Source organism: Ascaphus truei, chromosome 19, assembly GCF_040206685.1.
Source record: "Ascaphus truei isolate aAscTru1 chromosome 19, aAscTru1.hap1, whole genome shotgun sequence".
Classification (NCBI taxonomy): Eukaryota; Metazoa; Chordata; class Amphibia; order Anura; family Ascaphidae; genus Ascaphus; species Ascaphus truei.
The window spans coordinates 23,819,685-23,891,051 of NC_134501.1; the positions used below are offsets into that span (position 1 = coordinate 23,819,685).

The 71,367-nt window shown below is 52.7% G+C and overlaps 1 protein-coding gene across 1 annotated transcript; it reads right to left on the reverse strand.

Annotated features, from left to right (window-relative positions):
* Nucleotides 1-1,679: 1,679 nt before the first annotated feature.
* MMP2 (matrix metallopeptidase 2) lies at nucleotides 1,680-30,663 on the reverse strand. The gene is made up of 13 exons (XM_075576968.1): nucleotides 30,349-30,663; nucleotides 27,325-27,551; nucleotides 27,028-27,176; nucleotides 26,801-26,929; nucleotides 19,647-19,820; nucleotides 15,947-16,120; nucleotides 11,594-11,767; nucleotides 11,314-11,469; nucleotides 9,621-9,756; nucleotides 8,892-9,028; nucleotides 5,715-5,874; nucleotides 5,184-5,293; nucleotides 1,680-2,619 (listed from the first exon to the last, which is right to left on the reverse strand). Exons 1-13 carry the CDS (start codon nucleotides 30,481-30,483, stop codon nucleotides 2,516-2,518), a joined length of 1,965 nt encoding a protein of 654 aa, XP_075433083.1. The 5' UTR covers nucleotides 30,484-30,663; the 3' UTR covers nucleotides 1,680-2,515.
* Nucleotides 30,664-71,367: the final 40,704 nt, after the last annotated feature.

Sequence of the window (71,367 nt, forward strand, 5' to 3'; positions counted from 1 at the left end):
CGGTCTGGGACCAGCCCCAGGCATATATTACCCAGAGACATTTATAGGGACACACTCCAGCGGGGGACCCCTCAGAGGTGGACCGGACGCACCAGGACCAGCGGCTTTGTGGAGACCTTCGTTGTGGGATCAGACGGATCCTTTGTTGTTCAGCGGTACCTGAGTGCAGGAGCGCCCAGGGAGGTACAGATAGAAAGGTCCGTCTGTTTACTCCAGGGCAAACTGGTGAGCTGTAACAATACGAGCCTGTGTGAGGAAGCTGTATAGCAGAGCATGTAGCGGAGGTGTAAGCCTGATGCGGAGGTAAGTGCGGGGGTGGAATGGGTGCAGTCCCACGTCAATAAGTAATAGTACTGTGGCTGCAAATGTCCCCATTCCTTAATAGTAAATTGGTATGGAGTACTCACGATTAGTACCGGTCCCCCCGCCGTCTGCTTGGGGTCCCACCCAGAACGGGTGTCTGGCGTCCCTCCTCGGCGTCCGTCCGATCGTGGTAGCACAAAAGGTAGAAGAAATGATCAGCAGTCCTGCCGCTCCTGACCCCGATCAAAACTCACCAGTATACCATCCGCAGACAGAAAAGAGAGAACCTCCTCCCACGCGTTTCGACCGAGTTGGTCTTTCTCATTTAAATTAAATGCTGGGGGAGCGCGCACGAGGCCTCTGTAGTCTCTTACCTGGTCTCCGGCAGCATCTGGCGATGCGTTGCCATGACGTCGTGATGGCAGAAGATGCCGGAGAAAAGGTAAGGGGGGGGGGGCGAGAGCAGACAGGGGGGTGCAGACGGAAATGTTGGGCGCACCCCTGTTCTACTCCATGAGTGGGAATTTTCATTTACACAAGCAGACAGCAGCTTGAACCGGTCACACGAAAGCATGGCAGGTCAGTGGATAACATCACTGCCAGTTTTAAATAGTCCCACAAAAATGTACAGGCTTACAATTTTTATAATTAAGGGATTTGGACCAAAACAGTCCCCCTCCTCCCTCTTTCTTCCCCCTCCTCCCTCTTTCTCCCCCCTCCTCCCTCTTTCCTTCCCCCCCCCCATCCTCCCTCTTCCCCCCCCCATCCTCCCTCTTCCCCCCCCCCCATCCTCCCTCTTCCCCCCCCCCATCCTCCCTCTTCCCCCCCCCATCCTCCCTCTTCCCCCCCCCCCATCCTCCCTCTTCCCCCCCCCCCCCCATCCTCCCTCTTCCCCCCCCCATCCTCCCCTCTTCCCCCCCCCCCATCCTCCCTCTTTCCCCCCCCCCCATCCTCCCTCTTTCCTCCCCCCCCATCCTCCCTCTTCCCCCCCCCCCATCCTCCCTCTTCCCCCCCCCCCCCATCCTCCCTCTTCCCCCCCCCCCATCCTCCCTCTTCCCCCCCCCCCATCCTCCCTCTTCCCCCCCCCTCCCTCCCCCCATCCTCCTCTCCCCCCCCCCATCCTCCCTCTTCCCCTCCCCTCCCCCCCATCCTCCCTCTTCCCCCCCCCATCCTCCCTCTTCCCCCCCCCATCCTCCCTCTCTCTTCCCCCCCCATCCTCCCTCTTTCCCCCCCCCATCCTCCCTCTTCCCCCCCCCCCATCCTCCCTCTCTCCCCCCCCCATCCTCCCTCTTCCTCACCCCCCCCCCCATCCTCCCTCTTTCTCCCCCCCCTCTCTTCCCCTGCACAAAACCATTTATCAAACAAAGCAGGAGCCGTAAACTTTATTGGTGTTTATTAGAAGTTTTCTTTTTTTTTATCAGTTATTGTAATTGGGATTTGCTTTCTCACAAATGAATGTACCATGTTCAGTGGCGCTGTAGGAAAAAAAAAAAACCCCAAACACTCAGTACAGACAGAACAAACACACACACGAGTGGTTACACACTTCCAAAAGAAACCCGTGTGCCTGAAACCGGGACCTCAGAACCAGCCTGTCATGCCAGACGTGTACACTGAAAACCGACGTTACATGTAACAAGGCGAACACCGTTGGCACCATGAAGAAGCACTATATACCAAGACTATAACGCTGATTCCTTCCACACACTCATCATGCCGTCAACACAGATTTGCAGGCACCCAGTGCCCGCCCCGGCGTGTACTTACGGGTTAATGGCTGATGGATGGAGATCATGACGCAAACAGCTTGTTGATTTAATAAAAGTTATCACTGCCGGCTCTATTTCTAGGAACTGTTTGCTGGCTATAAATCCTCGACAGTATAGGGTATAAGGTAGGATATCAATTACAATTTGGGGGAGCCACTGAGATGGGCCATGAGAAGCCACCGAGGGAAATATTCAAGGCTAGCATTATACCTCTCCAGCATAGCTTGGGGTTTCCATAGTGGGATCTTCTGGGGTACACAATATTTTTAATTATTGTATAAAAGATACTGGGGTCCACTTGCTTAGGCTCCCCAGATACCAGTACCAGACTGGTCCATTATTATTTCTCTATATGTTATGGCCAACAAGGAGACATCAATATGACAGAGGACAAGGAGAAGAACGAACGCTGGGACTTGGTTAGCGTGAGAGTGTTATACACCTCAGCAGGCCAGCCAATCCGTTTTCACGTTGCCGACTTTCACGATCTTCAGACTCTTGTCTTCTAGTTTGAGATAGTACCAGTCCTTAAAGAAGTAGCTGTAACCTGGAAGGAAAGGGACACGGCTCAGGGAACAGAAAGTATGGAGACGCATGAAAAAGACCACCTAACTACGTCCCCTCCCATTTTTGGTGCATGTACAAAGGGAGGAGCAGAGACCTTGCAGAGAAAAGGGACAGAATCACAGAAGCTTAGACAGGGTGCAGTGATATAGACGATGTATTGAGGGTTTTCAAGAGTCTCAACTTGTGGACCAAATCTGGCCTCCGAATGACCTAGTCGTGACCCCTGGACTGTCTGCCGTTGCTCAGGCAGCTAAGTGCTTTTTCACATGGAAAATATATGGCACAGCTGTTATGAATGCTTACAAAATGTTAGCGTATGGCAATATTTTATATATATATATATATATATATATATATATATATATTTATATATTTGGGCTTGTCTTTGTTTGTACTCCCCTTGGATCCCTTGCATCGGCTGTGAACTCTTTCTGCAACCATTATACAATATTTTTTGCCTCTCCTACAACCCTAGGACTCCTAACAAGGACATTTCACTCATGATTATCTGCAAGTATATATCATGACTTTCTTATTTCATTGGTGGTGACCTTATGTTATTTACTCATGTGTTTGATGACCTGGGTGATACTTTTTTTGGCAATCACTATGGTAGCAGTTAATAGTTCACAGCGCACAGCTGTTGTTATAACTTTTTGACCGGCCAGTCTTTATATGTCTCAGGAGGTTATTTACCTTTTTTCACCTAAGTAGTTAGATCCTGTTCTACATTTACCTAGGATCTTAGGATTACCCTGATACTTATATATTTCCACAGTTGTTGTGATCCTTTGGGGATTGTTTTATATTTATATCTGTTTAGTGTTTTCCATGTCCATTAATAAACATTTTTTCATTATTATTGTTGCTTGAGTGCTTTCAGTGGGACACTTTTCTTTTATATACCGGTATATATAATGTGTGTAGCATCTCGCCATCTGGTGTAAATATATCACACCATGACAGGTGTTTATACGGTCGCCCACTGTAACATATTATGAACTCATTTCCCAGATTCAGAATGGGTTGAAACACTGGAAATGATGAATTTAGCTATTGAACATACAGTATGTATATGTAATGCCGTTTATATGTTAAATATCTGTGTTACAGTCTCTAAACCAGGGGTGGTCAACTGCAGTCCTCGAGGACCACTAACAGGCCAGGTTTTAAAGCTATCTCAGCTTCAGCATAGGTGGTGCAGTCTTCGACTGAGCCACTGATTGAGCCACCTGTGCTGAAGCAGGGATATCCTGAAAACCTGACCTGCTGGTGGTCCTCGAGGACTGCAGTGGACCACCCCTGTTTTAGAGACTATAACACAGACATTTCACATATAAACGGCATTCTTTAACATGCTGCATTCATTTACATATGTATATGTTCAACAGCTAAATTCATCATTTCCAGTGTTTCAACCCATTCTGAATCCGGGAAATGAGTACGTAATACGCTACAGTGGGCGACCGTATAAACATCAGTCACGGTGTGATATATTTACACTAGATGGCGAGATGCTACACTCGTTATCCGCACTGTGACTTTCTTTTCATTCGTGCGGCGTAGAAATAATTTTGGGTTTTTAGTACCGGAAATATAAAGGGGCGTAAGGGCCTCCAGCTGATATAATGCTTCATTATTCAAAGTAAGTGACGGGGGAAAGTCTGTTTCTCACAAGTGTTGAGTCAAATGCATGCAGCGGGCTGTCCGCCAGCTCACTAACCACTTCTAAAGCCGAAATAAACCCTGCCACTGCCAACTGGTCAGGAGCTTATATGACTCAAAAGCAGCAGAACTGAAAGCAGACGTAGAAATGAGACGGAACTTTCTCCTGCACAGAACACGGAGCAGACTACAAGTTAACGGCTACGCTGCCGGAGAGGCCTCATATGACATCAGAAACACAGGGGACAAGGTGGAAGTGGGGGGGGGGGTGCATGAGCAGGGGGGTAGAGCCGGCAGGGGGCGCAGAAGAAAAACTTTGCGCACCCCTGATGGACAGGATGGGTATTATATTAGGCTTTCCCTATCATTTTAAAAAGGCAGACGCGTCTGGTGCATTGAACAGTACTGGAAATAGGCAAACGTAATGGCATTGGCTTTGCACTTCCTGTGGTGACAGCCTGTAGGAGCTGGGTAAATCTGTGGGAAGACGACTTTTAGGTAGCTCCTGTGATGGGACAAGGAAACCGTAAGACAATAGCGTCCTGTTTCATCTGCATGTTGATACCAAGAATTTCCTTTATGTAGAGTAGTAGCAAAGGAGGGAGTAGGAGGTATGACACCTTTTATTCGACCAACAAGACGTTGGTATGTTACAAGCTTTCCAACCTCTGAGGGTCCTTCATCGGGTATGGCAGAGCCATGTGGCAGAGCCGTACCCGATGAAGGACCTTGAGAGATTGGAAAGCCTGTAACATATCAACTACTGGTTGGTTCAATAAAAGGTATCACACCCCCTACTCCTTCCTTTGTTATTAAATAGAAGAAAGGACCAACACGGCTCCCCACCCATCTTTGCCCTTTATCTGGAGTGTAACTTACCACTTCCATTGTGATCCATCACGGCGTCCACACTATCTGGAACCCCGTTCCAAGCATCGGCAATTAATTTGGGAAAACCAGCGTCCATTTTCGACTTCACTTCGTTATATCTGAGAAAAGAAAGGATATGAGACAGAAGGCATAACACCACGGGACAGTGTGAAAAGAAAGATGGTGGCGTCAGCAGGGGAGAATTATCTGGGGCAGATAGGGCAACCACCACTTAAAAAAATCCCCCGGAGGTGAAAGGAGCATGGGGGACGCATTAAAGGGGATTTGGAGAGGGAGAAGACCATATACTGTAGGACAGAGCGTATCAACTCATTTCAGTGCTAGATGGGACCACAATATATTAGGGACTTCGCCAGTTCACTGAAGTGGGAGATCCAGACTTGATGCTGAGTGCCAAGCAGGGAAAACACTGTCCTCCGATTTGATAAAAGCGATTGTAAGCTCTTTGGTGCAGGTAACTGATCTCCCCCAGAGTATTATTGTCTGGATAAAGACTAGAGGCGTTCAGAGCAGTGTTACCTCCAGAACTTGTCCCCAGCAAAGATGTATGTTTTCTTGTTCTTGCTCCAGTTGAACGCAGCGTCCACCCGTTGCACGTCGGGCGGCAGGCCCAGCTCGGTGAGCTTCTTGGGATAACCTCTCTCCAGTGTGCTCGTGGAGTAAACCCAGTACTCGTTACCTAGGAGCAGAGATATCCGCTTACTGACCGCCTCAAAGAGGGAACCATGCATAGCACAATAGCCACTGCATCCTTGTAGGACACCATATTTAAATCCCCCCTTCCAAAACGATCCCATTATTTTATATGATATTTGTTGGACTACTTCTGGTTTCTGTCAAGATGGAAGGCATTGTGCTAATACTGAGTATGTTCAAAATATTCTAATGTATATGCTGGGGGTCACCGGCAGCCATCTTGTTCTATCCCAGTTTCCAGCCACCCTTGACACCTGTCAGTTGAAAGAATAGGTTTGTTAAAGAGAAGGCCTCTTAATTCTCAAAATATGTTAAAATAAGATATGGTAGTTGGTTAAGGAAAGGTCCTTTTTGGCTTTTCAATGACCTCACAAGCAGACATACAGTATGTCCATCAAGTTCAACCTATGATACATTTAGACGACAGATACTTTATCCTCTATCCGTACTTACAGTATAATGATCCACAGGAAAGCAAACACAAACCCCAGTGACACATTATCCAGTTATATCTCATAAGGGGGAAAATAAATTCCTTCTTGACTCCAAGAATTGGCAATCAGATTACTCCCTGGATCAACATCCTTCCCGTGTTTACGTATTAGGTATATCCCTGTATACCATTCCTTTCTAAAAGATGTCCAACCTTTTTTTGAACAGATCTATTGTATCTGCCATCACAGTCTCCATGGGTAATGAATCCCACATTGTAACTACCCTTACTGTAAAGAACTCTTTACCAGGCTAATTAGCAGTGGAAATAATGTCATGGTGCTATAGATAATATTTTTCTAAATGAAATAAAGCTCATTGTAGACAGATTGCAGAGTTCACACTAATATCCAAGTTTTGCCACACGCCCCGGCGGTGCGAAAATCATTCTGCCGAACTCAACACGCCGTGTGGTATAAAAAAAGATGGCGTGCCTCGCTCTGACATCAGAACGACGCTGGATAAATATTACCGTCACTAACAGGAGCATCATAATACACGGGGAGAAAAATCCAGGGAGCTGTCGGGTTGTCTGGTGAGTTCACAACAAGAACTAATGAACTATCAAACGCAAGAATAAAGATGGACAGTGCAGAGACTGTGTTAAATGGGTGAGTGCTTTCACGCCTGCTGCAACTCCAAGCACCTTTGAAATTCTGCTTTTGTGATTTTTTCCCCCCCCACTGGAAATAAATCCGACCAAACAGCAGATGTGGTAGCCATTATAAGATCCCGCCCTGTGGCCGGGCAGCCCTGTGGTAGAAATTATAAGATCCCGCCCTGTGGTAGCCATTATAAGATCCCGCCCTGTGGCCGGGCAGCCCTGTGGTAGAAATTATAAGATCCCGCCCTGTGGCCGGGCAGCCCTGTGGTAGCCATTATAAGATCCCGCCCTGTGGCCTGGCAACCCTGTGGTAGCCATTATAAGATCCCGCCCTGTGGCCAGGCAGCCCTGTGGTAGCCATTATAAGATCCCGCCCTGTGACCAGGCAGGCCTGTGGTAGCCATTATAAGATCCCGCCCTGTGGCCAGGCAGCCGTGTGGTAGCCATTATAAGATCCCACCCTGTGGCCAGGCAGCCCTGTGGTAGCCATTATAAGATCCCGCCCTCAGACCAGGCAGCCCTGTGGGAGCCATTATAAGATCCCGCCCTGTGGCCGGGCAGCCATGTGGTAGCCATTATAAGATCCCGCCCTGTGGCCGGGCTGCCCTGTGGTAGCCATTATAAGATCCCGCCCTCAGACCAGGCAGCCCTGTGGTAGCCATTATAAGATCCCGCCCTGTGGCCGGGCTGCCCTGTGGTAGCCATTATAAGATCCCGCCCTCAGACCAGGCAGCCCTGTGGGAGCCATTATAAGATCCCGCCCTGTGGCCGGGCAGCCCTGTGGTAGCCATTATAAGATCCCGCCCTGAGACCGGGCAGCCCTGTGGTAGCCATTATAAGATCCCACCCTGTGGCCAGGCAGCCCTGTGGTAGCCATTATAAGATCCCGCCCTATGGCCGGGCAGCCCTGTGGTAGCCATTATAAGATCCCACCCTGTGGCCAGGCAGCCGTGTGGTAGCCATTATAAGATCCCACCCTGTGGCCAGGCAGCCCTGTGGTAGCCATTATAAGATCCCGCCCTATGGCCGGGCAGCCGTGTGGTAGCCATTATAAGATCCCGCCCTGTGGCTTTGGATGACACGAGAACCCTCGTATAATTATGAGTTCTGTTGCTTTGCTCAGCATTGTACAGGAATAAAACGGCTTGTACACTGTACCAGAAAGGAATTCCTCCCTGAGGAACAAGCTTTAACCCTAGCCGTGCACTCAAAGAGAAATCGCTGGGCTAGGCCCATATTTACTCAGCAGTGCTACTTCAGTAGGTCATCAAACATTTGACCCCTCACCCCCCATTAAAGGAACTGGGTTCGTTTCGGTGTCCTCCAGCATGGAAGGTGTCTTTTGGCATAACCCTGCTTAGTAAACATGGCCCATTCACGTATAGGTGCCTTCCAGCGCACGGTATGGAGTAGCACCGATTAGCAATAGCGACATGCGAACTTGGCGAGATCCCGAAAGTGTGAGAAATCTGTGAAGACAGCGCTGGAGATTTTGGCGCCAAAAGCTTCAAGCAAAACGGCCGAAATGTGCAAATACTTATGAAAGAAACCACAATTAAACGAACATGCAACGCCCACAGACTTTAACCGGGACGCAAACTTCAAAGCGGAACGTCAAAAATGGGGAAATTCACAAAGTTGGCTTCGGCCCGGGAAACGTTAATGGCGTCCGACATTTTGGAACCTTTAGAAAGGGTTCATGTTTGTTTCGTGGTTTACAGCTGATCCCAAAACGCTGTACCTGCGCGGGTTGCGTCGGTAGTGGGCCTCCTACCTCGGTAAGGAAATAACGCGGCGGCTATTCCAATGCGGCAGTGACTCGGGCTGCGAGGAAATCTGCGTCCTTCCAGCAATGTCTGTGTGCGCGCGCGTGTGTGTGTGTCAGTGTTACGTCGTCGTGTCACCTGCAAAGAATATGGTCTTCTCTTCCTGGGGGGCTTCGTACACGGCATCTATCTTCTCGGGCAGCTCGGGCCAGAAGGTGCCCACGAGTAGGGGCCCCGAGGGCCGGGTCCTGGGGTTTACCGACCGCCATATAAACCTGCGAGTGGGAGGTTGCACAAGGATTACGCTGCGTCTGTGAGTAGGTGTCGTGGTATTTAACCCACGCTGTGCTGAAAAAGCGGTGTAATGCGGCAGGCATAAGCTTATAGGGGTCCATGTTACAAAGGACAAGAAGAAAAGAGCGATGCACTGTGCTCATTTGCATGTCATTACCCAGAATCCCTGGCTGCATTGGAAGCAGTGTATGCTAAGAGATAATGGGGAAAGACAGGGTTACCTGCCTGAGACACGTGAATGTGCTCACACGTAGGAGTTTTATTTCCCACTAACCGTGTAATCGACCCTCCGTAGGAAGTTGTAATCTTCCTTCTAGTAACGGCCCTAATTCTTTCTATCGTGTTGAGGGGTAAATGTTACTCCCGCGGAGAAAAACATGTTGTGCAATAATTCTAAAAAAATACTGTTTTCCTCAATTATAAAATGCTGTTTTGCAAATAATCGTACGTCCCTTTGGCACACATCTGGCCCACACATCTGGCCCACACATCCGGCCCCACACATCCGGCCCACACATCTGGCCACACATCTTGTGCTGTCCTCTCTTCCACCAGTCTGTTATTATTCTTTACCTGTCTTTAAAGAAGAATATTTCCCCTCTGATTTCGGAAATGCCATCGAACACGACGTCCTTAGTGCACAGCTCGGGAGTGACGGGTCCCAGCGTGGGGGCAGGTCCGGGGCCCGGCTTATCCTCCGACGCCCCACCTGGAACAGAACGCACACAAGTTATCAACTACGGTTTTAGAATGTTTCCCTCTCCTGCCGGTGCCCCCCTTTTGAGAGGGAGAGCAGAGCAATGCGTTGTTGGCCTTCTCTGGCTCTCACGGTGTTAACTCAATGTTTCCTAACCTGGGGAGGCCCTGGGGACTTACAAGAAGCGCTCGTAGTGACAGGAGGGACGTAAATATGGAGAGATACAGAGAGTGGTATACACGAGCTCCGACAAAGCAGTATTCCACGCTGCTTCGAGGTCCCATCACGTCCAGGGACCTTCCAGTTGCCGGGTCAAAGTATGTCCCTCCTGGACACAAAATTGCGCTAGAGTCAGGGCTCGGCCCGGTAGCCGACAGACAAGCTGCAACATCATTGAAGATTGCAAAAAGGCCATATCTCGGGAGACAAGGGGTCCCTAGAAATCGGGGGACCATGCGTGGGCTCCAGGAAACCCCCCGGTTCACGTAAGATTGAAATAACTCAATTCCAATTTGGTGCAAGCACTGATTTGACACGGCATTCACCGCCAGATCGAGCTCTGATACGGCTCATCAGAACTCAGGGAATTCCTTCCATAGAGTGACAAATAAACCCGGGGAGAATGGAACAGAAAGACAGAGAAGGGTGGGGCGACGTGCTGCTCCTTCCTTCCATGTAGTAACTAGGGAGGGAGAGGGACTATGATACCTTTTATTGGATCAACAAGTAGTTGATGTTACACGCTTTCCAACCTCTCAGGGTCCTTCATCAGGTTTGACAGACCCGTGATACCTTTTATTGGATCAACAAGTAGTTGATATGTTACTTGTTGGTCCAATAAAAGATATCATGGTTCTGTCATACCTGATGAAGGACCCGGAGAGGTTGGAAAGCGTGTAACATCAACTACTTGTTGGGCCAATAAAAGGTGTCACACCCCTTACTCCCTCTCCCTCCTTAATTACTATATCAGATAGACAGAATGAGTTGTCCTCCATTAATAACCCAATTAATATATGGAATCATTACACTTCTACGTACTGACCCAAACCTTGGGTTACCTTTTTTGCACACGGAATACAGAGAGAGGGTCCCAGATGCAAAACAAATCCTTTTAGGACGAGGGGGCGGGGAGGGGGGGAAGGGGGGAGTTACAAAACAAAGGGTTACGACAATGTTATTGCAACAATTTACCCAGTCACAGTAGCCGAGACAGAAATGGTAACATTGTGTACTATTTTCTGAAGAGAAAAGTAGCAGCTCAGGCAAAGTGACACATTCTCATACATGGGTGGGAGGAAGAGGATGAGAGGGGGGAGTGTGAGAATGGGTAGAGAAATAGAGGGGGGTGAGAGTACGGGGGGGGTGTTAGAGGGGGGAGAGTTTAAGAGAAAGACGGAGGGGGCTCGCAAGTCCGACGACACAGGGAACCCCAGTGGAAACTAGTCCTGGGCCCCGGGAAAGCTGTCGGCAGTACTGAGCACTTGCCACTTTGGTTAATTAACTCTATTTGCCCCCAATTGGATCGCAAGCTCATCCGGACAGGGACCCGCGCTCCGTACCACCTACCGTAGAGTTCCTGGATCCCACTGACGTCATCCTGTGAGAGGCGGAATTTCTTGATGAAGGTGTAAATGGGAGCCATTAATGCTCCCGGGTCATCTGAATGCTCCAGACCCAAAGCGTGTCCGAACTCATGGGCGGCAACCAGGAAAAGGCTGTAACCTGGGGGGGAAGAGGCCCATAGTTACTAAGTGCTGCTATGCCAGAAGACTACCAGGCAATTCACCCCAGGGCAATTCCCACGGTTGCCCTCCCCATGCCCCTCCCTCACTTCCCCTTCAGGTACCTTGGTCAGGGCAGAAACCCCACTTGCGATCGTCGTCATAGTTGCCGGTCACGGCACACCACAGTTTGCCGTCGCTGCGCCCGGAGCTGGTGCACGAATCGTACTTGTTGCCCAGGAAGGTGAAAGGAAAGACGCAGGGTGAGCCTTCCGCGTTCCCCCCGACCGAGGACAGTGCTGGGGGGGGGGAGGAGAGAGAGGCGACGAGATAAGGATGGGAGAGGCTGAGTCATGACTCCCTGGTTCCACCAGTGTTAATGAGGAATAGCCGTCTGGCAGCTTCCTGGCTCAGGATGTGGTGGTGGTAGAGTGATGCAGCGTATGACTACATTCCCTCTTGTTCTTTTTTTCTAACCATGACATAAAACTGGCGGACGAGGCGTTTGGTATGTGCCCTTTACCTCCAACTGTCTGTAAATTCTCCCTACTTACAACTTAGATTGTAAGCTCTTTGGGGCGGTGGAATCCGTTTCCTAATGTTTGCGCATATTCCCACTATGTATTACACCCCATGCCAAGTTGTTGCGTCTATCACTGCTGTGAAGCACTGTGTACACTGTACATGGACGGTGCTACACAAATACAGACACACACACACACACTGCACATACACACACACACACACACTGCACATACATAGTCATGGTGGGCAGTCTGGTAATACCCCATGTCACGTGACTTATACCGGGGAGGGGGCGGGGGGGAGTACCCAGCTTCCAAATCCCAGCAGCGAATACTTCAACCGCGAGAGAAATGAGGTCAGACGGACGAGGAGGCCAAGGAACAGAGCGCTAGCCTCGGCGACTTAGCTAAATAAGATGCAGTTGACTGCCCAAGTATTCCCCGGGCGGCTCTCTGCTTCCTCAGCCAGCTTAGCCCAGAATGCCCTGTTTTACTTGGCTCTGGGCTCCGTGTTTTCTTGCAACTTGAAGCCTCGAGATATTTTTCGCTGGTCGTTTTTTGCTTTATCGTTGGTGTATTGGAACGACTTGATATCTCTTGCCAACCTAGGGCTGCAACCCATTTGAACCGCGCCCCCCCCCCGCTCCCCCCAATTTGGCATTGAAAGGGTTACATTGCTTAAAGGTGCAATCCCTGGTGGCGGACCATCACAGACGGTTTTGTAAAGAATTTAACAATCTTGTTGCCTTCCTTTAGTGAATGTAACCATGCTTAAAGCAAAGATGTGGCTGCTTTTGTTTGCTTTGGAAATTTCTTTTGGGGACCCTGAATGGAGGAGTGTTTGTTAATCAAGCATTTTCTTTACCATACGGGCACAGGTAGGGGCTCTGCCTGTGCAAACTCTTGTTGAATACACAGATACATCAGACAAAAAGGGAGCAGCCTGAGGTAATCATCCCCCTCACCCCCCAGCTCACCGTGTTTACATAATAAGACAGCGTACATAATAACTTTCAAATACGATTAACAAATACAGTACATATAGGTGTCAGCTTTGGGTAAAAATGCAATCAATCATACAGATGTGACCCCTTAACCATGTCACTGCCATTGGTACACATTTCCCTAGGAGGGACTGACCCCTTAACCATGTCACTGACATTAGTACACTTTGCCCCTAGGAGGGACTGACCCCTTAACCACGTCACTGCCACTAGTACACTTTGCCCTTAGGAGGGACTGACCCCTTAACCCTGTCACTGCCTTTAGTACACTTTGCCCCTAGGAGAGACTGAACCCTTAACCATGTCACTGCCATTAGTACACTTTGCCCCCAGGAGAGACTGACTCCTTAAACATGTGTAGCAGGGTTCCCCCTGGCCCCCTCTCCTTACCTCCGCTGTGGTGGTTGGCGCGGGTGCCGCCGGAGTCAGCGGCAAACCCGGCGGCTAGCCAGACAGGTGGGGGCAGTGAGCAGGGAGCGCTCCGGTGTTGCGGAGGTTCCGCGGTGCACCCGGCTAGCGGGGGCCACCATCTTTAAAGCTGCGCATGCGCAGAGTAGCCAGGGTACGGTGGCCAGTAGGGAGAGAGGCTTGCGCATGCGCAGTAGCTCAGGCAGAGCGGCGGCCATTGCCTATAGGCTCCGCATGGGGAACTACAATCCCCAGCAGCCCCAGGGGCTGCAATCGCATGCTGCAGCAGAGCCAATAGGGTTCCTGGATTTCCCCTGCTCAACATTGATACATTTGGCGCGCTGGGACCGCGAGTCAGTCGGAGCTGGGACAAGGAAGGGGTAAGAGGTATGTGCAGGTGTTTGTGGCTCCTGCACTAGGCCAGAAAACTCCTGTTAGGCCCCAGCTAGGCCCCATCTCTCCTCAGCTTGTGGTTGCTGCAGGGACCGGCCCATAGGATAGGGACACGGCCCTGTAGTACCAGCAGAGAGAGTGAGGGACACAGCTAGGACGTGTTGGCATCCTGGCCCTTGGTGGTCTGTAATTAGATCATCCCCTGCAGAGTGAGAGACATTCGAAAGGTGGATCACTCCACGCGGGAGCCATCCACCATAGCCATCCATCCATCAGCGCTGGGGAGGCGTCGCGGAGCACCTTTCTGGATCGACAGCATCTGCGCGTCCGGGTGTGGCATCACCTGGCAGGTACCTCACCGCTACACGTGCACCAACGTACACCTCAAATTTAGTGGGCAGCGCTGTCTCCCACACTTGGGTGGGTGTGGGACTCTGAGGACACTGTGTTGGGGGACACGGTGTGGGGTTACGGGCCTGCGAGGCCTAGTGTTACAGTGTGGCACTGTTGTGTGTTGTCTATGATTATTACTCTGCTTACAGTAAACGTGTTCTATTATAACTCTGTGTTGTGGTTATATATATATATATATATATATATATATATATATATATATATATATATATATATATATATATATATATATATCTCAGCGCTAAAGGCCATGTCTGTACATACTGTGCTATATGTATGCACACACAGCTGTCTCTCACACATACTAATACTCCTTATTTTTCCATCCATATACACCAATAGGGACCACATAGTATCCACACACACTTTTAGTTGTGCTACAAACTCTCACATTTCCACACCCACCCACACCATTTATATCCCTCTCACTCCACACACACCTTGTGTAGAGCACTGTTTATACTGTGGGCTCTCCATTCATTTTTATTCACACTGATACACATACACACTCTTTCATCACTTGCTTTCAGTTACCCTTTGACACCTCTAGCCATAAAACACATCCACACGGGGGAAGGACAAGCACAGATAACATTCCAAGAGACACTGTTTTTAAGTTATCCTTGCTTCATTCATTGTAACATCGCCGGAAGAAGAGATCAGTGTATCTCGAAAGCTCGCACAAATAAAAGCATTTCGTTAGCCACAGAACGGTATCATCTATTTATTTTTTGATTATATATATATATATATATGTCCTGTAACTGGGTTATTCTACACCATCGAATCCCGCACAGGTGGAGGCGCTACTGAGCATCGTTCCAGGATACACCCCAGGCTCCCAGTAGCGGAGGCTCAGGCCTCCTGTGAGCCACCAGGTATTGCACCCTACACACACCGTAGCTACACATCTACCACTTGGGTGGGGAGGGGAGGGGATGTGCGCTACACATGTCACTGCCATTAATACACTTCGGCCCTAGGAGAGACTGACCCCTTAACCATGTCACTGCCATTAATACACTTCGGCCCTAGGAGAGACTGACCCCTTAACCATGTCACTGCCATTAATACACTTCGGCCCTAGGAGAGACTGACCCCTTAACCATGTCACTGCCATTAATACACTTCGGCCCTAGGAGGGACTGACCCCTTAACCCTTTCACTGCCATTGGTACACTTTGCCCGTAGGAGGGACTGACCCCTTAACCATGTCACTGCCATTGGTACACTTTGCCCGTAGGAGGGACTGACCCCTTAACCCTGTCACTGCCATTAGTACACTTTGCCCCTAGGAGGGACTGACCCCTTAACCCTGTCACTGCCACAAGTACACTTTGGTGTAAGAAGGACTGTTCTTTAAGGCAGGGGTGCGCAAACTGGGGGGGCGTGCTGCCCATGGGGGGTGCAAGATTTTTCAGGGGGGCGGGGTGCGCGCGGCGGTTGCAGAGGCCCCGCGCTCTTCCCCAAGGCATTTAAATTAATGCCGGGGGAATCGCATGAGGCCTTTGGAACTTCACTTACCTTGTCTTCGGCTACACGTCGCCATGGAAACGCAGCGTCAAAAGACGCCGCGGGGTCATGTGACGTCACGTGACCCCGCATCATCACTTGACGCCGAGAGCCGGAGACAAGGTGAGGGAGGTGGGGCATAGCAGGGAAAGGTTGCGCACCCCTGCTATAAGGCATTAAACTAATGTAATAGCCGCACATACTTTGTGGTGTTCGTGGTTACCTGTTTCCGGGCAGAAGCCGTAGGTTTTATCCTTGTCGTAGTCCTCCGTGGTCGCACACCACCTGTATCCGTCCGTCCGGCCCTCTGTCGTGCACCCTTCATAAGTGCTGTCCTGGAACTTGAAAGGGAATTTGCAGGGTTTCCCTTCCGCATTTCCAGCGAGAGTGAAGAGCGCTGGGGAGGGACAAGACACGACTGAATGAGACTGCCTTCCAACGAGTGACACTCACACCACATGAATGAGACTGTCTTCCAACGAGGGACACTCACACCACATGAATGAGACTGTCTTCCAATGAGTGACACTCACACACCAAATGAATGAGACTGCCTTCCAACGAGGGACACTCACACCACATGAATGAGGCTGCCTTCCAACGAGGGACACTCACACCACATGAATGAGACTGTCTTCCAATGAGTGACACTCACACACCAAATGAATGAGACTGCCTTCCAACGAGGGAAACTCACACCACATGAATGAGACTGCCTTTCAACAAGTGACACTCACACCAAATGAATGAGACTGCCTTCCAACGAGTGACACACACCAACTGAATGAGGCTGCCTTCCAACGAGTGACACTCACACCAAATGAATGAGACTGCCTTCCAACGAGTGACACACACCAACTGAATGAGGCTGCCTTCCAACGAGTGACACTCACCAACTGAATGAGGCTGCCTTCCAACGAGTGACACACACCAACTGAATGAGACTGCCTTCCAATGAGTGACACTCACACCAACTGAATCAGACTGCTTTCCAGTGAGTGACACTAACAACAAATGAATGAGACTGCCTTCTAGTGAGAGACACTCACTCCAACTCTATGAGACTGCTTTCCAGTCACTCATACAAATGAATGAGACTGCCTTATAGTGAGTGACACACACCAAATGATTGAGACTGCCATCCATTGAGTGACACTCACACCAAATGAATAAGGCTGCCTTCCAATAAGTGACACCCACCAAATGAATAAGGCTGCCTTCCAATAAGTGACACTCACACCAAATGAATAAGGCTTCCTTCCAATGAGTGACACTCACACCAAATGAATAAGGCTGCCTTCCAATGAGTGACACTCACACCAAATGAATAAGGCTGCCTTCCAATGAGTGACACTCACCAAATAAAGGAGATTGCAATATCAATATATATTGATAAGAGAAGGAAAAGAGCAGGACTGGATCTTTCTTAATGACCTATTACATACATAGAACCGCTGCTTCAAAGTCATCCACTCTGCCAACCCAGCTAACCACCAGCTCACCAAGGGATACCGGCTACAGTACAGGCTCTGCCTACAGAAGGACCATCGTGAACCTGAAAGACCATCGTGAACCTGAAAGACCATCGTGAACCAGAAGGACCATCGTGAACCAGAAGGACCATCGTGAACCAAAAGGACCATCGTGAACCAGAAGGCCCATCGTGAACCAGAAGGCCCATCGTGAACCAGAAGGCCCATCGTGAACCAGAAGGCTCTGGGATCAGAGTCGGAAAACAAAGAGTGGATTGAAAATCGGGTCACGACACTAAGCCGGCAGGATGGGAACTACATGGAGATGAACAGGTTTTGGAAGAATAAAGTGGTCTTAATCGGAAACATATGTATCCAGCTGCTTGCAAAACAACCACATGGAACGGTCTGGAGCCATCAAAGCGCCCTCGGACCACTAACACTGACACTTTCGGGAAATCACGGGGAAGTAGTTGTGGTTCCTTAACCCCTTCCCTACCACATGGATTTACAATTCAACCTACGTTTCAGACCTCCTTAAATGGAGGCCTACTGTAACTCTTATCATGACCACAAGCAGTGAGGGCAGAATATATTTCGGGAAACTACGTTGCGGTGATTCCAAAGTTGCAGGAATCTGGACGGCGTTATAAAGCCGTTCCGAGACAATGCCCAATGGCCACAATTTGGGCCTCGTTGTTCTCCTCGCAGCCCCCCCGGTGAAGTGTCACGGGACATCTCACACAGGCAGCAGAACCAGGGTTGCCACCACTCCGGATTTGACCCAGAGACTATGGGTTTCGCTGACCCATCTCCGGGCTACAGGTTTACATTTCAAATCTCCGGGCGAGGTGCGCAAACTGGGGGGCAACAGCGGGAGAAGAGGACGGAGGACGGCCAGACCGGCGCAGAGCGCAATCAGAGCAGACGGCCAGACCGGCGCAGAGCGCAAGCCAAGCAGGGGAGCAGAGTTGGAGCGCGCCCCAGCAGTCCGACCCAGAAATCTTCACTGCCTTCTCAGGGAGCACCTCCCCCCTGCATGCTCCCGTCAAAACGGCTCCGGGACGTCAAATGGCGCCTCGTTGCCATGACAACGCGACATCACGGCGCCACGCAGCATCACACTGCCATGACAATTGGACGCCCCATGGTGCCGTCACGTAACGTTGTCAAGGTTACGCGAGGCCATTTGGCGTCGCCGAGCCATTTTGACGGGACCATGCACGGGCAGATGCCACCGGTTGATGTCGCCGCCGGAGAAGGTAAAAACAGTTAAATATATAAGTAAAAAACTTGAAAAAAAAAAAGAAAGAAAATCTCTGGGTTATTATTCAGCAGAAGATGGCGACCCGGAGCAGAACAGCTGCACAGCCGAACACAAGTGTGCGGGGGAAAAGTGTTTTGCTACACAGCAAGGCTTCTCTGCTGTTTACAAGAGGACGATTGGGTCAACATCCCCCACTCCCATCTTACTGCTGCTGATCTTCCCCGTGAGTCACTTCCCCATCTGTAATCAGAGCTCTGTGCTAGAACATGTGATGCTTCACTTAGTAAACATCACCCAGGACAGACCGGAGAGAGAGAGAGAGAGAGAGAGAGAGAGAGAGAGAGAGAGAGAGGCTGAAACGCAGCATTACGGCTCATCGCTGACCCTTGTGACTCCTACTTCTTCTGCACAAACATGTCTGTAAACCAGAGCACATGCTGCACACCACACCACACAATAAAGCAGCTGGGGTACTTATCCCGGGGGGGCTCCTCATGCCATGGGACACCCGTAGCTTTCCGTTTGGTAGATTCCTAGAAAGAAGGAGAATCAAAGCACTTCGGATTTCCAAAAATACAAAGGCGAAGCTTTTTGGCTTGACTACATTTGTGGTTTTTTTTGGGGAAATCTGAAGTGCCTTAATTCGCCTTCTTTCTTGACTCCCGTTGTGTAAGACTCTGGAGGGTTCATGCGTCAAAGAACTAAAAGTTGCACCAAACGTATATAAAAAATAAAGCAGTAGCCCAAATGAACGGGGCGCAGTGTTTTGTTCCCCCCCTTTTTACCCTGGTTTTGCAGCCGGGGGAGACCACCCTGATCCAACGTTTCCCAGGGGAGCAAACCACACAACAAGAATCTCTACGGACTGCAGCCTCTCTTCCTCTGTCCCGGGTGACATCACAAATCCAAGATGGCGCCCTCCACAAAGCATGGTTATCTCAACCACGTTATCATAAACACTTCGGGGTGTACGTACCCAGGCAAATACATGTCTGATTTGTCACTGTCTGTCGGCACCTACGGGGCTTATATTATATTTGCCGATCTGGCGACATTCCTTATTGTCTTGTTAAGGAGGTTCCCTACATTTGAGAATATTATTAAAATAAGAAATGCATTAACCCCACAATTACATGGGGGTGGGTCTGCTGCCGAAAGCGGGAACAGGGTAGGGTTGCACTTACACTCATGGGGGCAGAAGCCATATTTCCCATCGGAGTCGAAGTTGTACGTGGTGGAACACCAGAGAAAGCCGTCGCTGCGGCCGGTGTCGGTGCAGCTCGTGTATTCCTTGTCGTTGAATAGGAAAGGAAATTTACAGAACTCCCCGTCTGCGTTCCCGTACCTCACTTTCACAACTGGAAGGAGGAAGAGGAGAAGTGTGAAACAGCTGTGGGGCACTGATACACTGCATCATACTGCGTCACTACATCACACTGCGTAACACTATCGCACTGCGTCACTACATCACACTGCATCACTACATCACACTGCGTAACACTGTATCACACTGCGTCACTACATCACACTGCGTCACTACATCACACTGCGTAACACTGTATCACACTGCGTAACACTGCGTCACTACATTATACTGCATCACACTGCGTCACTACATTACACTGTATCACACTGCGCAACACTGCGTCACTACATCACACTGCGTAACACTGCATCACACTGCGTCACTACATCACACTACATCACACTGCATCACTACATTACACTGCGTCACATCACACTGCGTCACTACATTACAGTGCGTCATTAGATCACACTGCGTCACTACATTACACTGTATCACACTGCGCAACACTGCGTCACTACATCACACTGCGTCACTACATCACATTGCGTAACACTGCATCACTACATTACACTGTATCACACTGCGTAACACTGCGTCACTACATTACACTGCATCACACTGCGTCACTACATTACACTGCATCACTACATTACACTGCGTCACTACATCACACTGCGTAACACTGCGTCACTACATCACACTGCGTAACACTGCGTCACTACATCACACTGCGTAACACTGTACCACTACATTACACTGCATCATACTGCGTCACTACATTACACTGCATCACTACATTACACTGCGTCACTGCATCACACTGGGTCACTGCATCACACTGCGTCACTACATCACACTGCGTCACTACATTACATTGTATCACACTGCGTCACATCACACTGCGTAACACTGCGTCACTACATCACACTGCGTCATTACATCACACTGCGTCACTACATTACACAAGATCACACTGCATAACACTGCGTCACTACATGACACTGTATCACACTGCGTCACTACATGACACTGTATCACACTGTGTCACCAAATGACACTGTATCACACTGCGTCACTACATCACACTGCATCACTACATTACACTGCGTCACATCACACTGCGTCACTACATTACAGTGCGTCATTAGATCACACTGCGTCACTACATTACACTGTATCACACTGCGCAACACTGCGTCACTACATCACACTGCGTCACTACATCACATTGCGTAACACTGCATCACTACATTACACTGTATCACACTGCGTAACACTGCGTCACTACATTACACTGCATCACACTGCGTCACTACATTACACTGCATCACTACATTACACTGCGTCACTACATCACACTGCGTAACACTGCGTCACTACATCACACTGCGTAACACTGTACCACTACATTACACTGCATCATACTGCGTCACTACATTACACTGCATCGCTACATTACACTGCGTCACTGCATCACACTGGGTCACTGCATCACACTGCGTCACTACATTACATTGTATCACACTGCGTCACATCACACTGCGTAACACTGCGTCACTACATCACACTGCGTCATTACATTACACTGTATCACACTGCATAACACTGCGTCACTACATGACACTGTATCACACTACGTCACTACATGACACTATCACACTGTGTCACCAAATGACACTGTATCACACTGCGTCACTACATTACACTGCGTCCCACTGCATCACTACATTACACTGCGTCCCACTGCATCACTACATTACACTGCGTCCCACTGCATCACTACATTACACTGCGTCCCACTGCATCACTACATTACCCTGCATCACACTGCGTCACTACATGACACTGTATTATACTGTATTACACTGCTTCACACTGCGTCACTACATTATACTGCATCACACTGCGTCACTACATTACACTGCGTAACTCTGCGTCACTATATTGCACTGCACCATGCTGCATTACACTGTGTTACTACATTACACTGCATCCCACTGCATCCCACTGTCACTACAATACACTGCGTCCCACTGCGTCACTACATAACACTGCGTCACACTGCATCCCTACATTACACTGCATCACACTACATCACACAGTGTACACTGCAATGCACAGCATCACACTGCTGATACACTGCATCGCACAGCGTCACACTGCATTGTACAGCGTCACACTGCATCACACTGCTGATATACAGCATCACACAGCATCTCACTGCTGATACACTGCATCACAAAGCGTCACACTGCATCTGCATCTCACAGCATCACACTACTCATACACTGCATCACACAGCGTCACACGGCATCACACTGCGTCACACTACTGATGCACTGCATCACACAGCGTTACATTGCATCACACGGCATCACACTGCGTCACACTACTGATGCACTGCATCACACAGCGTTACACTGCATCACACAGCGTTACACTGCATCACACAGCGTTACACTGCATCACACAGCGTTACACTGATCACACAGCGTTACACTGATCACACAGCGTTACACTGCATCACACAGTGTCACACGGCATCTGCATCTCACTGCATCACACAACGTCTCACTGCTGATACACTGCATCACACAACGTCTCACTGCTGATACACTGCATCACACAACGTCTCACTGCTGATACACAGCATCACACAACGTCTCACTGCTGATACACTGCATCACACAACGTCTCACTGCTGATACACTGCATCACACAACGTCTCACTGCTGATACACTGCATCACACAACGTCTCACTGCTGATACACTGCATCACACAACGTCTCACTGCTGATACACTGCATCACACAACGTCTCACTGCTGATACACTGCATCACACAACGTCTCACTGCTGATACACTGCATCACACAACGTCTCACTGCTGATACACTGCATCACACAACGTCTCACTGCTGATACACTGCATCACACAACGTCTCACTGCTGATACACTGCATCACACAACGTCTCACTGCTGATACACTGCATCACACAACGTCTCACTGCTGATACACTGCATCACACAACGTCTCACTGCTGATACACTGCATCACACAACGTCTCACTGCTGATACACTGCATCACACAACGTCTCACTGCTGATACACTGCATCACACAACGTCTCACTGCTGATACACTGCATCACACAACGTCTCACTGCTGATACACTGCATCACACAACGTCTCACTGCTGATACACTGCATCACACAACGTCTCACTGCAGAAATAAACACACAATCCCAGCAAGCTCTATCCCCAGAACCCACCACATCATACTGTATATTTGTATCAAAAGGAGTGTTACAGAGCGTGGCAAAATGTATACAACACAAGACAAAAATACCCCACGCTACATCCAATGTGACACAATACATACTGCAATACTTCAATGTTAGTGTTCTCATGAGTAAGGGTCATTTAGTTAAACCCTTTCACCAAAGCGTTCTAAGCCTGCAGCCACATCACGGCATGACCAGTATGCAGCCACGTCACGGCATGACCAGTATGCAGCCACGTCACGGCATGACCAGTATGCAGCTACATCACGGCATGACCAGTATGCAGCCACGTCACGGCATGACCAGTATGCAGCCACGTCACGGCATGACCAGTATGCAGCCACGCCACGGCATGACCAGTATGCAGCCACGCCACGGCATGACCAGTATGCAGCCACGTCACGGCATGACCAGTATGCAGCCACGTCACAGCATGACCAGTATGCAGCCACGTCACGGCATGACCAGTATGCAGCCACGTCACGGCATGACCAGTATGCAGCCACGTCACAGCATGACCAGTATGCAGCCACGTCACGGCATGACCAGTATTGCAGCCACGTCACGGCATGCCCAGTATTGCAGCCACGTCACGGCATGCCCAGTATTGCAGCCACGTCACAGCCAGTATTGCAGCCACGTCACGGCATGCCCAGTATTGCAGCCACGTCACGGCCAGTATTGCAGCCACGTCACGGCATGCCCAGTATTGCAGCCACGTCACGGCCAGTATTGCAGGTCCTAACACTACCTGTGAGAATTCTCATTTACCTGCTGGAGGGAGAATGGTCTCTATAGACCCGTCCTGCACAGGTACATGCATAACCTGCAACTTAAAACATGTGGCGGGTGAGCTTAATAACCCCGATACCAGACGAAATTTTTAATTAATAAACACACAAGCCCAGAAAGCTCTATCCCCAGAACCCACCACATCATATTTTTATATATTGTTTAAGTAGCAGGTTTTTCCGTGTACCTGAGCAGGACAGGCCACTCTCCCTCCACAGCAGGGGAACATGAGAATTTCACAGGTGCCGTACTCTTAGGACCTGCATAATGGTCATGCCGTGGCTGCATACTGGTCATGCCGTGACGTGGCTGCATAATGGTCATGCTGTGACGTGGCTGCATAATGGTCATGCCGTGACGTGGCTGCATACTGGTCATGCCGTGACGTGGCTGCATACTGGTCATGCCGTGACGTGGCTGCATACTGGTCATGCTGTGACGTGGCTGCATACTGGTCATGCCGTGACGTGGCTGCATACTGGTCATGCCGTGGCGTGGCTGCATACTGGTCATGCCGTGACGTGGCTGCATACTGGTCATGCTGTGACGTGGCTGCATACTGGTCATGCCGTGACGTGGCTGCATACTGGTCATGCCGTGGCGTGGCTGCATACTGGTCATGCCGTGACGTGGCTGCAGGCTTATAACGCTTTGGCCAAAGGGTTTACAGTAACTAAATGACCCTTACTCATGAGAATACTAACATTGAAGTATTTAACTACTGGTATGTATTTTGTCACATTGGATGTAGAATGCAAGTATGGAGTATTTTTGTATTTTGTTGGATGCACTGCATTACACACCATCACACCGCTGATACACAGCATCACACAGTGTCACAGAGCATCACACTGCGGATACACAGCATCACAGAGCATCACACTGCTGATACACAGAATCACAGAGCATCACACGGCTGATACACAGCATCACAGAGCGTCACACTGCTGATACACAGCATCACAGAGCGTCACACTGCTGATACACAGCATCACAGAGCGTCACACTGCTGATACACAGCATCACAGAGCGTCACACTGCTGATACACAGCATCACAGAGCGTCACACTGCTGATACACAGCATCACAGAGCATCACACTGCTGATACACAGCATCACAGAGCGTCACACTGCTGATACACATCATCACAGAGCGTCACACTGCTGATACACAGCATCACAGAGCATCACACCGCTGATACACAGCATCACAGAGCATCACACTGCTGATACACAGCATCACAGAGCGTCACACTGCTGATACACAGCATCACAGAGCATCACACTGCTGATACACAGCATCACAGAGCATCACACTGCTGATACACAGCATCACAGAGCATCACACCGCTGATACACAGCATCACAGAGCATCACAGAGCGTCACACTGCTGATACACAGCATCACAGAGCGTCACACTGCTGATACACAGCATCACAGAGCATCACACTGCTGATACACAGCATCACAGAGCATCACACTGCTGATACACAGCATCACAGAGCGTCACACTGCTGATACACAGCATCACAGAGCGTCACACTGCTGATACACAGCATCACAGAGCGTCACACTGCTGATACACAGCATCACACAGTGACACAGAGCATCACACTGCTGATACACAGCATCACAGAGCGTCACACTGCTGATACACAGCATCACAGAGCGTCACACTGCTGATACACAGCATCACACAGTGACACAGAGCATCACACTGCTGATACATAGCATCACACAGTGTCACAGAGCGTCACACTGCTGATACACAGCATCACAGAGCGTCACACTGCTGATACACAGCATCACAGAGCGTCACACTGCTGATACACAGCATCACAGAGCGTCACACTGCTGATACACAGCATCACACAGCGTCACAGAGCATCACAGAGCATCACACTGCTGATACACAGCATCACAGAGCGTCACAGAGCATCACACTGCTGATACACAGCATCACAGAGCGTCACACTGCTGATACACAGCATCACACAGCATCACACTGCTGATACACAGCATCACACAGCATCACACTGCTGATACACAGCATCACAGAGCGTCACACTGCTGATACACAGCATCACACAGCATCACACTGCTGATACACAGCATCACAGAGCATCACACTGCTGATACACAGCATCACAGAGCGTCACACTGCTGATACACATCATCACAGAGCGTCACACTGCTGATACACAGCATCACACAGCATCACACTGCTGATACACAGCATCACACAGCATCACACTGCTGATACACAGCATCACAGAGCGTCACACTGCTGATACACAGCATCACAGAGCGTCACACTGCTGATACACAGCATCACAGAGCGTCACACTGCTGATACACAGCATCACACTGCTGATACACAGCATCACAGAGCGTCACACTGCTGATACACAGCATCACAGAGCATCACACTGCTGATACACAGCATCACAGAGCGTCACACTGCTGATACACAGCATCACAGAGCATCACACTGCTGATACACAGCATCACAGAGCATCACAGAGCATCACACTGCTGATACACAGCATCACACAGCATCACACTGCTGATACACAGCATCACAGAGCGTCACACTGCTGATACACAGCATCACAGAGCATCACACTGCTGATACACAGCATCACACAGCGTCACAGAGCGTCACACTGCTGATACACAGCATCACAGAGCATCACAGAGCGTCACACTGCTGATACACAGCATCACACAGCGTCACAGAGCGTCACACTGCTGATACACAGCATCACAGAGCATCACACTGCTGATACACAGCATCACACAGCGTCACAGAGCGTCACACTGCTGATACACAGCATCACAGAGCATCATACAGCAGGGGTCTAGTCAATGTGCTGGGAGGTCCGCCCAGAGAAGGTTGGGACTTCCCCTGCAGCGATGATAATGGTACGATGGATGGAGAGTTGATTACCTTGACCCTCCCCTAGAGTCCACAGCTCATCATCGTCAAAATGAGAATCCCCCCCAACTCCGGACCCGGGTGCGAAGGCGTGAGCCAGGAGCCCGTCTTTGCCATCGAATGGGTATCCATCTCCGTGCTCTGCAAAAGACAAGGACGTGTCAGGGAGACCCCGCTACACGATATCACGATACGTATGCTAACAACCCACCACGGACGGCACGGATATTAGACTGTACCCCAGCGGCCAAAGTTGATCATGATATCGGCTTCTCCTTCGGTAATTCTGTTAAACTCCAGCGGCGTGACGTCACTCCAGACCTTTAAGGCGCGGGCGAAAGCATCGTCCACGGTTTCAGAATCCAGATCTGGTGTGTACCCCAAAATCCTAAGAGAGAACAGTGTGAGGTTCAGCAGAAATGCGGGGGAGTGAAGGGGCACCTAGCTGCAACGGGATGAAAGTCCTGCCCTTCGGGGAGCATGGATGGATGGTGACACAATAAGCATGCATGGTGACACGACGAGGTGGGCAGTACCTGTATGTGATATGGTTTTTCTCCCATTTGGGTTTCCTCGGGAAGAAGTTGTAGTTTGCTACATCTGGGTTCCCGCATCTCGGCTTCTTCATGGTGTCGATCGTGTTCTGATCCAACTCTCCGGTCTCAGAGAGACCAAAGAATTTCTGCATTTTCTTCAGCGTGTCCTTCAGCACGAACAGGTTACACTTCTCCTCGGGGCAGCCATAGAATTTGTTGAGGTATTGCTGGAGGAGGAGAAGACGATAGATAACCGTTCTTGTAGCTGTATTGGTCTTGGAGGACGTAGGTTGGTTGTACAGTAGGTTAGAGCAGGGGTGCTCAACTCCAGTCCTCAAGCCCCCCCCCCCCCCCAACAGGTCAGATTTTGCGGATATCCCTGCTTCAGCACAGGTGGCTCAATCAGTGTGTCAGTCAAAGACTGAGCCTCTGATTGAACCACCTGTGCTGAAGCAGGGACTGATTGAGCTACCTGTGCTGAAGCAAGGACTGATTGAGCCACCTGTGCTGAAGCTGGGTCTGATTGAGCCACCCTTGCTGAAGCTGGGATATCCGGAAAACCCGACCTGCGCGGGGGTCTTGAAGACTCGAGTTGAGCCCCGCTGGGTTAGGGCACCTTTAATGGACACCCCCCTATAGATTCTTGTAGATGAAATTATAGCACACATACAGTAGCCTCTCCTTCAACTGAACTGTATCCACCGATCTCTTCTTATCCTGGGCTCACAGTAACAATAACTTCAAGGACACTTGAAGAAGAGACCTGTGAGGTTTCTAACGTGCACAGGCCTCCTGTCTTTTCTTCATCTACGGAGGAACCTCATGTTGATCCATTAAAGGTGTCACAATGTATAACCAGCTATTGATTACAAAGTCTTTCTGATAAATAGGGGATTATGTCGGGGAGCTCGGAAGTTGTAACTATGACGCACTAGATTATATTCTAATTTATCAACTACCAGTGGTGGATTTCCCGCTAGGCCCGGGTTTAGGGCGGCAACACTATGGGGGCGGCAAAAATGTCCACCCCCGTATACTTTTGCTGCACTCTTGGGCCTAGCGGGCCTGATGGGAAGTCACGTCTCTGCTGCGGCCGCCTGCTTACCTGCCGCCCGCCAACGTGACGTCACACGGCATCTCACTGCCATGGCAACGTGACTTTGCAGCGCCAAATGACGTCGTGTTACCATGGCAACGCGACGCCACGTTGGTGAGGAGGCGGCCACACCAGCTGTGCCTAGGATTTGAAATCCGCCGCTGTCAACTACTTGTTGGTCCAATAAAAGGTATCGTACAAACTACTCGCGCTCCCTCCTCTGTTACTACGTGGAAGAGAGGACCATGTCCGTCTTTGGATGGAGCAAAGGGAAGGAGAAATCACATTGGTTTCTCCTTGTAGATTTTCCACAGGGAAAGGCAGTCAGTCTGGCGATCCACAGACACGTTCGGCTGTGAGCCACTGAAAGCCGACACCTTTGTGGCCAAATTCTTTCTCTTGGAGCTGGAGAGAGAATTCCTGGGTTTGTGTTCCCTGCTGGAGAGCAACGTTCTCCCAAAAGGAGGCGAGCTCGGCTCTGAACCTCACGGAGGCTCCGAAAGATGGAAGCTGCCCACCTCCTCCTCATTCCCCGGTTATCTCCTACGAGTAGCAGGAGAGGGGCAGAGGCGGGGCGGACAGAGGGCGCGGAAGGACAGAGAGAGGGCATGGAAGGACAGAGAGAGGGCATGGAAGGGTGGAGAGAGGGCATGGAAGGGCAGAGAGAGGGCATGGAAGGGCAGAGAGAGGGCACGGAAGGACAGAGAGAGGGCACGGAAGGGTGGAGAGAGGGCATGGAAGGACAGAAAGAGGGCACGGAAGGGTGGAGAGAGGGCATGGAAGGACAGAAAGAGGGCACGGAAGGGTGGAGAGAGGGCATGGAAGGAGGGAGAGAGGACACGGAAGGACAGAGAGAGGACACGGAAGGACAGAGAGAGGACACGGAAGGAGGAGAGAGGACACGGAAGGAGGAGAGAGGACACGGAAGGAGGAGAGAGGACACGGAAGGAGGGAGAGAGGACACGGAACGAGGGAGAAAGGACACGGAAGGACAGAGAGAGGACACGGAAGGACAGAGAGAGGGCACAGAAGGACAGAGAGGGCACGGAAGGACGGTGAGAGGGGACACAGAAGGATGGAGAGGGGACGGGGAGAGGACACGGAAGGACGGGGAGAGATGACACGGAAGGAGGGGGAGAGATGACACGGAAGGAGGGGGAGAGGACACGGAAGGACGGGGAGAGGACACGGAAGGACGGGGAGAGGACACGGAAGGACGGGGAGAGGACACGGAAGGACGGGGAGAGGACACGGAAGGACGGGGAGAGGACACGGAAGGACGGGGAGAGGACACGGAAGGACGGGGAGAGGACACGGAAGGAGGGAGAGATGACACGGAAGGAGGGAGAGATGACAGTGTCACAAAGAACATTTAGTATTATGTTGTGGGGGGGGGGTTACCCTCTTCAGTGCTGACCCCCTGTGGATGCCATGCCCCGCAGGACATAGTAAGCTCTGCGGGGCAGGACATAGTAAGCTTTGCGGGGCAGGACATAGTAAGCTCTGCGGGGCAGGACATAGTAAGCTCTGCGGGGTATGACATAGTAAGCTCTGCGGAGCAGGACATAGTAAGCTCTGCGGGGCAGGACATAGTAAGCTCTGCGGGGCAGGACATAGTAAGCTCTGCGGGGCAGGACATAGTAAGCTCTGCGGGGCAGGACATAGTAAGCTCTGCGGGGCAGGACACAGTAAGCTCTGCGGGGCAGGACATAGTAAGCTCTGCGGAGCAGGACCTCCCTTTGCCTCGTGCCATTTACGTGCCGCCCTTTCCCATACTGTTTGTCTCCACTTTATCTGGATTGTCATTTTCTAAAGTGCCGTGCACACTAAGGGCGCTGTATAAATAAAATGATATATACATTCATGCCACCACCCCCTTTTCCTCTTGCGTGAGGGGGGGGAGGCCACGGCAGGAGGTGCCCACTTACCACGGCCAGCTCCTTATCTGTCCTGGGGGAGTCGTCTCCCGGAAACTTAATGATGGGCGAGGGGGCCGCTGTGACCAACGGGACCAGGAGTTGAAAAAAGAAGGCAGAAAGCTGAATAACAGGGAACGTCTTCATTGTTCGGAGCCGTGCCGCAGCCGTGAGCGATGCCGAGTCTCTTTCCGAAGCTGGTGGGTGGGTGGGGGTCTCTGTGTGTCCCGGGCTGGCGTCCTACCCCTGCTGCTTCGCTGCAGTTTCTTTGTATGGCCGAGAGACCCAGATGTACATTCTGCAGATACCACAGGAGGAAGTCTGGAAACATGAGAGTAGGGGAGAGACCAGATGTGACCCGCCAGGCTCGGCTTAACCCCCGCAGCGCCAGAGAGGGTGGAAACCGCCGGCAAAACCGTCTTAAGCACCGTTATTTATAAAAATGTTTTTCCAGGAAGTAATGCATTGCGAGTTAGGCTTCGTCCAGGGAGGCGCTGAGCGGGTCGGGCGCGATGAGACACGTTGCTGCAGCGTGCGTGGCCAGCGTGAGCGAGCGTCTGCGCATGCACGGCGCTTAGCTGCTTGCTGAGGCTCGCTGGCGCGTCACGTGAGCGGTTCGCCCAATGACGGCGAACCAGCACCGTGACGGCCTGGCCGCGCCCCCGACACGCATCCCTACCCCCCGCGTGCGCACAAATAGCTGGCCATAGACCGCCCAGCCCAGCAGAGCGCGTGATAGTCACCGCGCACGAGCACCAGTGCGCTCGCTCCCTGCCTGGCGCGATCGGGAGGCGGGGGGAGACTGAGGGAGGCGGGGCAGTGACGTCGCTGGGCCAATCGCCCGCGACGCACCGACGTCAACGTCACGGCGCCGTGACGTTGACGCTGCTCCGCGCTGATTGGATGCTTTCAGCCGACAGCGCTCTGAAAAACAGCTTGGCTGTCGGCTGAAAAATCCAGCGCCTCCGCACGCCTGCGGACGCTCGCGTGAGCCCCCTCTCAAGGCATCCTCATGGAGGATGCAGGGGCTCAGCGCGGAGCGTCCGCACGGCTCAGCGCGGCCTCCCCTGCTACGGACTCGGCCTTAGGCTTGAATTATAGTGCGCGGCGCGTCAATGATAAATACCTGTCTCCCTATGACAGTGTATCTAGTGCGGGCACGCGCGCGCGGCAGAGCGCAATGGCGCGGCCACAATTGAAAAGAGCGGTTCAGCCAATGAGGGCGAACCAGCTTCGTGACGTGTCCGCCACGCCTCCCCCAATCTCCTGCAGCTATATTCACTGATCGCGGGGGGGGGGGGGGGGCTGCAGGAGTGCGGCAGGTTATGCGCGCCATCGCACACGGGTGCACAGGCGCTATAATCCCAGCCTGACGGCTCGTTTTCACGCATGTCCCCGGCACAGATACATGGCTACAAATACATAGTTACATTAGGTGAACATTAAATAGAAAGACATTGCATGAACAGTTAAAGATCAAATAAGTTATAGGCGTATGAAACAGTTACAGACCATTAAAGCTGCAGTTCCAGCAATATCCTAGATGTGGTTTTTTTAAATAAATCAGTTCTGTACTATGAGAAAATACTATAGCATTTAAAAAAAATGTTTTAAAGACCGTGTTAATGTTTCTAAGGCTGCGTCCAGGGTTGCAGCAGCCGTGCTGAGGCGCGCTGAGGCTGAGGGAAAGCGGGTGCTTTCCCTGGCCTTGGTTAGCGCGCCGTCTGTGGGCGTGTCGGGGGGCGGGCCAGTGACGTCACGGAGCTGGTTCGCCCTCATTGGGCGAACCGCTCACGTGACCCGCCCGGCGCTCCCATGAGCGCGAAATCTAAAATTTGGATAAGACCTATGCTTCCGCACGCTTGGAGAAGCGTAGGCGAGCCCCTGCTAAAGCCGCTCACATTGCGGCTGCAGGGGTGCACCAGCGCGCCTCAGCACGGGTCAGCACCTAAGCGCTGACCATGCCCGAGGCCTAATGTAGGAAGCATTCCCAAAGTGACAGCCCCTCCCCCTTCTGATAGGCTCTGTCTATTGAGCCCCGCCCTCTCTCTAGCAGTGCACCAATTATATCTAGTAACTGCCCAGTCACATGATATTGTTGGACTACATTGCCCACAATGCTGTGCAAGAACTGAATTAAATAACCCTGAGCAAGCGATCAATTACAGGAGAAATGATCGATCTGCAGCTTAGCTAATCGCCTGTCAGTGTGCAGATTGTATTGATGCGCATATTGAATGGGAAAAATATATATATATTTTTTAAAAACGGCAGCTTGAACTGCAGCTTTAAAATGTGAGACAGCTTCAGTTTTGAAAGAAATTAGGGCCCGATTCACAAAGCAGTGATAAAATCAGCGCATTTGCACCCAACTACGCGTTTATTTATCGCGCACTAAGACATGAGGCCAAAAATGGTATTCACTAAGATTGACCGCCATTTTTTTAAGGCCGATTTAAAAAAAAGCACTATTGTCCGACTTGTTTTTTGTACCAGTGCTATCGCGCTATAAAGCATATTGCAGCTGCGTCTCCATTCACGGCTCTTACAGGCGATCGTGCAATAAAAGAATTCATTTTGATAATAGTGTGTGGGAGCAGGGGGTCTCCTGAGCTGATCCGTCTGGATTTCAGCCTCGGGGACCCCCTACTTCCGGAGATACAGGCCCCGGTATGGGGTGCCGGTATCCCCTGTGCTTTTAAATCCCCCGCGTCACGTGACGGGGGGGATTTAAATCCTGCACTGGGATACCGGCACCTCATAGCGGGGGCTGTGTCTCGGGAAGTAGGGGGTTTCTGAGGCTGAAATCAACGCGGTTTACCTCAGGACCCCCTGCTCCCACACACTAGTATCAAAACCCCCATAAAAAAAATTTAAATAAATTCATTACCATAGCGGCTATCCGCTATGGTAATGAAGCTGCTTTAATGTCATTTTTATTAATAGTGTGCGGGAGCAGGGGGTCCCGGGAGATGAACCGTATTGATTTCAGTCTCGGGGACCCAAAATGCCTTCTGCTATTTAGACAGCCTCGATAAGTGGGCGATAAAGGCATGAACCGCCATTTTTTGCTGCCGTCCAAAACACAACGCCAGGTGAGCGGCGATAAGCCAATTATCGGCAGCTTTTGAAACTTGAGCTTGTCGAGGCTAATCGCGGCGATTTGCTCCCAAAATCCTCACGCCAGGAAAAGTTGGCGTGAGGCTGGTGAGACGCTGCTGAGAAGGCGGCGAGAGGGGACTTGAGAAATGCATTTTTCCTGCGTCGGATTGATGCCGGGGGTCTCCGGAGCTGATACACATTAATATTAGCACCGGAGACCCCCGGCATGAATCCCATGCAATAAAACTGCCTTTACAGGCAACTTCATTACCTTAGCGGCAAACCGCTAAGGCAATGAAGGGGTTAACTACAAGTGCCATGTTTATTGTGGGTAGCGGGGGTGGGTGAAGATGGTATTTGCCCTTGGTGGGTGTTTAGGCCTTGCAGAGTTGAGGTTGCGGGTGGAGTTAACCCCTTCATTACCATAGTGGTTAATGCGGCTAAGGTACCCATCCGGTAGGTATAAACACCAACCAAGGGCCAAATACCAACTTCATCCATCCCCACAATAAATCGGGCACTGGTGGTTAACCCCTTCATTGCCTTAGCGGCTAGCCGCGAAGGTAATGAAGCTGTTCTAATTAAAAAAATGTATACTAGTGTACGTGAGCGGGGGGTCTCCGGAGCTGAACCGCGCTGATTTGAGGTCCGGGGTCCCCCTGCTTCCCGACATACAGGCCCCGTTATGGGGTGCCGGTATCACCTATGCATTTAAATCCCCCGGTCACGTGACGCGAGACATTTAAATGCATAGGAGATACCGGCACCCCATAACGGGGCCTGTATCTTGGGAAGCAGGGGGTCCCCGGACCTGAAATCAATGCGGTTCAGCTCCGGAGACCCCCTGCTCATCTACACTAGTATCTTGCGATTGCTTTCAGAGGAATGAGCTGGAAAAATATGGGCATAGCCTTGGTTTAAGAATACATGAACAGTTGAACACAACAGCTTAGAGTGTAAGCTCTTCGGGGCAGGGACTCATTTTCCTAATATTACTTTAATGTCTGCAGCGCTTATTCCCATTATGTGTTATATTATTATGTCCCGTGTATTAATGCTGTGACACACTGTGTACATGGATGACGCTGTATAAATAAAAATATACATACATACATACATACATACATACATACATACAGTACATAAATACATACAGTACTTACATATATACATACAGTACATACATACAGTACATACACACAGTCAGTACATACATACATACATACATACATACACAGTACATAAATACATACAGTACATAAATACAGTACATACTGTGATGTCCCCACCACGTTGCAGTCTCTTTTATCCAGATCAAAGGCAGGGAAATGTAGTGTTGATGCACAGGAGGGTTTATTTGCCAGGTACAAAGCAGGAACAGGGTTAACTTATAAGATAAAACAGAAACAAAAGCCTAACTCCTTTTCAGAGTTCTGACTAATACAGCTTAGTCCCTAACTACCAGTGGGGAAAACTAAGGTCTTTCCCCACTTTAGACACTGTACCTGCAGCTTCCCTTTGCAGTATCTCACAGGGCTGTCTGTGTATGCCTTCAGACCAGCACAGCAGCAGCACAGGAAGCTGTCTGTGCTGCCTTTTAACCTTGAAGCTCATTAATTAGGGCTCAGGTGAGAGTGAAGGGAACACACCCTGGAAGGTACTGGTTCCTATGTACCTCCCCTCAAACACCTTTTGCTTCAATATATCACATATCCCCCCCCATTGCTCAATCGTTATCAGGTGAGCACATGAAAATAGGGAGGTGTATACTCGGGACAATGCATCAGCATTTCCATGTTTGGAGCCTGGCCTGTGTTCAACTGTGAACTGGAACCCCTGGAGACTCAAAAACCAGCGAGTTACCCGAGCATTCTTTTCCTTATTTTGTTGCATGTACTTTAAAGGTGCATGGTCGGTTATTAAGGTAAATTTTCTCCCTAATAAATAATATTTTAGAGTCTCTAACGCCCATTTGATGGCCAAGCCCTCTTTCTCAACTACGGCATATCTCTTCTCGTGGACAGTTAGCTTTCGGCTGATATATATGATGGGGTGTTCCTCCGTTCCGACTCTTTGTGACAGGACCGCTCCTATCCCTACATCGGAAGCGTCACACTGAACCTGAAATTCCCGGGTGAAGTCTGGGGTGATCAGGACGGGATGAGCACATAAGGCGTCTTTTAAGCTTTGGAAAGCTTTCTCTGCCTGGTCAGACCACTTCACCATGACTGAACTCTTCCCTTTTGTTAGGTCGGAGAGAGGGGTTGAGAGTGTGGCAAAGTCTGGTATAAAGCGACGGTAGTAACCAGCCATGCCGAGGAAGGCTTTAACCTGTTTCTTAGTTACTGGTCTCGGCCATTCCCTAATTGTCTTCAGCTTTGCCACCTGTGGTTTCACAAGCCCTCTACCAACCGTATTTCCTAAGTACTTGGTCTCTTCTAAACCGATGGCACACTTAGCAGGGTTTGCCGTCAGACCCGCTTCCTCCAGGGAGTCTAAAACTGCCTGTACTTTTCCCAGGTGAGAGTCCCAGTCATTACTGTGAATGATCACATCATCCAGGTAGCTCGCGGCATAGTCTGTATGAGACTTCAAAACCCGATCCATCAATCTCTGAAAGGTTGCTGGAGCCCCATGTAGACCGAAGGGTAGGACCTTATATTGGTATAGCCCGCCTGGTGTGGAAAATGCCGTTTTTTCTTTAGCAGCCTGTGTTAGAGGTACCTGCCAATACCCCTTAGTCAGATCAAGGGTAGTTAAGCATCGGGCATCACCTACCCTGTCTTAAGTTCGTCTACCCGTGGCATAGGGTATGTATCAAATTTGGAGACTGCATTTAGTTTCCTAAAATCATTACAGAACCTGATCGAGCCATCCGGTTTCGGAACCAACACGATAGGGCTCGACCAGTTACTGAATGACTCCTCGATTACGTCGAGGTCCAACATTTTCTGCACCTCCTCTTTAACGGCCTGTCGCCTAGCCTCAGGTAGTCTATAGGGCTTAAGATGTATGACCTTCCCAGGTTCTGTATGGATGTTATGCTCAATAACTGAGGTTCTCCCGGGTACAGGGGAGAAAACTCGGGCATTGCGCACAAGAAACTCCTTTACCTCCTGTTTCTGAGGGCCAGACAAGGTGTCAGCAACTTTCACTTCAGGAACAGAAGGTTCCCTAGATGGTACCGTCCGAACTACAGTAACCAAGGCTTCCCTCTCTTTCCAGGGCTTTAGGAGATTCACGTGATACAACTGTTCTGGCTTCCTCCTCCCAGGCTGACTAACTCTGTAATTGACCTCTCCTACTCTTTCTAGGACTTCGTAGGGTCCCCGCCAGGTGGCCAAAAATTTACATTCTACTGTAGGTACTAGCACTAACACCTTATCTCCCGGCCAAAACACCCTAAGTCTGGCATTCCTGTTATAAGAGTTCTGCTGTGAACTCTGGGCTTGCTGCATGTGTTGTCGCACAATCGTCAACACTGCTGCAATGTGATCCTGCATCTGGGAAATATTCTCGATTATGCTACGGTGGGGTGTTGACTCTGTTTCCCAGGTCTCTTTGAGCATATCCAGTATACCTCGTGGGTGTCTCCCATACAACAACTCAAAAGGGGAGTAACCTGTAGATGCCTGAGGGACGCTCTTACGGCAAACAATAAATACGGCAAGAGAAAATCCCAATTTTTACCATCTCGGTCTATGGCCTTCCGTAACATATGTTTAAGAGTCTTGTTAAACCGCTCCACTAGGCCGTCGGTTTGCGGGTGATAGACCGAGGTGTGTAAATGTTTGATATTCAACAACCTGCATAGCCCTTTCGTAACCCGGGACATAAAAGGGGTTCCTTGGTCTGTTAATATTTCCTTGGGGATTCCGACCCGAGTAAACAACAACATTAATTCTTTGGCTATGCCTTTAACAGATGTATTCCGGAGGGGAACCGCTTCCGGATATCTTGTGGCATAGTCTACAATGACTAGAATGTGTTGATGGCCCCGTGCTGACTTTGGTAATGGGCCTACCAGATCCATTCCGATACGTTCAAAAGGACCTTCAATAATGGGCAAGGGTACTAACGGACTACGGAACGATTTTACTGGTGAGGTCATTTGACACTCTGGACATGTCTCACAATAACGTTCTACGTCTTTGTGTAGACCCGGCCAGTAAAATCGCGCCTTTATTCTATCAGTGGTTCTTTACCCCTAGGTGTCCTCCCAGGACATGGCTATGGGCCAGGTCCATTACCTGGCTTCTAAAGGGCTTTGGCACCAGTAACTGCTCTAACCTATCAGGGTCATCTCTTTCCACCCTATATACCAAGTCATTGTTGTAGATAAAGTAGGGTGGTGATGGCGTAACCACGGGGTTAACTGGTACCCCATTTATGCTCACTACTGTGGCTTTGGCGTTTACTAACGTCAAATCGTCTAGTTGGGCAGAGGCAAACTTTACAGGAGCAACCTGTAAATCCTGAAAATCTAGTTCTGGAGTGTCCTCAACCTCAGGTCCTTCACCTGCCATAACCTCTAATATAGAACCAAGGTCTACTGGATCGGAAACCTCAGACCTCAAGGGCACATCCTGAACACAATCAGACTTCCTTTCCCACAGTTCCCAAAACCATGGGAAATCCTGACCCACTAGTACCTCATACATCAGATTCGGCACTACCCCGACCTGATGATGTACTGGGCCGATGGGGTTTTCTATGTACACTTGTGCAGCCGGGTAAGTACGATCATCCCCATGGATACAGGTTACCTGTAAGGAGACCCCTGGTAGAAACCCAGACTGGACTAGATGTGCAGCGACCAACGTAACTGTACTACCAGTGTCAAGCATTGCACTTACAGGTATCCCATCTATTTTGACTTCACATCCTATTCCTCTCTAAATGACCTTTCTCTATTACAGTCTGCTTAACAGCAGGAACCCCGCCCGATAAATACCCCACAGAAATGTCACATTGCATTCGGTCAAGGTTCATAGGGCAAACTGCTGCCACATGTCCAAGTTCATGACATTTGTAGCACTCAGTGTATTTCCCAAAACTGGGTCGGGGTTTTTTCTCCAGTCTATTGGAAGGAGTGGGGCTAGAGTCCCTTCTATGGGCCGTGGGATTTCCATCTCCTTTATGGGAGTCTATGAGTCCCTGTGGGCCACTAGGCCGAGGAACAGTCTTACCGGACCTCCTGATGTGCGGGAACCTGCGACCGGGAAACTCATCGGGACATCTCCTCAGCAGCAAAGTGGCGTTCCACTAAAGCGACCAACTGCTCTGCGCTTTGGGGTTCATTCTGGCTGACCCACTTCTGAACGGTGCGAGGAAGACCCCTCAGGAACCGGTCTATGACGACCCTTTCGACGACGGCGGCGACTGTACATTCGTCAGGCTGGAGCCATTTCCGCGCAGAGTGGATGAGGTCGTAGATTTGGGAGCGGGGAGCCTTTTCTGCATCGTAACGCCAGGAGTGGAACCGCTGGGCCCGAACTGCGACAGTGACACCTAGGTGCCATAATCTCAGCCTTCAGGGTTTCATTGTTTTCCGCCTGCTCTGGCTCCAAGTCATAATAGGCCTTCTGCGAGTCCCCCACCAGGAAAGGAGCAATTATTCCAGCCCACTGCTCAACTGGCCACCCTTCGCGCAATGCGGTGCGCTCGAAAATTGACAGGTACGCCTCAACGTCATCGTCCATCGTCATCTTCTGAATAAGGTGCGATTTTACCTGGTGAGCGACCTGTGGGGCCACGCTAGTCTGGGCGGGAATTTTCTCCCCCAATACTCGGAGCTCCTGGTGTAGGCAAAGTTGCGCCTCGTGTTGTTCTTGCTTTAGCGTCTGATGTAGGGACACCGCCATCTGCTTTACTAACGCCGCAGTACTTTCCGTTTGTGACTTTGCAATCTGTTGTAAGCTCTCATTATGGGATTTTGACATTTCCTGCAAACCCCGCAACAGAATAGCAGCATTTTCTGTTTGCTTGTACTGGAGCGAGGACAGAAACGCCTCCATTTTCCACTTTCACTGCCTTGTGGACTGCCCGCATTAAACTCCACCAATTGTGATGTCCCCACCACGTTGCAGTCTCTTTTATCCAGATCAAAGGCAGGGAAACGTAGTATTGATGCACAGGAGGGTTTATTTGCCAGGTACAAAGCAGGAATAGGGTTAACTTATAAGATAAAACAGAAACAAAAGCCTAACTCCTTTTCAGAGTTCTGACTAATACAGCTTAGTCTCTAACTACCAGTGGGGAAAACTAAGGTCTTTCCCCACTTTAGACACTGTACCTGCAGCTTCCCTTTGCAGTATCTCACAGGGCTGTCTGTGTGTGTGCCTTCAGACCAGCACAGCAGCAGCCCAGGAAGCTGTCTGTGCTGCCTTTTAACCTTGAAGCTCATTAATTAGGGCTCAGGTGAGAGTGAAGGGAACACACCCTGGAAGGTACTGGTTCCTATGTACCTCCCCTCAAACACCTTTTGCTTCAATATATCACAATAGATATATACATACATACATACATACATACAGTACATACAGTACATACATACAGTACATACATACATACAGTACGTACATACATACAGTACATACATGTCTTTAAAGCAGCAGCCCAAGCTGCCGTTTTTATTTTAATTTTATTTTTTCCACTTTAATATTTCAGAAGAGGAAGGGGATGTCACTTTGTAAATGGTTGCTATAGAAACAAAAAAATGCTTGTTACATTATAATACATTAAAAATGTCATTCAGTTGATTTTTTTTTTAAATGCTACAAGTATGTTCTCATAGTACAGAACTGATTATTATTTTTTAAACACACGAAGGATATAGCTTGGTCCGCAGCTTTAACCCCGTGTTGCATTTACTCCACATGCTTGCCTGGGATAAAACCAGTTTGCAATACAGTATGCTCCCAGCAAATGTGAAATCAAGCATTGATCGGACGATGGGTGTTATAATCTCATCCTGCTCAGGATACACGGTGCTGTGCAAATGTTTGCTGACAGCGAGCGCTCACTTTGTGTGACTGTTACCCAGACGCACATACCGCGGGAACGTTATAATCACTTTCGGAATTCCCCACTGTTGTATAATTCATGTCTCTGTTTTAATTAAGATCCCAAGTGCATTGGGTAGGGAACTAATGACGCTAAGTGCTTCGTTTTCTTACCTCTTTGGAGCTGAAACATTTCCCGTTGAATCCGTACTGTACAGGGGGGGCACTCAACTCCCGTTCTCAAGCCCCCCCCCCCCTGCCAACAGGACAGGTTTTCAGGATATCCCAGCTTCAGCACAGGTGACTCAATCAGTGGCTCAGACTGAGACATGATTTTGCCAGCTGTGCTGAAGCAGGGACTGATTGAGCCACCTGTGCTGAAGCAGGGACTGATTGAGCCACATGTGTTGAAACAGGGACTGACTGAACCATCTGTACTGAAGCAGGGACTGATTGAGACATCTGTGCTGAAGCAGGGACTGATTGAGCCACCTGTGTTGAAACAGGGACTGACTGAACCATCTGTGCTGAAGCAGGGAATGATTGAGACACCGGTGCTGAAACTAGGATATGCTGAAAATCTGACCTGTTATGTGGGGGGGGGGGGGGGTGGTTTGAGGAATGGAATTGAGCCCCCCCCCCTTTCTGTACAGTACATGAAACAAGTCTCCCCCAACGTGTGAAATGTTTTTATTACCCCCACCGTTTTAACGAAGCATTCAGACGGCCGGTGCTTAGGATATGTGCATTTGTATTGAGGACGTTTGCAAATCAGGCGAAATTCATTTATTGGCGAAAAAAGTTGGTGTAGAAACAGCGAAATGTCGCGCGCAATCGGCAATCATTAAAAATCATGGTGGATGGTAAAATGCACCACGGAGGTAGGTGTCCATTTATACATTACCTTTTTGTACAGGAATCTGGTGGAAAATGTAGCATTTAAGTCTTTTTTTTCCGCGCATTCCCAAGCCACGGGCGCTTTCCCCAAATTATTCTGGACTCTCATGGCCACTGTTCTGCACACCCACAAGGCCAGGCACTGCCATCCACTGTCCCTTCCCACCATCAAGGCCAGGCACTGCCATCCATTTCCCCCTCCCACCATCAAGGCCAGGCATTGCCATCCATTTCCCCCTCCCACCATCCAGGCCAGGCACTGCCACCCACAGAACTCACCCACCACCAAGGCCAGGCACTGCCACCCACAGAACTCACCCACCACCAAGGCCAGGCACTGCCACCCACAGAACTCACTCACCACCAAGGCCAGGCACTGCCATCCACTGAACTCACCCACCACCAAGGCCAGGCACTGCCACCCACAGAACTCACCCACCACCAAGGCCAGGCACTGCCACCCACAGAACTCACTCACCACCAAGGCCAGGCACTGCCATCCACTGAACTCACCCACCACCAAGGCCAGGCACTGCCATCCACTGAACTCACCCAATATCAAGGACAGGCACAGCCAACAACAGAACTCACCCACCATCAAGGCCAGGCACTACCATCCACAGAACTCACCCACCATCAAGGCCAGGCACTGCCATCCACAGAACTCACCCACCGTCAAGGACAGGCACTGCCATCTACGTCCCCCTCCCACCATCAAGGCCAGGCACTGCCATCCAGTGCCCCTTCCCACCATGAAGGCCAGGCACTGTCATCCACAGAACTCACCCACCGTCAAGGCCAGGCACTGCAATCCACAGAACTCACCCGCCATCATGGACAGGCACTGCCATCCACTTCCCCCTCCCACCATCAAGGCCAGGCACTGGCATCCACTGCCCTTTCCCACCATGAAGGCCAGGCACTGGCATCCACAGAACTCATCCACCATCCAGGCCAGGCACTGCCACCCACAGAACTCACCCACCATCAAGGCCAAGCACTGCCATTCACTGCCTCTTCCCACCATCAAGGCCAGGCACTGCCACCCACAGAACTCACCCACCATCAAGGCCAAGCACTGCCATTCACTGCCCCTTCCCACCATCAAGACCAGGCACTGCCACCCACAGAACTCACCCACCATCAAGGCCAGACACTGCTATGTAAATAGAAATATACATACACACAATAATAATAAGTGGAATCCGGGACTGCGTATATGAATCATATTAATAATAATAACTTTATTTCATACAGCGCTTTTCTCCCAGTGAGACTCAGAGCGCGTCACAATGACAGCACAGCGCGCGGTACGCAGCACATAGGAATGTTACAGACACAGTCTCTGCCCCGCAGAGCTTACAATCTATGTGTTTGGTGCCTGAGGCACAGGGAGATAAAGTGACTTGCCCAAGGTCACAAGGAGCTGACACAGGGAATTGAACCATGTAACTAATCCACTGATTGAGCCATCTGTGCTGAAGCAGGGATATCCTTAAAACCTGACCTGTTGGTGGCCCTTGAGAACTGGAGTTTGCCTGTCCTGCTCTATATACTGGAGTGAGATTCCAAACCATGAATAAGGTGTAATAAGGTGTCATCGGCTGCCACCTGGTGGATAAAATGGGAATTGTTCTGAACTGATTCAAAATTAATCTGAAATAGAGATGTGAGATTTTAGCAATATCAGTTTGCACAAAATGCATACTTTTCTGGAACATGCGTTTTTTTTAGGGCTCATGAAATGTTATCCTATTTTTCATCTTTTTTTTTTTTTTTAAATTCCTCGAAAAATTGTGACATTTCACCAAATGTTCACTAGCTTAAAAAAAACAAAACACAAACATGTATTAAGGCTGCACATTGATCATGTCACTTGTGTGCACGTTTTTGTTGGAAACCTTCACCATTTCTTTCTTTTGCAGACTTTCTATTCAAAATCTCTGCTCCTTTGTTACACTCTTGGAAATAACAGCTGATTGTTTTTGCCTGTCCCGCTGGAAAAAGTGCTTTCTTAGGCTAAGGCCCCGCTCCCAGAGTCAGCGCACCCGCACTGCTGACAGGCGGTGCGCTGAGATACACAGACCGCGATATGCGGTCTGTAGGGAGCGGGAGGTGGGCGGGAGTGGGAGGTTTGACAGGGAGGGGGGGCGTGGCTTGAGCGGAGGGACCCGCTACTCTCCCCCCCCTCCCTCCACGGACTGCAGGAGGGAGCTGCTACTCACCCCCCCCTCCCTCCACGGGCTGCAGGAGGGAGCTGCTACTCACCCCCCCCCCCCCTCCCTCCACGGGCTGCAGGAGGGAGCTGCTACTCACCCCCCCTCCCTCCACGGGCTGCAGGAGGGAGCTGCTACTCTCCCCCCCTCCCTCCACGGACTCGAGCTGCTACACACACACACACACGCAGGCACTCATACATACACACATACACACACACAGACAGAGGCAGGCACTCAGGCACACACATACACACACAGACACAGACAGGCACGCACGCACTCAGACACACACACAGACACGCACTCACCTGCTTTCACTCCACACTCGTCCCCGCTCCCCGAAGCCTCCCCATCCCATTGGCTCACAGCCACACCACGTGACGCGTCAACGCTAGGAAACACCATTCTCTTGTGTCTCCTAGCGGCTGACGCGCCACAGCGTGTAGTCAGCTGTGCCGTCAGGGGGGACCGGGACCGGCTCGCGAGGATTCCCCTGCTGGTGGGGAACTCGCGACTTAGCCGCCCGCGCCAACGAGCGCAGCGGGACCGAGGCCTTAGAAGTCTGCTGCTGCTCTGAGATCCGTATCACGCTTTGTATTATCAGATTGTTCAACATTCAATCCGCAAATTATTTGAAACGTTTTAGGCAAAATTCGATTTGCAGCATCTCTCTCCTCTCCCTCCCCCCCCCCACCCAAGCATCTCTCTCCTCTCCCTCCCCCCCCCCACCCAAGCATCTCTCTCCTCTCCCCCCTTCCCCCAAGCATCTCTCTCCTTCCCCCCACAACATCTAATTTCTCTCCCCCCAGCATCTCTCTCCTCTCCCCCCCAAGCATCTCTCTCCTTCCCCCCACAACATCTAATTTCTCTCCCCCCAGCATCTCTCTCCGCTCCCCCCCCAGCATCTCTCTCCCCCCTCCCCAGCATCTCTCCCCCCTCCCCAGCATCTCTCCTCTCCCCCCAGCATCTCTCTCCTCTCCCCGCCAGCATGTCTTTCTCTCTCCCCCCAGCATGTCTTTCTCTCTCCCCCCAGCATGTCTTTCTCTCTCCCCCCAGCATGTCTTTCTCTCTCCCCCAGCATGTCTTTCTCTCTCCCCCAGCATGTCTCTCTCCCCTCTCCCCCAGCATGTCTTTCTCTCTCCCCCAGCATGTCTTTCTCATCTCCCCAGCATGTCTCTCTCCTCCCCTCAGCATGTCTTTCCCTCTCCTCCCCACCAACATGTCTTTCTCTCTCCTCCCCCGCCAGCATGTCTCTCTCTCCTCTCCACCCAGAATGTCTCTCACCTCCCCCATCATGTCTCTTTCTCCCCCAGCATGTCTCTCTCCTCCCCCAGCATGTCTTTCCCTTTCCTCCCCCAGCATGTCTTTCCCTTTCCTCCCCCAGCATGTCTTTCCCTTTCCTCCCCCAGCATGTCTTTCCCTTTCCTCCCCCAGCATGTCTTTATCTCTCCTCTCCCCTAGTATGCCTCTCTCTCTCCCCCAGCATGTCTTTATCTCTCCTCTCCCCTAGTATGCCTCTCTCTCTCCCCCAGCATGTCTCTCTCCTCCCCTAGCATGTCTTTCCCTCTCCTACTATCCTGAAGCTAGGGTCACGTGTTGAGGTATGAATAGCTCCAGTTAGCTTTAACTCATGTCTTCCCTCTTCCAAAGCATGACAAGTCCTCAATGTCTTTCTTAACTTTATTGCAGGAGTAGAAAACACAGGAACTTGTAGGTGTAGTGTAGGCAGAGAGTGCTTCTCTATGTGGGATGCTTCTATGAGGTTAGACTATGGTAAGAGAGAAAGGCCTTACCAGGGGTGGATGCAGACAGGACTGTACTCACTGTGATCTTAGGTGGAAAAGGAAGTGAGAGGCAGGGGTCACACTAAAAGTGAAGTGAGAATACACTAACTGTCAGCAAGGACAGGGGGGAATGGGGAAGCCCATTAACTGGAGGACTGGAGATGTTGCCAGAGCAACCAGGGGTGTGACAGACTGGAAGGAAAAAGGGCTACATAATGTATCCATTCCATCTGCACTGGGAGTAAAACTGCAAGGAAAGTAACATCCAAATACAGCTAGCAGGGGGAACTGCCAAGGGAAGGGGGGCTGAAACAGAGAAGGCAGACAGGGGTATTCCTGTTGCATGACACCTACTATTCTGGAGGCCAGTATCATGTGTAGGATGATTAGCCCAGATAGGTTCAACTCAGCCCTCTTTCCAAAACACAACAAGTCCTGTATATTTTCTTCACTTTATTTAGGGAAAGCAGCATTAAAGACAGGCACTTGTGGATGAGATGTTGGTGTTTGAATAATGTCTCTCTGTGGGTGATTTGTAGTAAGGGCAGGTGAAAAGGATAAGGCCCTGCCACTAGAGCAATTACAGACGGTACTCACTCAGCCAGTGATGAAGGTGGTAAAGGAAGTGTGAGTGTATTCTGGGTGACAAGATAGCCTGGGGACAGACCATCTGTCAGCAAAGCAGAGGGGGAGAAGGCAGACTAGCCCACTCTGAGGGAAAAGCTGAGGTTGCTGTAGCAACACACTGGCATAATGCAGAGACAGGGATTGCAACACTGTGTCTACTATCACACAGGCACTGTGTGTGTGTACAGAGCAAAATACATGCAGCTGGAACTGAGAATCTGACAGGCAAAAACTGCAAAGGAAAGGGGGGGGGTGAAACAGAAATGTGGTTCTTGTTCCATGACACATACCCCAGCATGTCTTTATCTCTCCTCCCCCAGTATGTCTCTCTCTCCTCCCCCAGCATGTCTTTCTCTCCCCCAGCACGTCTCTCTCTACTCTCCCCCAGCATGTCTTTCTCTCGCCTCTCCCCCCAGTATGTATCTCAGTCCTCCGCCCAGAATTTCTCTCTCTCCCCCAGCATGTCTTTCTCTCTCCTGTCCTCCAAGTATGTCTTTCTCTCCTCTCCCCCCAGCATGTCTCTCTCCTCCCCAGCACATCTTTCTCTCTCCCCCAGCACGTCTCTCTCTACTCTCCCCCAACATGTCTTTCTCTCTCCTGTCCTCCCAGTATGTCTCTCTCTCCTCCCCCTAGCACATCTCTCTCTACTCTCCCCCAGCACGTCTCTCTCTACTCTCCCCCAGCATGTCTCTCTCTACTCTCCCCCAGCACGTCTCTCTCTACTCTCACCCAGCATGTCTTTCTCACCCACCCAGCATGTCTCTCTCTACTTTCCCCAGCACGTCTCTCTCTACTCTCCCCCAGCATGTCTTTCTCTCTCCTCCCCCAGCATGTTTTTCTCTCTCCCCCCCCCAGCATGTTTTTCTTTCTCCTCCCCCCCAGCATGTCTTTCTCTCTCCTCCCCCAGCATGTCTTTCTCTCTCCTCCCCCAGCATGTCTTTCTCTCTCCTCCCCCCCAGCATGTCTTTCTCTCTCCTCCCCCCCAGCATGTCTTTCTCTCTCCTCCCCCCCAGCATGTCTTTCTCTCTCCTACCCAGCATGTCTTTCTCTCTCCTCCCCCAGCATGTCTTTCTCTCTCCTCCCCCAGCATGTCTTTCTCTCTCCCCAGCATGTCTTTCTCTCTCCTCCCCCAGCACGTCTTTCTCTCTCCTCCCCCAGCATGTCTTTCTCTCTCCTCCCCCAGCATGTCTTTCTCTTTCCTCCCCCCAGCATGTCTTTCTCTCTCCTGCCCCCCAGCATGTCTTTCTCTCTCCTCCCCAGCATGTCTTTCTCTCTCCCCCAGCATATCTTTCTCCTCCCCCCCAGCACGTCTCTCTCTCCTCTCCCCCTGCATGTCTCTCTGTACTCTCCCCCAGCATGTCTTTCTCTCTCCTCCCCAGCATGTCTTTCTCTCTCCTCCCCAGCATGTCTTTCTCTCTCCTCCCCCCCAGCACGTCTCTCTCTCCTCTCCCCCTGCATGTCTCTCTCTACTCTCCCCCAGCATGTCTCTCTCCCCCTGCATGTCTTTCTCTCTCCCCCCAGCATGTCTTTCTCTCCCCCCCCAGCATGTCTTTCTCTCTCCCCTAGCATGTCTTTCTCTCCCCCCCAAGCATGTCTTTCCCCCCCCCCCCAGCATGTCTTTCTCTCCCCCAGCATGTCTTTCTCTCCCCCCCAGCATGTCTTTCTCTCCCCCCCAGCATGTCTTTCTCTCCCCCCAGCATGTCTTTCTCTCTCCCCTGCATGTCTTTCTCTCTACCCCCCAGCATGTCTTTCTCCCCCAGCATGTCCTTCTCTCTCCTCCCCCCCCCAGCATGTCTTTCTCTCCCCCCCAGCATGTCTTTCTCTCTCCCCCAGCATGTCTTTCTCTCTCCCCCCAGAATGTCTTTCTCTCCCCCCCCCCAGCATGTCTTTCTCTCTCCCCCAGCATGTCTTTCTCTCCCCCCCCAGCATGTCTTTCTCTCCACCCCCCAGCATGTCTTTCTCTCCACCCCCCAGCATGTCTTTCTCTCTCCTCCCCCAGCATGTCTTTCTCTCCCCCCCCCAGCATGTCTTTCTCTCTCCCCAGCATGTCTTTCTCTCCCCCCCCAGCATGTCTTTCTCTCCCCCCCCAGCATGTCTTTCTCTCCCAGCATGTCCTTCTCTCTCCTCCCCCCCCAGCATGTCTTTCTCTCCCCCCCAGCATGTCTTTCTCTCCCCCCCAGCATGTCTTTCTCTCTCCCCCAAGCATGTCTTTCTCCCCCAGCATGTCTTTCTCTCTCCTCCCCCAGCATGTCTTTCTCTCTCTCCCCCCAGCATGTCTTTCTCTCTCCTCCCCAGCATGTCTTTCTCTCTCTCCCCCCAGCATGTCTTTCTCTCTCCTCCCCCAGCATGTCTTTCTCTCCCCCCCCCAGCATGTCTTTCTCTCTCCCCAGCATGTCTTTCTCTCCCCCCCCAGCATGTCTTTCTCTCCCCCCCCAGCATGTCTTTCTCTCCCAGCATGTCCTTCTCTCTCCTCCCCCCCCAGCATGTCTTTCTCTCCCCCCCAGCATGTCTTTCTCTCCCCCCCAGCATGTCTTTCTCTCTCCCCCAAGCATGTCTTTCTCCCCCAGCATGTCTTTCTCTCCCCCCCCCAGCATGTCTTTCTCTCCCCCCCCAGCATGTCTTTCTCTCTCCCCAGCATGTCTTTCTCTCCCCCCCCCCAGCATGTCTTTCTCTCCCCCCCCAGCATGTCTTTCTCCCCCAGCATGTCCTTCTCTCTCCTCCCCCCCCCCAGCATGTCTTTCTCTCCCCCCCAGCATGTCTTTCTCTCCCCCCCAGCATGTCTTTCTCTCTCCCCCCAGCATGTCTTTCTCCCCCAGCATGTCTTTCTCCCCCCCCCCAGCATGTCTTTCTCTCTCCCCCCAGCATGTCTTTCTCTCCCCCCCCAGCATGTCTTTCTATCCCCCCCAGCATGTCTTTCTCTCCACCCCCCAGCATGTCTTTCTCTCCCCCCCAGCATGTCTTTCTCTCTCCCCCCAGCATGTCTTTCTCTCTCTCCCCCCAGCATGTCTTTCTCTATCCTCCCCCAGCATGTCTTTCTCTCTCTCCCCCCAGCATGTCTTTCTCTCTCCTCCCCAGCATGTCTTTCTCTCCCCCCCAGCATGTCTTTCTCTCTCCCCAGCATGTCTTTCTCTCCCCCCCCAGCATGTCTTTCTCTCCCCCCCCCCAGCATGTCTTTCTCTCCCCCAGCATGTCTTTCTCTCTCCCCCAGCATGTCTTTCTCTCTCCTCCCCCAGCATGCCTTTCTCTCCCCCCCGCAGCATGTCTTTCTCTCTCCCCCAGCATGTCTTTCTCTCTCCTCCCCCAGCATGTCTTTCTCTCTCCCCCAGCATGTCTTTCTCTCTCCCCCCCAGCATGTCTTTCTCTCTCCTCCCCCAGCATGTCTCTCTCTCTCCTCCCCCAGCATGTCTTTCTCTCCCCCACCAGCATGTCTTTCTCTCCCCCCCCAGCATGTCTTTCTCTCTCCCCCAGGATGTCTTTCTCTCTCCTCCCCCCAGCATGTCTTTCTCTCTCCCCCCCAGCATGTCTTTCTCTCTCCTCCCCCAGCATGTCTTTCTCTTCCTCCCCAGCATGTCTTTCTCTCCCCCCCAGCATGTCTTTCTCTCCCCCCCCAGCATGTCTTTCTCTCCCCCTAGCATGTCTTTCTCTCCCCCCCCAGCATGTCTTTCTCTCCCTCTCTCCCCCCCCCAGCATGTCTTTCTCTCCCCCCCAGCATGTCTTTCTCTCCCCCCCCAGCATGTCTTTCTCTCCCCCCCAGCATGTCTTTCTCTCCCCCCCCAGCATGTCTTTCTCTCCCCCCCCAGCATGTCTTTCTCTCTCCTCCCCCAGCATGTCTTTCTCTCCCCCCCAGTATGTCTTTCTCTCTCCCCCAGCATGTCTTTCTCTCTCCTCCCCCCAGCATGTCTTTCTCTCCCCCCCCCAGCATGTCTTTCTCTCCCCCCCAGCATGTCTTTCTCTCTCTACTCTCCCCCAGCACGTCTCTCTCTCCTCCCCCAGCATGACTTTCTCTCTCCTCCCCCCCAGCATGTCTTTCTCTCTCTCCCCTCAGCATGTCTTTCTCTCTCCCCCCAGCATGTCTTTCTCTCTCCTCCCCAGCACGTCTTTCTCCTCCCCAGCATGTCTTTCTCTCTCCTCCCCAGCATGTCTTTCTCTCTCTCCCCCAGCATGTCTTTCTCCCTCCTCCCCCAGCACGTCTCTCTCTCCTCCCCCCCAGCATGTCTTTCTCTCCCCCCCCAGCATGTCTTTCTCTCCCCCCACCCAGCATGTCTTTCTCTCCCCCCCCCCCAGCATGTCTTTCTCTCTCCCCCACCCAGCACGTCTCTCTCTACTCTCCCCCAGCACGTCTTTCTCTCTCCTCCCCCCGCACATCTCTCTCTCTCCTTACCCAGCACGTCTCTCTCTCCTCCCCCAGCACGTCTCTCTCTCTCCTCCCCCAGCATGTCTTTCTCTCTCTCCCCTCAGCATGTCTTCCTCTCTCCCCCACCCAGCACGTCTCTCTCTCCTCCCCCAGCATGTCTTTCTCTCTCCTCCCCCAGCATGTCTTTCTCTCTCCTCCCCCAGCATGTCTTTCTCTCTCCTCCCCCAGCATGTCTTTATCTCTCCTCCCCCAGTATGTCTCTCTCTCCTCCCCCAGCATGTCTTTCTCTCCCCCAGCACGTCTCTCTCTACTCTCCCCCAGCATGTCTTTCTCTCGCCTCTCCCCCCAGTATGTATCTCAGTCCTCCGCCCAGAATTTCTCTCTCTCCCCCAGCATGTCTTTCTCTCTCCTGTCCTCCAAGTATGTCTTTCTCTCCTCTCCCCCCAGCATGTCTCTCTCCTCCCCAGCACATCTTTCTCTCTCCCCCAGCACGTCTCTCTCTACTCTCCCCCAACATGTCTTTCTCTCTCCTGTCCTCCCAGTATGTCTCTCTCTCCTCCTCCTAGCACATCTCTCTCTACTCTCCCCCAGCACGTCTCTCTCTACTCTCCCCCAGCATGTCTCTCTCTACTCTCCCCCAGCACGTCTCTCTCTACTCTCACCCAGCATGTCTTTCTCACCCACCCAGCATGTCTCTCTCTACTCTCCCCCAGCACGTCTCTCTCTACTCTCCCCCAGCATGTCTTTCTCTCTCCTCCCCCAGCATGTTTTTCTCTCTCCCCCCCAGCATGTTTTTCTTTCTCCTCCCCCCCAGCATGTCTTTCTCTCTCCTCCCCCAGCATGTCTTTCTCTCTCCTCCCCCAGCATGTCTTTCTCTCTCCTCCCCCAGCATGTCTTTCTCTCTCCTCCCCCAGCATGTCTTTCTCTTTCCTCCCCCCAGCATGTCTTTCTCTCTCCTGCCCCCCAGCATGTCTTTCTCCTCCCCCCCAGCATGTCTTTCTCTCTCCTCCCCCCCAGCATGTCTTTCTCTCTCCTCCCCCCCAGCATGTCTTTCTCTCTCCTCCCCCAGCATGTCTTTCTCTCCTCCCCCAGCATGTCTTTCTCTCTCCTCCCCCAGCATGTCTTTCTCTCTCCTCCCCCAGCATGTCTTTCTCTCTCCTCCCCCAGCATGTCTTTCTCTCTCCTCCCCCAGCATGTCTTTCTCTTTCCTCCCCCCAGCATGTCTTTCTCTCTCCTGCCCCCCAGCATGTCTTTCTCTCTCCTCCCCAGCATGTCTTTCTCTCTCCCCCAGCATGTCTTTCTCTCTCCTCCCCCAGCACGTCTCTCTCTCCTCTCCCCCTGCATGTCTCTCTCTACTCTCCCCCAGCATGTCTTTCTCTCTCCTCCCCAGCATGTCTTTCTCTCTCCTCCCCAGCATGTCTTTCTCTCTCCTCCCCCCCAGCACGTCTCTCTCTCCTCTCCCCCTGCATGTCTCTCTCTACTCTCCCCCAGCATGTCTCTCTCCCCCTGCATGTCTTTCTCTCTCCCCCCAGCATGTCTTTCTCTCCCCCCCCAGCATGTCTTTCTCTCTCCCCTAGCATGTCTTTCTCTCCCCCCCCAGCATGTCTTTCTCTCTCTCTCCCCTGCATGTCTTTCTCTCTACCCCCCAGCATGTCTTTCTCCCCCAGCATGTCCTTCTCTCTCCTCCCCCCCCCAGCATGTCTTTCTCTCCCCCCCAGCATGTCTTTCTCTCTCCCCCCAGCATGTCTTTCTCTCTCCCCCAGCATGTCTTTCTCTCTCCCCCCAGAATGTCTTTCTCTCCCCCCCCCAGCATGTCTTTCTCTCTCCCCCAGCATGTCTTTCTCTCCCCCCCCCAGCATGTCTTTCTATCCCCCCCAGCATGTCTTTCTCTCCACCCCCCAGCATGTCTTTCTCTCCCCCCCAGCATGTCTTTCTCTCTCCCCCCAGCATGTCTTTCCCTCTCTCCCCCCAGCATGTCTTTCTCTCTCCTCCCCAGCATGTCTTTCTCTCCCCCCCCAGCATGTCTTTCTCTCTCCCCAGCATGTCTTTCTCTCCCCCCCCAGCATGTCTTTCTCTCCCCCCCCAGCATGTCTTTCTCTCCCCCAGCATGTCTTTCTCTCTCCCCCAGCATGTCTTTCTCTCTCCTCCCCCAGCATGCCTTTCTCTCCCCCCCGCAGCATGTCTTTCTCTCTCCTCCCCCAGCATGTCTTTCTCTCTCCTCCCCCAGCATGTCTTTCTCTCCCCCCCCCCAGCATGTCTTTCTCTCTCCTCCCCCAGCATGTCTCTCTCTCTCCTCCCCCAGCATGTCTTTCTCTCCCCCACCAGCATGTCTTTCTCTCCCCCCCCAGCATGTCTTTCTCTCTCCCTCAGGATGTCTTTCTCTCTCCCCCCCCCAGCATGTCTTTCTCTCCCTCTCCCCCCCCCCCAGCATGTCTTTCTCTCCCCCCCCAGTATGTCTTTCTCTCCCCCCCAGCATGTCTTTCTCTCCCCCCCCCCAGCATGTCTTTCTCTCCCCCCCCAGCATGTCTTTCTCTCCCCCCCAGCATGTCTTTCTCTCTCCTCCCCCAGCATGTCTTTCTCTCCCCCCCAGCATGTCTTTCTCTCTCCCCCAGCATGTCTTTCTCTCTCCTCCCCCCAGCATGTCTTTCTCTCTCCCCCCCAGCATGTCTTTCTCTCTCCTCCCCCAGCATGTCTCTCTCTCTCCTCCCCAAGCATGTCTTTATCTCCCCCCCTAGCATGTCTTTCTCCCCCCCCCCCCCAGCATGTCTTTCTCTCCCCCCCCAGCATGTCTTTCTCTCTCCCCCCAGCATGTCTTTCTCTCTCTCCCCCCAGCATGTCTTTCTCTCTCCTCTCAGCATGTCTTTCTCCCCCCCCAGCATGTCTTTCTCTCCCCCCCAGCATGTCTTTCTCTCCCCCCCCAGCATGTCTTTCTCTCCCCACCCCCAGCATGTCTTTCTCTCCCCCCCAGCATATCTTTCTCTCCCCCCCAGCATGTCTTTCTCTCTCCTCCCCCAGCATGTCTCTCTCTCTCCTCCCCCAGCATGTCTTTCTCTCCCCCCCAGCATGTCTTTCTCTCCCCCCCCAGCATGTCTTTCTCTCCCCCCCAGCATGTCTTTCTCTCCCCCCCCAGCATGTCTTTCTCTCTCCTCCCCAGCATGTCTTTTTCTCCCCCCCCCCAGCATGTCTTTCTCTCCCCCCCAGCATGTCTTTCTCCCCCCCCAGCATGTCTTTCTCTCCCCCCCAGCATGTCTTTCTCTCCCCCCCCAGCATGTCTCTCTCTCTCCTCCCCAGCATGTCTTTCTCTCTCTACTCTCCCCCAGCACGTCTCTCTCTCCTCCCCCAGCATGTCTTTCTCTCTCCTCCCCCCCAGCATGTCTTTCTCTCTCTCCCCTCAGCATGTCTTTCTCTCTCCCCCCAGCATGTCTTTCTCTCTCCCCTCAGCATGTCTTTCTCTCTCCCCCCAGCATGTCTTTCTCTCTCTCCCCTCAGCACGTCTCTCTCTCCTCCCCCAGCATGTCTTTCTCTCTCCTCCCCCCCAGCATGTCTTTCTCTCTCTCCCCTCAGCATGTCTTTCTCTCTCCCCTCAGCATGTCTTTCTCTCTCCCCCCAGCATGTCTTTCTCTCTCTCCCCTCAGCATGTCTTTCTCTCTCCCCCAGCATGTCTTTCTCTCTCCTCCCCAGCATGTCTTTCTCTCTCCCCCAGCATGTCTTTCTCTCTCCTCCCCAGCATGTCTTTCTCTCTCCCCCAGCATGTCTTTCTCTCTCCTCCCCCAGCATGTCTTTCTCTCTCCTCCCCAGCATGTCTTTCTCTCTCTCCCCCAGCATGTCTTTCTCCCTCCTCCCCCAGCACGTCTCTCTCTCCTCCCCCCCAGCATGTCTTTCTCTCCCCCCCAGCATGTCTTTCTCTCTCCTCCCCCAGCATGTCTTTCTCTCTCCCCCACCCAGCACGTCTCTCTCTACTCTCCCCCAGCACGTCTTTCTCTCTCCTCCCCCCGCACATCTCTCTCTCTCCTTACCCAGCACGTCTCTCTCTCCTCCCCCTGCACGTCTCTCTCTCTCCTCCCCCAGCATGTCTTTCTCTCTCTCCCCTCAGCATGTCTTTCTCTCTCCCCCCACCCAGCACGTCTCTCTCTCCTCCCCCAGCATGTCTTTCTCTCTCCTCCCCCAGCATGTCTTTCTCTCTCCTCCCCCAGCATGTCTTTCTCTCTCCTCCCCCAGCATGTCTTTCTCTCTCCTCCCCCAGCATGTCTCTCTCTACTCTCCCCCAGCATGTCTTTCTCTCTCCCCCCAGCATGTCTTTCTCTCTCTACTCTCCCCCAGCATGTCTTTCTCTCTCCTCCCCCAGCATGTCTTTCTCTCTCCTCCCCCAGCATGTCTTTCTCTCTCCTCCCCCAGCATGTCTCTCTCTACTCTCCCCCAGCATGTCTTTCTCTCTCCCCCAGCATGTCTTTCTCTCTCCCCCCCCCCAGCATGTCTTTCTCTCTCCCCCAGCATGTCTTTCTCTCTCCCCCAGCATGTCTTTCTCTCTCCCCCAGCATGTCTTTCTCTCTCTCCCAGCATGTCTTTCTCTCTCCTCCCCCAGCATGTCTCTCTCTACTCTCCCCCAGCATGTCTTTCTCTCTCCCCCAGCATGTCTTTCTCTCTCCCCCCCCCAGCATGTCTTTCTCTCTCCCCCAGCATGTCTTTCTCTCTCCCCCAGCATGTCTTTCTCTCTCCCCCAGCATGTCTTTCTCTCTCTCCCAGCATGTCTTTCTCTCCCCCCCCCCCAGCATGTCTTTCTCTCTCTCCCCTCAGCATGTCTTTCTCTCTCCCCCACCCAGCACGTCTCTCTCTCCTCCCCCAGCATGTCTTTCTCTCTCCTCCCCCAGCATGTCTTTCTCTCTCCTCCCCCAGCATGTCTTTCTCTCTCCTCCCCCAGCATGTCTTTCTCTCTTCTCCCCCAGCATGTCTCTCTCTACTCTCCCCCAGCATGTCTTTCTCTCTCCCCCCAGCATGTCTTTCTCTCTCTACTCTCCCCCAGCATGTCTTTCTCTCTCCTCCCCCAGCATGTCTTTCTCTCTCCTCCCCCAGCATGTCTTTCTCTCTCCTCCCCCAGCATGTCTCTCTCTACTCTCCCCCAGCATGTCTTTCTCTCTCCCCCAGCATGTCTTTCTCTCTCCCCCCCCCAGCATGTCTTTCTCTCTCCCCCCCCCAGCATGTCTTTCTCTCTCCCCCAGCATGTCTTTCTCTCTCCCCCAGCATGTCTTTCTCTCTCTCCCAGCATGTCTTTCTCTCTCCCCCCCCAGCATGTCTTTCTCTCTCCCCCAGCATGTCTTTCTCTCCCCCCCCCCCAGCATGTCTTTCTCTCTCCCCCCAGCATGTCTTTCTCTCTCCCCCAGCATGTCTTTCTCTCTCCCCCAGCATGTCTTTCTCTCTCCTCCCCCAGCATGTCTTTCTCTCTCCTCCCCCAGCATGTCTTTCTCTCTCCCCCAGCATGTCTTTCTCTCTCCCCCAGCATGTCTTTCTCTCTCCTCCCCCAGCATGTCTTTCTCTCTCCCCCAGCATGTCTTTCTCTCTCCCCCCAGCATGTCTTTCTCTCTCCCCCCAGCATGTCTTTCTCTCTCCCCCAGCATGTCTTTCTCTCTCCTCCCCCAGCATGTCTTTCTCTCTCCTCCCCCAGCATGTCTTTCTCTCTCTCCCCTCAGCATGTCTTTCTCTCTCCCCCACCCAGCACGTCTCTCTCTCCTCCCCCAGCATGTCTTTCTCTCTCCTCCCCCAGCATGTCTTTCTCTCTCCTCCCCCAGCATGTCTTTCTCTCTCCTCCCCCAGCATGTCTTTCTCTCTCCTCCCCCAGCATGTCTCTCTCTACTCTCCCCCAGCATGTCTTTCTCTCTCCCCCCAGCATGTCTTTCTCTCTCCTCCCCCTGCACGTCTCTCTCTCCTCCCCCAGCATGTCTTTCTCTCTCTCCCCTCAGCATGTCTTTCTCTCTCCCCCACCCAGCACGTCTCTCTCTCCTCCCCCAGCATGTCTTTCTCTCTCCTCCCCCAGCATGTCTTTCTCTCTCCTCCCCCAGCATGTCTTTCTCTCTCCCCCAGCATGTCTTTCTCTCTCCCCCCAGCATGTCTTTCTCTCTCCCCCCAGCATGTCTTTCTCTCTCCCCCAGCATGTCTTTCTCTCTCCTCCCCCAGCATGTCTTTCTCTCTCCTCCCCCAGCATGTCTTTCTCTCTCCTCCCCCAGCATGTCTTTCTCTCTCCTCCCCCAGCATGTCTCTCTCTACTCTCCCCCAGCATGTCTTTCTCTCTCCCCCAGCATGTCTTTCTCTCTCCCCCCCCAGCATGTCTTTCTCTCTCCCCCAGCATGTCTTTCTTCTCTCTCCCCAGCATGTCTTTCTCTCTCTCCCAGCATGTCTTTCTCTCTCCCCCCCCAGCATGTCTTTCTCTCTCCCCCAGCATGTCTTTCTCTCCCCCCCCCCAGCATGTCTTTCTCTCTCCCCCCAGCATGTCTTTCTCTCTCCCCCAGCATGTCTTTCTCTCTCCCCAGCATGTCTTTCTCTCTCCTCCCCCAGCATGTCTTTCTCTCTCCTCCCCCAGCATGTCTTTCTCTCTCCCCCAGCATGTCTTTCTCTCTCCCCCAGCATGTCTTTCTCTCTCCTCCCCCAGCATGTCTTTCTCTCTCCCCCAGCATGTCTTTCTCTCTCCCCCAGCATGTCTTTCTCTCTCCCCCCAGCATGTCTTTCTCTCTCCCCCAGCATGTCTTTCTCTCTCCTCCCCCAGCATGTCTTTCTCTCTCCTCCCCCAGCATGTCTTTCTCTCTCCTCCCCCAGCATGTCTTTCTCTCTCCCCTCAGCACGTCTCTCTCTCCCCCAACATGTCTTTCTCTCTCCTCCCCCAGCATGTCTTTCTCTCTCCCCCCCAGCATGTCTTTCTCTCTCCTCCCCCAGCATGTCTTTCTCTCTCCTCCCCCAGCATGTCTTTCTCCTCCCCCAGCATGTCTTTCTCTCTCCTCCCCCAGCATGTCTTTCTCTCCCCCCCCAGCATGTCTTTCTCTCTCCCCCCAGCATGTCTTTCTCTCTCCCCCAGCATGTCTTTCCCTCTTACCCCCCAGCATGTCTTTCTCCCTCCTCCCCCAGCACGTCTCTCTCTCCTCCCCCCCTGCATGTCTTTCTCTCTCCCCCAGCATGTCTTTCCCTCTTACCCCCAGCATGTCTTTCTCCTCCCCCAGCATGTCTTTCTCTCTCCTCCCCCAGCATGTCTTTCTCTCTCCCCCCAGCATGTCTTTCTCTCTCCCCCAGCATGTCTTTTTCTCTCCTCCCCCAGCATGTCTTTCTCTCTCCCCCAGCATGTCTTTCTCTCTCCCCCAGCATGTCTTTTTCTCTCCTCCCCCAGCATGTCTTTCTCTCTCCCCCAGCATGTCTTTCTCTCTCCTCCCCAGCATGTCTTTCTCTCTCTACTCTCCCCCAGCATGTCTCTCTCTACTCTCCCCCAGCATGTCTCTCTCTACTCTCCCCCAGCATGTCTTTCTCTCTCTACTCTCCCCCAGCATGTCTCTCTCTCTACTCTCCCCCAGCATGTCTTTCTCTCTCCTCCCCCAGCATGTCTCTCTCTACTCTCCCCCAGCATGTCTTTCTCTCTCCCCCCAGCATGTCTTTCTCTCTCCCCAGCATGTCTCTCTCTCTCCCCCCAGCATGTCTTTCTCTCTCCCCCAGCATGTCTTTCTCTCTCCCCCAGCATGTCTTTCTCTCTCCTCCCCCAGCATGTCTCTCTCCTCCCCCAGCACGTCTCTCTCTCCTCCCCCAGCATGTCTCTCTCTACTCTCCCCCAGCATGTCTTTCTCCCCACAGCATGTCTCTCTCTACTCTCCCCCAGCATGTCTTTCTCCCCCCAGCATGTCTTTCTCTCTCTCTCCCCCAGCATGTCTTTCTCTCCCCCCCCAGCATGTCTTTCTCTCTACTCTCCCCCAGCATGTCTCTCTCTCCTCTCCCCCAGCATGTCTTTCTCTCTCCCCCCAGCATGTCTTTCTCTGTCCTCTCCCTCAGCACGTCTTTCTCTCTCTCTCCCCCAGCATGTCTTTCTCTCCCCCCCCCAGCATGTCTTTCTCTCTACTCTCCCCCAGCATGTCTTTCTCTCTCCTCCCCAGCATGTCTTTCTCTTTCCCCCCAGCATGTATTTCTCTCTCCTCCCCCAGCATGTCTTTCTCTCACATCTCCCCCAGCACGTCTCTCTCTACTCTCCCCCAGCATGTCTCTCTCTACTCTCCCCCAGCACGTCTCTCTCTACTCTCCCCCAGCACGTCTCTCTCTACTCTCCCCCAGCATGTCTTTCTCTCCTCCCCCAGCATGTCTTTCTCTCTCCCCCCCCAGCATGTCTTTCTCTCTCTCCCCCCGGCATGTCTTTCTCTCTCCCCCAGCATGTCTTTCTCTCTCCCCCCAGCATGTCTTTCTCTCTCCTCTCCCCCAGCATGTCGTTGTCTCTGCTCTCCCCCTCTCCCCCAGCATGTCTTTCTCTCTCCTCCCCCCAAGCATGTCTTTCTCTCTCCCCCCAGCATGTCTTTCTCTCTCCCCCAGCGTGTCTTTCTCTCTCCTCTCCCCCAGCATGTCGTTGTCTCTGCTCTCCCCCTCTCCCCCCAGCATATCTATCTCTCTCCTCCCCCCAAGCATGTCTTTCTCTCTCCCCCAGCACGTCTCTCTCTCCTCCCCCAGCATGTCTTTCTCTCTCCTCCCCCAGCATGTCTTTCTCTCTCTCCCCTCAGCATGTCTTTCTCTCTCCCCCACCCAGCACGTCTCTCTCTACTCTCCCCCAGAATGTCTTTCTCTCTCCCCCAGCATGTCTTTCTCTCTCCTCCCCCAGCATGTCTTTCTCTCTCCTCCCCAGCATGTCTTTCTCTCTCCTCCCCCAGCATGTCTTTCTCTCTCCCCCAGCATGTCTTTCTCTCTCCTCCCCCAGCACGTCTCTCTCTCCTCCCCCCCAGCATGTCTTTCTCTCTCCCCCAGCATGTCTTTCTCTCTCCTCCCCCAGCATGTCTTTCTCTCTCCCCCAGCATGTCTTTCTCTCCCCCCCCCCAGCATGTCTTTCTCTCTCCCCCCCAGCATGTCTTTCTCTCTCTCCCAGCATGTCTTTCTCTCTCCCCCCAGCATGTCTTTCTCTCCCCCCCAGCATGTCTTTCTCTCTCCTCCCCCCCAGCATGTCTTTCTCTCTCCCCCAGCATGTCTTTCTCTCTCCTCCCCCAGCATGTCTTTCTCTCTCCCCCCCCAGCATGTCTTTCTCTCTCCTCCCCAGCACGTCTCTCTCTACTCTCCCCCAGCACGTCTCTCTCTCTCCTCCCCCAGCACGTCTCTCTCTACTCTCCCCCAGCACGTCTCTCTCTCTCCTCCCCCAGCATGTCTTTCTCTCTCCTCCCCCAGCACGTCTCTCTCCTCGACCAGCATGTCTCTCTCTCTCCTCCCCCAGCACGTCTCTCTCTACTCTCCCCCAGCACGTCTCTCTCTCTCCCCCCCCAGCGTGTCTTTCTCTCTCCCCCCAGCATGTCTTTCTCTCTCTACTCTCCCCCAGCATGTCTTTCTCTCTCCTCCCCAGCATGTCTTTCTCTCTCCTCCCCCAGCATGTCTTTCTCTCTCCTCCCCCAGCATGTCTTTCTCTCTCCTCCCCAGCATGTCTCTCTCTCTCCCCCCAGCATGTCTTTCTCTCTCCCCCAGCATGTCTTTCTCTCTCCTCCCCCAGCATGTCTTTCTCTCTCCTCCCCCAGCATGTCTTTCTCTCTCCCCCCAGCATGTCTTTCTCTCTCCTCCCCCAGCATGTCTTTCTCTCTCCTCCCCCAGCATGTCTTTCTCTCTCTACTCTCCCCCAGCATGTCTTTCTCTCTCCTCCCCCAGCATGTCTTTCTCTCTCCTCCCCCAGCATGTCTTTCTCTCTCCTCCCCCAGCATGTCTTTCTCTCTCCTCCCCCAGCATGTCTTTCTCTCTCCCCCCAGCATGTCTTTCTCTCTCCCCCAGCATGTCTTTCTCTCTCTCTCCCCCAGCATGTCTTTCTCTCTCCCCCCAGCATGTCTTTCTCTCTCCCCCCAGCATGTCTTTCTCTCCCCCCCCAGCATGTCTTTCTCTCTACTCTCCCCCAGCATGTCTTGCTCTCTCCCCCCCCCCAGCATGTCTTTCTCTCTACTCTCCCCCAGCATGTCTTGCTCTCTCCCCCACCCAGCATGTCTTTCTCTCCCCCCCCAGCATGTCTTTCTCTCTACTCTCCCCCAGCATGTCTTGCTCTCTCCCCCACCCAGCATGTCTTTCTCTCTCCTCCCCCCAGCATGTCTTTCTCTCTCCCCCCAGCATGTCTTTCTCTCTCCTCCCCAGCATGTCTTTCTCTTTCCCCCAGCATATCTTTCTCCTCCCCCCCAGCACGTCTCTCTCTACTCTCCCCCAGCATGTCTTTCTCTCTCCTCCCCCAGCATGTCTCTCTCCTCCCCCAGCATGTCTTTCTCTCTCCTCCCCCAGCATGTCTCTCTCCTCCCCCAGCATGTCTTTCTCTCTCCTCCCCCCCAGCATGTCTTTCTCCTCCCCAGAATGTCTTTCTCTCTCCCCCCCAGCATGTCTTTCTCCTCCCCAGAATGTCTTTCTCTCTCCCCCCCAGAATGTCTTTCTCTCTCCTCCCCCAGCATGTCTCTCTCCTCCCCCAGCATGTCTTTCTCTCTCCTCCCCCCCAGCATGTCTTTCTCCTCCCCAGAATGTCTCTCTCTCCTCTCCCCCAGCATGTCTTTCTCCTCCCCAGAATGTCTTTCTCTCTCCCCCCCAGCATGTCTTTCTCTCTCCCCCCAGCATGTCTTTCTCTCCCCCCCCCCAGCATGTCTTTCTCTCTCCCCTAGCATGTCTTTCTCTCCCCCCCAAGCATGTCTTTCCCCCCCCAGCACGTCTTTCTCTCCCCCCCAGCATGTCTTTCTCTCCCCCCCAGCATGTCTTTCTCTCTCTCTCCCTAGCATGTCTTTCTCCCCCAGCATGTCCTTCTCTCTCCTCCCCCCCCCCCAGCATGTCTTTCTCTCCCCCCCAGCATGTCTTTCTCTCTCCCCCCAGCATGTCTTTCTCTCTCCCCCAGCATGTCTTTCTCTCCCCCCCAGCATGTCTTTCTCTCTCCCCCAGCATGTCTTTCTCTCCCCCCCAGCATGTCTTTCTATCCCCCCCAGCATGTCTTTCTCTCCACCCCCCAGCATGTCTTTCTCTCCCCCCCAGCATGTCTTTCTCTCTCCCCCCAGCATGTCTTTCTCTCTCTCCCCCCAAGATGTCTTTCTCTATCCTCCCCCAGCATGTCTTTCTCTCTCTCCCCCCAGCATGTCTTTCTCTCTCCTCCCCAGCATGTCTTTCTCTCCACCCCCCAGCATGTCTTTCTCTCCCCCCCAGCATGTCTTTCTCTCTCCCCCCAGCATGTCTTTCTCTCTCTCCCCCCAGCATGTCTTTCTCTCTCCTCCCCCAGCATGTCTTTCTCTCTCTCCCCCCAGCATGTCTTTCTCTCTCCTCCCCCAGCATGTCTTTCTCTCTCTCCCCCCAGCATGTCTTTCTCTCTCCTCCCCAGCATGTCTTTCTCTCTCCTCCCCCCCAGCATGTCTTTCTCTCTCCCCAGCATGTCTTTCTCTCCCCCCCCCCCCAGCATGTCTTTCTCTCTCCCCCAGCATGTCTTTCTCTCCCCCCCCAGCATGTCTTTCTATCCCCCCCAGCATGTCTTTCTCTCCACCCCCCAGCATGTCTTTCTCCCCCCCCCAGCATGTCTTTCTCTCTCCCCCCAGCATGTCTTTCTCTCTCTCCCCCCAAGATGTCTTTCTCTCTCCTCCCCCAGCATGTCTTTCTCTCTCCCCCCCAGCATGTCTTTCTCTCTCCTCCCCCAGCATGTCTTTCTCTCCCCCCCCCAGCATGTCTCTCTCTCTCCTCCCCCAGCATGTCTTTCTCTCCCCCCCCAGCATGTCTTTCTCTCTCCCTCAGGATGTCTTTCTCTCTCCCCCCCCAGCATGTCTTTCTCTCCCTCTCTCCCCCCCCCAGCATGTCTTTCTCTCCCCCCCCAGTATATCTTTCTCTCCCCCCCAGCATGTCTTTCTCTCCCCCCCCCAGCATGTCTTTCTCTCCCCCCCAGCATGTCTTTCTCTCCCCCCCCAGCATGTCTTTCTCTCTCCTCCCCCAGCATGTCTTTCTCTCCCCCCCCAGCATGTCTTTCTCTCTCCCCCAGCATGTCTTTCTCTCTCCTCCCCCAGCATGTCTTTCTCTCCCCCCCAGCATGTCTTTCTCTCCCCCCCCAGCATGTCTTTCTCTCTCCTCCCCCAGCATGTCTCTCTCTCTCCTCCCCAAGCATGTCTTTATCTCCCCCCCTAGCATATCTTTCTCTCCCCCCCCAGCATGTCTTTCTCTCCCCCCCCCAGCATGTCTTTCTCTCTCTCCCCCCAGCATGTCTTTCTCTCTCCTCTCAGCATGTCTTTCTCCCCCCCCCCCCAGCATGTCTTTCTCTCCCCCCCCAGCATGTCTTTCTCTCCCCCCCCAGCATGTCTTTCTCTCCCCACCCCCAGCATGTCTTTCTCTCCCCCCCCCCAGCATGTCTTTCTCTCCCCCCCCAGCATGTCTTTCTCTCCCCCCCAAGCATATCTTTCTCTCCCCCCCAGCATGTCTTTCTCTCTCCTCCCCCAGCATGTCTCTCTCTCTCCTCCCCCAGCATGTCTTTCTATCCCCCCCCCAGCATGTCTTTCTCTCCCCCCCAGCATGTCTTTCTCTCCCCCCCCCCAGCATGTCTTTCTCTCCCCCCCAGCATGTCTTTCTCTCTCCTCCCCCAGCATGTCTTTCTCTCTCCTCCCCCAGCATGTCTCTCTCTACTCTCCCCCAGCATGTCTTTCTCTCTCCCCCAGCATGTCTTTCTCTCTCCTCCCCCTGCACGTCTCTCTCTCTCCTCCCCCAGCATGTCTTTCTCTCTCTCCCCTCAGCATGTCTTTCTCTCTCCCCCACCCAGCACGTCTCTCTCTCCTCCCCCAGCATGTCTTTCTCTCTCCTCCCCCAGCATGTCTTTCTCTCTCCTCCCCCAGCATGTCTTTCTCTCTCCTCCCCCAGCATGTCTTTCTCTCTCCTCCCCCAGCATGTCTCTCTCTACTCTCCCCCAGCATGTCTTTCTCTCTCCCCCCAGCATGTCTTTCTCTCTCTACTCTCCCCCAGCATGTCTTTCTCTCTCCTCCCCCAGCATGTCTTTCTCTCTCCTCCCCCAGCATGTCTTTCTCTCTCCTCCCCCAGCATGTCTCTCTCTACTCTCCCCCAGCATGTCTTTCTCTCTCCCCCAGCATGTCTTTCTCTCTCCCCCCCCAGCATGTCTTTCTCTCTCCCCCAGCATGTCTTTCTCTCTCCCCAGCATGTCTTTCTCTCTCTCCCAGCATGTCTTTCTCTCTCCCCCCCCAGCATGTCTTTCTCTCTCCCCCAGCATGTCTTTCTCTCCCCCCCCCCAGCATGTCTTTCTCTCTCCCCCCAGCATGTCTTTCTCTCTCCCCCCAGCATGTCTTTCTCTCTCCCCCAGCATGTCTTTCTCTCTCCTCCCCCAGCATGTCTTTCTCTCTCCTCCCCCAGCATGTCTTTCTCTCTCCCCCAGCATGTCTTTCTCTCTCCCCCAGCATGTCTTTCTCTCTCCTCCCCAGCATGTCTTTCTCTCTCCCCCAGCATGTCTTTCTCTCTCCCCCCAGCATGTCTTTCTCTCTCCCCCCAGCATGTCTTTCTCTCTCCCCCAGCATGTCTTTCTCTCTCCTCCCCCAGCATGTCTTTCTCTCTCCTCCCCCAGCATGTCTTTCTCTCTCCTCCCCCAGCATGTCTTTCTCTCTCCCCTCAGCACGTCTCTCTCTCCCCCAAGCATGTCTTTCTCTCTCCTCCCCCAGCATGTCTTTCTCTCTCCCCCCCAGCATGTCTTTCTCTCTCCTCCCCCAGCATGTCTTTCTCTCTCCTCCCCCAGCATGTCTTTCTCCTCCCCCAGCATGTCTTTCTCTCTCCTCCCCCAGCATGTCTTTCTCTCCCCCCCCAGCATGTCTTTCTCTCTCCCCCCAGCATGTCTTTCTCTCTCCCCCAGCATGTCTTTCCCTCTTACCCCCCAGCATGTCTTTCTCCCTCCTCCCCCAGCACGTCTCTCTCTCCTCCCCCCCTGCATGTCTTTCTCTCTCCCCCAGCATGTCTTTCCCTCTTACCCCCAGCATGTCTTTCTCCTCCCCCAGCATGTCTTTCTCTCTCCTCCCCCAGCATGTCTTTCTCTCTCCCCCCAGCATGTCTTTCTCTCTCCCCCAGCATGTCTTTTTCTCTCCTCCCCCAGCATGTCTTTCTCTCTCCCCCAGCATGTCTTTCTCTCTCCCCCAGCATGTCTTTTTCTCTCCTCCCCCAGCATGTCTTTCTCTCTCCCCCAGCATGTCTTTCTCTCTCCTCCCCAGCATGTCTTTCTCTCTCTACTCTCCCCCAGCATGTCTCTCTCTACTCTCCCCCAGCATGTCTCTCTCTACTCTCCCCCAGCATGTCTTTCTCTCTCTACTCTCCCCAGCATGTCCCTCTCTCTACTCTACCCCAGCATGTCTTTCTCTCTCCTCCCCCAGCATGTCTCTCTCTACTCTCCCCCAGCATGTCTTTCTCTCTCCCCCCAGCATGTCTTTCTCTCTCCCCAGCATGTCTCTCTCTCTCCCCCCAGCATGTCTTTCTCTCTCCCCCAGCATGTCTTTCTCTCTCCCCCAGCATGTCTTTCTCTCTCCTCCCCCAGCATGTCTCTCTCCTCCCCCAGCACGTCTCTCTCTCCTCCCCCAGCATGTCTCTCTCTACTCTCCCCCAGCATGTCTTTCTCCCCACAGCATGTCTCTCTCTACTCTCCCCCAGCATGTCTTTCTCCCCCCAGCATGTCTTTCTCTCTCTCTCCCCCAGCATGTCTTTCTCTCCCCCCCCAGCATGTCTTTCTCTCTACTCTCCCCCAGCATGTCTCTCTCTCCTCTCCCCCAGCATGTCTTTCTCTCTCCCCCCAGCATGTCTTTCTCTGTCCTCTCCCTCAGCACGTCTTTCTCTCTCTCTCCCCCAGCATGTCTTTCTCTCCCCCCCCCAGCATGTCTTTCTCTCTACTCTCCCCCAGCATGTCTTTCTCTCTCCTCCCCAGCATGTCTTTCTCTTTCCCCCCAGCATGTATTTCTCTCTCCTCCCCCAGCATGTCTTTCTCTCACATCTCCCCCAGCACGTCTCTCTCTACTCTCCCCCAGCATGTCTCTCTCTACTCTCCCCCAGCACGTCTCTCTCTACTCTCCCCCAGCACGTCTCTCTCTACTCTCCCCCAGCATGTCTTTCTCTCCTCCCCCAGCATGTCTTTCTCTCTCCCCCCCCAGCATGTCTTTCTCTCTCTCCCCCCGGCATGTCTTTCTCTCTCCCCCAGCATGTCTTTCTCTCTCCCCCCAGCATGTCTTTCTCTCTCCTCTCCCCCAGCATGTCGTTGTCTCTGCTCTCCCCCTCTCCCCCAGCATGTCTTTCTCTCTCCTCCCCCCAAGCATGTCTTTCTCTCTCCCCCCAGCATGTCTTTCTCTCTCCCCCAGCGTGTCTTTCTCTCTCCTCTCCCCCAGCATGTCGTTGTCTCTGCTCTCCCCCTCTCCCCCCAGCATATCTATCTCTCTCCTCCCCCCAAGCATGTCTTTCTCTCTCCCCCAGCACGTCTCTCTCTCCTCCCCCAGCATGTCTTTCTCTCTCCTCCCCCAGCATGTCTTTCTCTCTCTCCCCTCAGCATGTCTTTCTCTCTCCCCCACCCAGCACGTCTCTCTCTACTCTCCCCCAGAATGTCTTTCTCTCTCCCCCAGCATGTCTTTCTCTCTCCTCCCCCAGCATGTCTTTCTCTCTCCTCCCCAGCATGTCTTTCTCTCTCCTCCCCCAGCATGTCTTTCTCTCTCCCCCAGCATGTCTTTCTCTCTCCTCCCCCAGCACGTCTCTCTCTCCTCCCCCCCAGCATGTCTTTCTCTCTCCCCCAGCATGTCTTTCTCTCTCCTCCCCCAGCATGTCTTTCTCTCTCCCCCAGCATGTCTTTCTCTCCCCCCCCCAGCATGTCTTTCTCTCTCCCCCCCAGCATGTCTTTCTCTCTCTCCCAGCATGTCTTTCTCTCTCCCCCCAGCATGTCTTTCTCTCCCCCCCAGCATGTCTTTCTCTCTCCTCCCCCCCAGCATGTCTTTCTCTCTCCCCCAGCATGTCTTTCTCTCTCCTCCCCCAGCATGTCTTTCTCTCTCCCCCCCAGCATGTCTTTCTCTCTCCTCCCCAGCACGTCTCTCTCTACTCTCCCCCAGCACGTCTCTCTCTCTCCTCCCCCAGCACATCTCTCTCTACTCTCCCCCAGCACGTCTCTCTCTCTCCTCCCCCAGCATGTCTTTCTCTCTCCTCCCCCAGCACGTCTCTCTCCTCGACCAGCATATCTCTCTCTCTCCTCCCCCAGCACGTCTCTCTCTACTCTCCCCCAGCACGTCTCTCTCTCTCCCCCCCCAGCGTGTCTTTCTCTCTCCCCCCAGCATGTCTTTCTCTCTCTACTCTCCCCCAGCATGTCTTTCTCTCTCCTCCCCAGCATGTCTTTCTCTCTCCTCCCCCAGCATGTCTTTCTCTCTCCTCCCCCAGCATGTCTTTCTCTCTCCTCCCCAGCATGTCTCTCTCTCTCCCCCCAGCATGTCTTTCTCTCTCCCCCAGCATGTCTTTCTCTCTCCTCCCCCAGCATGTCTTTCTCTCTCCTCCCCCAGCATGTCTTTCTCTCTCCCCCCAGCATGTCTTTCTCTCTCCTCCCCCAGCATGTCTTTCTCTCTCCCCCAGCATGTCTTTCTCTCTCTACTCTCCCCCAGCATGTCTTTCTCTCTCCTCCCCCAGCATGTCTTTCTCTCTCCTCCCCCAGCATGTCTTTCTCTCTCCTCCCCCAGCATGTCTTTCTCTCTCCTCCCCCAGCATGTCTTTCTCTCTCCCCCCAGCATGTCTTTCTCTCTCCCCCAGCATGTCTTTCTCTCTCTCTCCCCCAGCATGTCTTTCTCTCTCCCCCCAGCATGTCTTTCTCTCTCCCCCCAGCATGTCTTTCTCTCCCCCCCCAGCATGTCTTTCTCTCTACTCTCCCCCAGCATGTCTTGCTCTCTCCCCCCCCCCCAGCATGTCTTTCTCTCTACTCTCCCCCAGCATGTCTTGCTCTCTCCCCCACCCAGCATGTCTTTCTCTCCCCCCCCAGCATGTCTTTCTCTCTACTCTCCCCCAGCATGTCTTGCTCTCTCCCCCACCCAGCATGTCTTTCTCTCTCCTCCCCCCAGCATGTCTTTCTCTCTCCCCCCAGCATGTCTTTCTCTCTCCTCCCCAGCATGTCTTTCTCTTTCCCCCAGCATATCTTTCTCCTCCCCCCCAGCACGTCTCTCTCTACTCTCCCCCAGCATGTCTTTCTCTCTCCTCCCCCAGCATGTCTCTCTCCTCCCCCAGCATGTCTTTCTCTCTCCTCCCCCAGCATGTCTCTCTCCTCCCCCAGCATGTCTTTCTCTCTCCTCCCCCCCAGCATGTCTTTCTCCTCCCCAGAATGTCTTTCTCTCTCCCCCCCAGCATGTCTTTCTCCTCCCCAGAATGTCTTTCTCTCTCCCCCCCAGAATGTCTTTCTCTCTCCTCCCCCAGCATGTCTCTCTCCTCCCCCAGCATGTCTTTCTCTCTCCTCCCCCCCAGCATGTCTTTCTCCTCCCCAGAATGTCTCTCTCTCCTCTCCCCCAGCATGTCTTTCTCCTCCCCAGAATGTCTTTCTCTCTCCCCCCCAGCATGTCTTTCTCTCTCCCCCCAGCATGTCTTTCTCTCCCCCCCCCAGCATGTCTTTCTCTCTCCCCTAGCATGTCTTTCTCTCCCCCCCAAGCATGTCTTTCCCCCCCCCAGCACGTCTTTCTCTCCCCCCCAGCATGTCTTTCTCTCCCCCCCAGCATGTCTTTCTCTCTCTCTCCCTAGCATGTCTTTCTCCCCCAGCATGTCCTTCTCTCTCCTCCCCCCCCCCAGCATGTCTTTCTCTCCCCCCCAGCATGTCTTTCTCTCTCCCCCCAGCATGTCTTTCTCTCTCCCCCAGCATGTCTTTCTCTCCCCCCCCAGCATGTCTTTCTCTCTCCCCCAGCATGTCTTTCTCTCCCCCCCCAGCATGTCTTTCTATCCCCCCCAGCATGTCTTTCTCTCCACCCCCCAGCATGTCTTTCTCTCCCCCCCAGCATGTCTTTCTCTCTCCCCCCAGCATGTCTTTCTCTCTCTCCCCCCAAGATGTCTTTCTCTATCCTCCCCCAGCATGTCTTTCTCTCTCTCCCCCCAGCATGTCTTTCTCTCTCCTCCCCAGCATGTCTTTCTCTCCACCCCCCAGCATGTCTTTCTCTCCCCCCCAGCACGTCTCTCTCTACTCTCCCCCAGCATGTCTTTCTCTCTCCTCCCCCAGCATGTCTCTCTCCTCCCCCAGCATGTCTTTCTCTCTCCTCCCCCAGCATGTCTCTCTCCTCCCCCAGCATGTCTTTCTCTCTCCTCCCCCCCAGCATGTCTTTCTCCTCCCCAGAATGTCTTTCTCTCTCCCCCCCAGCATGTCTTTCTCCTCCCCAGAATGTCTTTCTCTCTCCCCCCCAGAATGTCTTTCTCTCTCCTCCCCCAGCATGTCTCTCTCCTCCCCCAGCATGTCTTTCTCTCTCCTCCCCCCCAGCATGTCTTTCTCCTCCCCAGAATGTCTCTCTCTCCTCTCCCCCAGCATGTCTTTCTCCTCCCCAGAATGTCTTTCTCTCTCCCCCCCAGCATGTCTTTCTCTCTCCCCCCAGCATGTCTTTCTCTCCCCCCCCCCAGCATGTCTTTCTCTCTCCCCTAGCATGTCTTTCTCTCCCCCCCAAGCATGTCTTTCCCCCCCCAGCACGTCTTTCTCTCCCCCCCAGCATGTCTTTCTCTCCCCCCCAGCATGTCTTTCTCTCTCTCTCCCTAGCATGTCTTTCTCCCCCAGCATGTCCTTCTCTCTCCTCCCCCCCCCCAGCATGTCTTTCTCTCCCCCCAGCATGTCTTTCTCTCTCCCCCCAGCATGTCTTTCTCTCTCCCCCAGCATGTCTTTCTCTCCCCCCCAGCATGTCTTTCTCTCTCCCCCAGCATGTCTTTCTCTCCCCCCCCAGCATGTCTTTCTATCCCCCCCAGCATGTCTTTCTCTCCACCCCCCAGCATGTCTTTCTCTCCCCCCCAGCATGTCTTTCTCTCTCCCCCCAGCATGTCTTTCTCTCTCTCCCCCCAAGATGTCTTTCTCTATCCTCCCCCAGCATGTCTTTCTCTCTCTCCCCCCAGCATGTCTTTCTCTCTCCTCCCCAGCATGTCTTTCTCTCCACCCCCCAGCATGTCTTTCTCTCCCCCCCAGCATGTCTTTCTCTCTCCCCCCAGCATGTCTTTCTCTCTCTCCCCCCAGCATGTCTTTCTCTCTCCTCCCCCAGCATGTCTTTCTCTCTCTCCCCCCAGCATGTCTTTCTCTCTCCTCCCCCAGCATGTCTTTCTCTCTCTCCCCCCAGCATGTCTTTCTCTCTCCTCCCCAGCATGTCTTTCTCTCTCCTCCCCCCCAGCATGTCTTTCTCTCTCCCCAGCATGTCTTTCTCTCCCCCCCCCCCCCAGCATGTCTTTCTCTCTCCCCCAGCATGTCTTTCTCTCCCCCCCCAGCATGTCTTTCTATCCCCCCCAGCATGTCTTTCTCTCCACCCCCCAGCATGTCTTTCTCCCCCCCCCAGCATGTCTTTCTCTCTCCCCCAGCATGTCTTTCTCTCTCTCCCCCCAAGATGTCTTTCTCTCTCCTCCCCCAGCATGTCTTTCTCTCTCCCCCCCAGCATGTCTTTCTCTCTCCTCCCCCAGCATGTCTTTCTCTCCCCCCCCCCAGCATGTCTCTCTCTCTCCTCCCCCAGCATGTCTTTCTCTCTCCCTCAGGATGTCTTTCTCTCTCCCCCCCCAGCATGTCTTTCTCTCCCTCTCTCCCCCCCCCAGCATGTCTTTCTCTCCCCCCCCAGTATATCTTTCTCTCCCCCCCAGCATGTCTTTCTCTCCCCCCCCCAGCATGTCTTTCTCTCCCCCCCAGCATGTCTTTCTCTCCCCCCCCAGCATGTCTTTCTCTCTCCTCCCCAGCATGTCTTTCTCTCCCCCCCCAGCATGTCTTTCTCTCTCCCCCAGCATGTCTTTCTCTCTCCTCCCCCAGCATGTCTTTCTCTCCCCCCCCAGCATGTCTTTCTCTCCCCCCCCAGCATGTCTTTCTCTCTCCTCCCCCAGCATGTCTCTCTCTCTCCTCCCCAAGCATGTCTTTATCTCCCCCCCTAGCATATCTTTCTCTCCCCCCCCAGCATGTCTTTCTCTCCCCCCCCCAGCATGTCTTTCTCTCTCTCCCCCCAGCATGTCTTTCTCTCTCCTCTCAGCATGTCTTTCTCCCCCCCCCCAGCATGTCTTTCTCTCCCCCCCCAGCATGTCTTTCTCTCCCCCCCCAGCATGTCTTTCTCTCCCCACCCCAGCATGTCTTTCTCTCCCCCCCCCCAGCATGTCTTTCTCTCCCCCCCCAGCATGTCTTTCTCTCCCCCCCAAGCATATCTTTCTCTCCCCCCCAGCATGTCTTTCTCTCTCCTCCCCCAGCATGTCTCTCTCTCTCCTCCCCCAGCATGTCTTTCTATCCCCCCCCCAGCATGTCTTTCTCTCCCCCCCAGCATGTCTTTCTCTCCCCCCCCCAGCATGTCTTTCTCTCCCCCCCAGCATGTCTTTCTCTCTCCTCCCCAGCATGTCTTTTTCTCCCCCCCCCAGCATGTCTTTCTCTCCCCCCCCAGCATGTCTTTCTCCCCCCCCCCAGCATGTCTTTCTCTCCCCCCCCAGCATGTCTTTCTCTCCCCCCCCAGCATGTCTCTCTCTCTCCCCCCAGCATGTCTTTCTCTCTCTACTCTCCCCCAGCATGTCTTTCTCTCTCCTCCCCCCCAGCATGTCTTTCTCTCTCTCCCCTCAGCATGTCTTTCTCTCTCCCCCCAGCATGTCTTTCTCTCTCCTCCCCAGCATGTCTTTCTCTCTCCCCAGCATGTCTTTCTCTCTCCCCCAGCATGTCTCTCTCTCTCCTCCCCCAGCAT

Bases quoted from the DNA above. Each gene is read 5' to 3' on its own strand.
- MMP2 (XM_075576968.1), bottom strand. From the start codon at position 30,483: ATGAAGACGTTCCCTGTTATTCAGCTTTCTGCCTTCTTTTTTCAACTC. The intron at 11,470-11,593 runs GTACCTGAAGGG...CTTCCCCCCCAG, and splicing joins GGGTTTCTGCCCTGACCAAG to GTTACAGCCTTTTCCTGGTT. The intron at 9,029-9,620 runs GTAAAGAATAAT...TCCCACTCGCAG, and splicing joins ATATTCTTCTTTAAAGACAG to GTTTATATGGCGGTCGGTAA.